This window comes from Spea bombifrons, chromosome 4 (genome assembly GCF_027358695.1).
Source record: "Spea bombifrons isolate aSpeBom1 chromosome 4, aSpeBom1.2.pri, whole genome shotgun sequence".
NCBI classification, from domain to species: domain Eukaryota; kingdom Metazoa; phylum Chordata; class Amphibia; order Anura; family Pelobatidae; genus Spea; species Spea bombifrons.
This window is the reverse complement of record NC_071090.1, coordinates 92,799,498-92,860,445: the sequence shown is the minus strand read 5'-3', so window position 1 is coordinate 92,860,445 and position 60,948 is coordinate 92,799,498. Positions and strand designations below refer to the sequence as shown.

The following is a 60,948-nucleotide window of genomic DNA, read 5'->3' as shown; positions in this document are numbered from 1 at the left end:
TTTACTGGCACTCCAGTGCTGGAAAAATCAAGGAGCCCCCCCATCAAGTAATGCTGTGTGACCTGCTTAGTGTAATGGTCCCTTTCCTGAACCTACCGTTCAATTCTGCTTCTCCAGTTCTAGCGCGGTGTAAGAATGGAAACACAACGTGACCCCTCTATCATGTATGCCAGATTTGCACCCGTGTGATTGAGCAGACACGAGCCAGCTACATGGACAGTTTGGCTACCATGTGTAAACAGAAGGAAACCCCGTCTGTGGCAATATCGAGGGATAGATCGAGAAGGCTGTAGGTCACAAATCATAAGGGAACCCCTATTGTGGCTGGGCTGTTATCCCTTTAAGGGCCAGTGACTACCCCACACACACTGAATCTTGTGTTGAAAACATATGACCATACAAAGTACTTGAATACTTTTAGAATTAAGTATTTTGCAGCTATTGCAATACTGTTCTACTCAAGAGTTCAAATAAATCCGTAGTACTTGAACTGTACTTCCAGAAAGTGTACTGCTTGCAGTAAAAGCATCTCCCTCATCTCAGAGATGCCTCGTGTCACACAGAGGAGTACAGTTACCTCTAACTGTAACATTAAGCTTTCAGCTCTGTATGGAGTCTTCCATATATAAGCCAGTCCAACAGATTACCTAACTGCACAGAGGAGAATGGCAGCAGTGGTGACCGGCAGCAGTCATCCTGAGTGGCAGTTCTAGATAAGGCTGAAGGTTCCAAATCCAGAGTTCCTCTTATTAGACATAACAAAGAGTCAATAAATTGTTGTTCCATTGAGGGCATCGCCACCCTTTCACTCCCACAAGTGATTTCCAAAGTTTTTTCCTGGGTAAGGAGTTTGTCTCCAAGTGCAGGATGGACTAAGCTGGGCTAGTTTATGGCCATGTCCATCTAGGAGACACTAGAGCAGCGAATGTTTGGGGAGCCCATTTGCGTTAGAACTTTATCCAGCCACTGGAGGGGACCATTCAGATGCAGCTCGATCCAGCAGGGGGTGCTGGTCACAGTCTGACGCCTGGGGGGAGAGCAGTAGGAAAGATTAGGTAATTTCACACTAGTATTATAGTTACTGGTAAACAAGGACCATACAGATCAATCTAAACAGCGTCCCAACATTCTGTTACTTTTATTACAAAACAGCTGTTGCAAAATCAAACGAAGGTAACTCAATAATGTAAAATTACTAGATGCTAGCTCCATGTAGTTTCAACTTCCTTCGGGCACATGCTAAGGCGCGTGTCTCGGATGCAGCAGAGGTGCCCAGCGCACACACATGTCATGTCACAAGAAGAACTTACCTGTTGATGGAACAGACAGGAAGAGCCTGTGGAACAAATCACTTTAGGAGTGGAGGCGAATTAGAATCAGTTATCGGATTTGTTTAGACCTAGGGCAAGACCCCCCTTCGCCCTGTGGTAAAGAATGACATGATTGTGGTTTCACACCACCTGCGACATCACGGCGCATAATTATTAACCCATCCATTACAGGGCGCTTAAGTTTTGAAAAGACAGGCAGAGATTCAAAGTTTTGGTATCCTCCATTATGTTGTCAATATCCTGCTCATGGACCTCACCATCTTTGACCTTCAATCTAACTATTAACTCCTAACAGAAGTACAGCGTTCAGTCATTGCTCGTCTTTACATTCTTACTTTGGTGGGATGCCGTTATGTGGTGGATGTGTTCTTTGCTCCACCTGTATGGCTTACATGTTACTGGGCCCAGACCTTGCAGTGATGGAGCTGGCATCTCTACTGACAGCAAGATTTACAGCAAGATGGGAGAGAACTAGGAGGGAATTAGCCAGAGAACAGGCAGATCTATGACAGCCCCTTCCTAAGCTGTCACTTTGTACCCAACACTGAGACCCTGTTTGTACCTGGTGGACACTTATTGGTATCCCAAGAGCTTTGGTGCCAGAATGCAAGCCAGTATCTCAAACAGACACAACTCCTAAAGTCTGCTAAGCTTGAGCATATCTAATAACAGGACTTTAATTGCGATAATTAGCTTGTGTTTCTTCTTGGCTGCATGGATCAACACAAACCATCATGTCAATGCTGCCAGTGATACTGAGGAGGAACCTGAATTCTCCAGAAATTAACCACTTCACATAACTGTGGGTGACTAAATCATAATATCACTGGCAACCCTACCACCATACTTTACCGAGACCTCATCAGCGAGCGCAAGCCATGGGGAGGTACTATGCCGATAAGTGAGGGCCCACCTTCATACAGCAGCACTTTTGCTAAAGGGCTCACCATGTTTCCAGTGGAAGTGCATGATGGTGAAAATATGTATGTACCATTCCTCTGCCGAGTCAGTATACTGGATGTTACAACAATGAGGATTTTCCTTTTGGAACCACGTCCAAAGTATGATTCTACTCAGCCTGATTCTGTACAGACTTCATTACCATCATCTTTCTCTGTTTCAGGATCACAGTCTGCTGTGAGTGGGAACCACAATCTTAAATGTGGAAAGTCATCAGTTTAAGGAAAATACTGTTTTATATAAAAAAAAATTCGCGGAATAGATTGGCCTTATGTTTTTTTTTTCCAAGCTAGTCTTTATTATTGTGTTGAAACTGAAATGTATTTTCCTCCAGGCTTAATAAATTACAGCTTGGCGGATGTGTACTTGAATTCCTCTTACTAGTTTCAGATTCAAAATGTTTCAAAAATATTGTCCTTTTTAAACAGCTTTAAGCACAATATGATGTCTTCGGATATTCGCATATGTCCGGGCTATGGTTACAGGGATACAACACGTACCAACACATTATCATGCTGCCTGAAGGTCTCTATAGCAATATACTTCACAGCATTGCCATAAAGGAATCAGCTCAGTGTGTTGTTTGAGCAGGAAAGGTCACCCAAAATATCACGTCTGACAACAATGGCCGCCTCCAGGTTTTGCCAATGCTAACTTACTTTACTATCGAGAGGAGTATATTTTATGCTCCATTAATCTTTAAATATACTGGTAAAAAGAATGATTTCTATTTTTAGTTGTCTCTCGACCAGTTTACAACAGCAAGGGAGCGCTAATGAGAGTGCACAGCACCAATGCACCCAGTAATCAAGGCAGCCAACAAGGTCACATAAAACAACCCCGTGGTAGTAGCGGAGCTCACACACAAAGTGCAAGCTTCACTGAAGACAGGACTCGGCACAGGGGAAGAGGGGGAAGGAAGGATGCCGGGCCTGTGTGGGCTGTACTGATGATGGGAGTGGGAGAGGAGAGGAGAGGAGAGAGATCGGGTCATCCACTGTGGCTCTAGCTCACTACAGCCTGAAACAAGCGCACCCCTGCCTTCTGCGGGCAGTTGCAAGAATGCATTGGGTCATTTCTTCACTGCTCTAGCTACATACAAAGTCTAGGAGTGCTGACAGTTTGGGTTTTAAAACAGTAAATGGTCTTGCAAGTTTACCTGCATAGGTCTATGAGAATGGTCTTTAAAAACATGCCCAGTCGCTAAAAATATATTTATCATGTAACAAGAGAGTGTGTGTATGTATAAGTGTATATTGTTCACTTGGGTGTGTAAGTGTATGTTGTTAGAGTGTGTCTATTACTTTATGGTGTTAGAATGAGTGAATGTTAGCATATGCACGTAGGGGTTAGTGCACGTGTTATCATATGCATGTTAGAGTATCAGGGGTTAACCTGCAGTGAGGTGCATGAGGGAGAGTGTGTTTGTGTGTAAGTGAATGGTGTTAGGGTGGGTTGGTGTTATAGCAAGTTTGCGTTTTAGTATGTGTTAATCGGGGGGTTCCAAAGAAATCCTGCACCCAAACACCATCACCTCCAGGCTCACCCCTGACTTTCTCACAACTAAAAAGAGCATTAGATTTTTCTGCTTTTCGACTTTGTTCATTGTGCCATTTTTGAGTAATATGCTTTGCTCTGGCACCCCATGGGTTAAGAAAGGAAGGAGTAAGTGAAATGTGAGAGTGAAACCTCAGGATCAGTAATGAGACTGCCAAACAGAGGCACATCTGGGTTCCATTAGCTCCGCTGGCTTCTGGCCAAAGCTGAAACTGGCTGTCAAGTGTGGAAGATGAGATTTAACCCACCCGGCGCCATACCCTTCCTGTGAGTGCTCTGCTCTCTTTTTGACGACACACTGTAAACTCGATCCTGGCAATAAGAGGTTAACTGTATAATGGTCACTAAACATCTGGAAGCCAGCAGGCTGTGCTGGGATCCGCTCTGGGTGTCTTTGCCGCTCCAACAATAGCAGAATGTTTCACTCTGGCAGTCCGTGTGCGCTACACCCACCACATAATGACATCTGTCACAGCATCATCAGCTCCCTGGACACCAGAGTCCTACTCAAAATCCCCACAACCATCAAATTTAACAGAGCCCCAAAGATAAATAGCAATTTTTCTGCAACCGCTGGTTCTACGAGACGGCTTTCCTCTATTTAGAGAATAAAAATTCCCAGAGTCGGATGTGATTGGAGGAGGACGCATTTGATGGGAAAGTCGGCCGTAGTCACATCTGTGCATATTAAAAGAACGGTTTGCCCCGGCGGATACCGCAGATACCTGTAAATATTGTCCTACACATCTGCTTTATCCAGCCTTAGCCTGCAGAGCAGTTACTGTAATCATCAGTTTGTGTGGGGCGACTTCCCTGTTAGTTTGTGCCGGATTGTCGCTATGTCTGCCCATCTTTCCTAATTAAAATATTCTTATTTAATTTGTCTTCCCTTCCTCTATTCTTTCACATGGTCATGAGCCAGTGCTGTAATACTGCTGTTGTAGAAGAAGTTACCGTATTGTTTGTAATAGCAGGTTATATATAAACTGGAAAAAGTAAATATAGTATAAATTCGAGGTGCGCAAACACACTGCAAGCCAAGATAACCCCCCGAATATTTTATTTGTATAAGGGGATCACAGTTCACATGAGGTTTAGTACTAACCTGTATTCTGCTCCCCAGCCCTTGACGAAGCTCATGCGTATGGTGCACATCCGTGTGAGCTGATACACTGCCTCAAACCCCTGGTTTACCGACTGGGCCAGAAGAGCGGCAAACTCCTGGTTATTGAAGATCTTCAGGTTACACCCTGCACAAAGACACAAGAACCGAGGTTACGGAGTCATTACACACAGTCCCGGAATCCCATGCTACTTGTAAAGACTAGGAAAATGTCAGAGTCGGCACGATATTGTTTTATTGTATTTTGGAAGCAGTGTAAGCGTCCGGGGGGGGACGTCACACTGCATGGGGGGGACATTGGAAGGTGTTCCCCCGTGGTGTCGCGCTGCGCGTCTGAGATGTGTCATTCTGTGCGTGGGAAGTGGTATTTGTCTGAGACGTTACTAAGTTAGTGAGACTGAGAAGAAAAAAAGAGTCCATCAAGTTTTCTAAATTCCCCTAAATTCAGTTACTCCAAGGAAAAAAACCCACTGAAGATGTTTCCAATTTTGCCGCAAACATTCCATTCCCAGTCCAAATTGGCAGACTGACCGCTGCCTCCACTACCATTCTACCCCAGCATCATTTTATTGTTAGTAATGACTGAGAATAGAAGTCAGACTAGGAAAGTGACACATCTTTACTGCTTGGCAGATGGACGATTTACACAGTATATGCACCAGTCGCTGTTTAAACAATATATTGTTTGAAGATTAGGAAGGCAGACCATGAACATGACGGCGATAACCTCAGAATTACTTAGCCAGAATAACCTGAAGAGCTGAACAGCATAACTCATTACCTTATCATACGCCCTCCGTCAGTGCCACCTAAAACCGGCCCTGCGTAATAATTCCTAATTAATGTGTGACGAAGTTACTGATTGAAAGGGAAACAATCACCTTTATTATACCGGCATCAGATCCAAAAACTGGTCCAAGATATTGGACCAGTTTGTGCTTTCTAGTTTGGGCATAATGTAATGTTTTCTGGGGTTTCTATGCGTTCTAGCCCTGTTATTATACCCAGTAACTTAATCAGACTGTGGTAAATAATCGAGTGGCTCAGTCTTAATCGTCCATCTAGACTTTAGGCCCGCAGATAGAGGTTTATTGGAATAAAATGAGATAAAACCAGTTTTTAGTGCTGTTATTACTGTACTGTACTTTATCTGGCTTTTGTGCTGGAAGGATGCAGATGGCGTCGCTGAATCAGGGCATTTACCAGCACTCTGTGGGCATTTACCATCCACTTCCATTCACTGTACAGGCTGGTGATGCTAGTGAAGTTACACGCATGAAATGTGTATGTTTCACTGTGTGGCACGTCACGCTGAGTATGTGGGGCAGTATATGTCTGAGACATGTTACACTGTATATTCTATGCGAAATGTATTCTCCTGCGGGAGGGCACAGGGTGAAAAACAAATCGGCGTGTGTCCTAATAATCCCGCTCCGTACTAGAAGAGTGAAAGTAAGGCAGAAGTTTATTTGAAGGATAGGCAGGGCCCTTACCTGGCGGTATTTTGCAGACGGTAGCCGGATGCCAGCCGTAGCGCTGATTACAGTTAGGGGATTGTACAAATATGGCACTGTCGCTGAGACACTCCGCAAACACCTCGCCTCCGATGTAGTACAGGCGCACTCCTCGCCCTGTCGAGAGGAAAACAGGCACACATGTATGTCACACGGAATACTCCTTACTTTATTCCTGGGGCTGGCTGGAAGTGCAATTTAATGTAACGCTGGTTTATTCAATTTACACCTGAATCTAAAGAGTTAAATGTACATAAGTTCCAGTGATTATTTTCTATGCATTATTTTTTTTTGTTATCTGATCGTAGAATAAATACTTTGCTCATTCTGGTGGAAAGAACGATAAAGACATCAAACTGTGGATCTTTAAGTTAGCGATGGGCTGGCTGAGTATGATAGGGGTTATCCCGCTTCTTCTCTTAACATTTGCCGAGTCCTAGCTCTGCAGTGAATTTTATGTTCAAGGGTCTAAGGATGGAAATTTTTTTTTGTAACCAGTGAATTAACAGGAGGGAAGGATTGTTCCACTTATTTCAGCCAAACCGTAAGATTATTTATTTTTTTTCTGTGTAATTCTGTGTTTGTGAAAATATTCCAGGCACAACCAAAGAAGAAAGGAGTGCAAACACACAGAAGGAGGTACAGCAGACAAAATACGACTGGGTTTTAGGTTCAATGGCAGCACAAGAACGTCCCATGAGATACCATGAGATAAGAAATAGCTGCGTCACGGTGATTACTATGGCAATAAGGCAAATAGGGGACCATTAACCCTTTGGAGCAATCTCTTCTCAGACGAGGAATATTTTGGGAAGAAAAGTAGACGGCAAACTACAATGTCAAAGGAGCACTGCCAGTACTGATTAACCACAACTCCCATGATGCTCCAGTAAGGCTTGCAGGAGCTGGAGTTGATCATGACTGGCAGAAGGCTACTGGGACTTGTGTTCATCAGCAGCTGGGGCAGCTTAATGTTCTCAGCCTCTGGATTAAATAGTTCTATCGGGATAGCGGAGTCCAGCACAGACTTCTTTCCATGGACACTATGCAGAGCGTGTCTGCGGCACGGGTTTTTGACTCCACACAGCGACGAGGCTCTCAGTAAATTACCAATGTGTCGTCGTGTGAGCTCCACCGCAGCGTTCCGGTTCACGTTGGACAGCAGCCCCAGGCAGAAACGCTCAGAGTTCGAAGGGTCTGTAAATCCATCCACGGTCATGGAGGGCTGGGAGGCATGGAAGGTCTCTCCTACTCGCTGGTTAAGCTCATAGTAAGAAATGGAGCACCAGAAGGCCGGCTCGCAGTATGTGACGGGCTGCAAGTCTAAGGCAAAAGAACACATAATAAAGCCTGTCATCATCCCCAAGTACAATTTGCAACACATTTGGTACTGAATGCTGCACTCCTTGAGCTACAAGGGTTATCTCTGCTGAACATTGTACAGCGCTACGGAATATGATGGCGCTATATAAAACAATAAATAATAATAATAATCCTAACATAACCTTTTGATACTTGGAGGGGTGAGCAACGCGGTGCGTCACCAGCATCTAAATGATTCGAGAATTATCTAAACTTATTCTGCGGAGCCTCTGTATCTTCCAGGAACACAAGAACCTCTGGCTGGGAGACGGCTTACGAGGACTCAAGGGGAGGTTATGTGCAAAGAGCAACTTGGGTACAAGTTCTGCCATCAACAGCAGTGACATCCCATCGGGTGCCATGGTGACTGCACCCAAAGTACCCAAAGTCTATTTCTTAGTGAATCTGGATGCTGCGCGCTACACAGACATTCACCGTGAAATATACTTGATGCTGCTTCACAAAAATATGTCGTTGCAGCTGCTTGATGAGGTCATTAGTATATAAAGTTCTACGACTCTTTAAAAGCTCAGGGTTTTGCTTAACGCAATACGAGAGACAACCAAGTGACTGAATTTTTAAGGAACATAGAACATAATGAGAGAATATCGCGCACGCTAACAAAGAGTGATCTCACTCGCAACAAGCGGCAACCTTTGTGATAAGGACAGGCCTCTCGTATATCCAGGACTGGCCCTCTGCCAACCCAAACCTCCTGACCCAAGCGCTGCATCCGGCCAAACTCCACGGGACTAGGAGGGGGATCACCCGGGGGCATGTTTATATTAATATTAATATGCAGTGCTATCGTAATATATTATTCTTACAGAACTGCTGACAACCCACTTTGCTGTAAAAACACACATGGATATGTAAGTCTCTAAACAGGATTCCCATCATCAACCGTTTAAAGGATGTGCTTCTAAAAATGCCATGTTACCGGACTGCATTGATCTAATGCTCCCCTGAGATAGAGCATTTCATTTAACTCTTTATGTGGCGGAACACTCTACAACACGGCGCCCTTGTCATCATCATAATACATTATTAACCCTACAGTGCAAAGATCTGTTCTGCCTCTCGGGGTTAAAAGGACTGATCTTACAGGAATTCACACTAACGATTAAATACGTTCATTTTTTCTCCCTGTGCCTCAGATCCGGTTATCTTTCATTAACAAAAAGAAATTACCAACATTATCGTTGTGTCGCTACTGCCGGCCATACTGTGCTGTTAAAACATATACAGATATATGTAATAAATACACTGCTAATACTATAAGAATACAAGAGATGTTCCTTTGTACTCGCAATCAGCCACAAAGTCACTTCTGAAACGTCTGCTTGCAGTTTTTTTGTGGGGGGAAGGGTAATCTTGAGATTATTTGGAACCCGTAGATTTTGCATTTGGGTTTTTTTTTTCCACTCCACGGATCCCATGTATCCTGGGCAGCACAGGTTTCTGCCGTGAATGACAGGTGTCTGTATGAAGTGGCTGAGACTGTGATTAAGCACACATGGCTAATAGAGGATATCCTGAAAACATACACTGTGCTGGGGATTACGGAGCTGACATTCCTGCCTCCAGGCTCCAGATAATGTGTAACTTTAGTAGTATTCCTTAATAATAATAATATATTTTCCATGCAATATACGGCAATTCCTGTAATCACTTTTGCCGGTGTATGAGAGGGTATTGATACCTAGCGTTGCAGACATGAATCAGGAAGCCCAGTCGCCAATCTTTAGGCTTTTATTTTTATTTTACAACAGAGACAGAGAAGGTGGCGTGAAACACAGAAGTTAAACAAGTTTCACCTGAACATAAAAACAGCAGCACTTTTCCTTCTAGTCCAAGACATCCAACACAATTGACCTCTAGGACCATCCTTAATCCTTCCTGCTTCCTTACCCTATTCTTCTGAATCATAATTTATACATTGTCCATCATCTAATTATTAGTAGGACGGCTGTATTGTCAATATTAAACAATGCATGTCCTGTGGCATGTGCAATTTGTATCTATATTTAACATTTAGCTATGGCAAGCCTAATGTAAGGTTGTTCATATTACCATACAGAAAGGATTTAAGCATTATGTTTACTGTGGCTTTAGGGGTTATTCATTAATGTAGCCCATAGGCTATACCTGGCAAGTTTCCCTGCAAGAATGGCTGAACTTGCCCTGCATAACTCATAGTATATATATATATATATATATAGATATATATATATATATATATACACTTATATATATATATATATATATATATATATATATATATATATATATATATATATATATACACATACACACACACACACACACACACACACACACATATATATATATATATATATATATATATATATACACACACACATACACACACACACACATATATACACACACATATATACACGAGACTTGATTATACAGAAACATAATCCAAGTTACGCCGACGGAACAGGAGGAAAAACACCTACACTGTTCCTCATTTATAGTCTTAAACTATCACAAGGCAATATGTCCTCATTAATATGCACAGACACATTATGCTCGTGGTATAAAAATGGTAAGAAAAACTAAAAGCAAAGGAATAAAACACTTAATTACAAACAAATGAATTATTCAGGGTTTGGCAACTCGCAGCTCTTCAGTGGTACAATTCTCTTTGTTCTTAGCGAGTCAGTGGCCGTAGGGCTACCTGTTGGTCACCAGCAGCACAGAGCAAGAAACAAAAGGATTTCCGTCGGCTCATCCCAATTTGCGACATCACTGCGCAGAATTCAATGAAAGTAAGATACAGCTCCTCTAATTAACACGGGTCCCGCAAGTAAACATCAGGGCCAAGACGGCTAATACCCACTTCTTCATCTAAAGACATTTAATGGATTTCGGATTATTTGGCAATGAGAAATATGGTTTGCAGGCATGTTTTTTTTGTTCTGGCAGGTATAATGCATTCAAAGACCAGACCGGATTCACTAGAATTTTGCAAGATCAGAATTTTGTGGCACAAGTCATAAGAGATGGGAAGGGCTGAGTCACAAAGCAGGAGCGCTCCCCGGACAAGAACCGATAAGCAACGTAGGACAGCCCTGCACACACCTCAATGGCAGCGGACCAGCTGCGATCTTCCCCCGCGCTATTACAATATTAAGCAATCATTCTCTCGCCTTGACTCATTCCACAGTCAGCACGTTTATAGGTTTGCTAACTAGATTTCCCATCTAAAAGCCGAGACACGTATGGAAATATTTATACGGCAGCCCCGTGTAAAAGTTATTGGTTCTACGTAAGATTGTTTAGAGCAGGGCCCTCCTCACCATTTGTTCCTGTTTGTCTAAATTGTCATGTCATGGGCTACTTATTATGTAGTTTGCCCATTTGTACAGCTCTACTAAACATGAGAGCCCTATATAAAGAACTAATAATCCTGAGCTAAATGTGATAAATCTTAGGTCTGCCATTGAATTGCTTCTTTTGGAAACATAAAAACATGTTTTCTTTTTTTCCAGTTTCTAGGGCAACACATGTCACATGACAATTAAATGTTCTTTAATTCGGGAATAGAGTACTAGGAATGATGTCTCTAATGCTGGATATTGTTTCACATGAAAGGGTTAAATTTGGCAAAGGTAGAATAGCATATTTAAAAAGTAAACCTTTCTTAATAGCATGCTACTAGATCTAGAGTCAAAAGCAAACCATTGTACAGCTACTTTTTTAGTAAAATACGTATGTATGGAACAAAATATTTAAAAAAAACATCTATTTGCTTTCATGCTCTCTTTTCCTTTCTCTGTATCATAAGGAAACTCGAATGAATCATTAATTTATGTAAAATACAAATATTTACCTATGTTGCTGTGAGCCGGAGACATGGAGTTAGGAGAGAGATTTGGTGAGCCTAAAAATAAACAAATAATGTATGTCATTAGCAAGACCCGCAATAAAAATAAGGGCCGATAAACCCCCTTCCCTCTTCCTTCAGCTCCTGTTCTCACCTGTGTCTATGGAACGATTCATTTGGTCACTGGTTTCACCATCCTCGCTCAAATAACCTGGTGGAGGCGTTTCTAAAAAAAAAATTCATTAAAAACATTAATATTATAGCATATTTTCTGATCCTACGATGTTTATTTTGGTGAATGGGTCTAGATTTCACTAGGAGCATTTGGTCACCAATTCCTGGCAAAGGGAACTGTTGCGTTTATTTTTAACGCATGTTCCCTTTTCCAAACCTAAAATTTTGTTTTGTGACGTCTATGTCTTATTTGGGACTATTTGGCAGCCCACCAGCTCTGGGCCTCAGGCCCCGGTGGGTCTTAATCCTAGATTATAAACTTGTTTGAAGCAGGTGCCTCCATACCTGCTGCGGAATCTGCCGGCGCTTTATAAATAAATGTTATGTAATGTTCTGTAAGTCTTATAGTTAAGTTATATACTACTTGTCATGTCCTGTGTACCCATTGTACACCGCTGTGGAATATGATGGCGCTATATAAAACAAATAATAATTCAGCACAGGGTGAATGGTTCGGTGCAGGATTTCTATGCGTGAAATATAGAATTTTGCATCAGATCCTACCATTTGTCCCTTCTATTTTACCCATTTATCCTGCTGCCATTTTTTCCTTGTCTTATATTCAGGATGTTAAACTCTAATACTTCTCCTTCAAGACTGCTGCACTTATCTACTATGTGCTCAGAACATTTTACACTATATCTAAGACTCCATAGTTTTAGACTGTGTGATGTCATATCCCCAAAGAGTCTCCCTCATTTGTGATGTTACAGTCCAGAAATGAGCGCAAAATAGGATATAATTTCACTGCTGGTCCTTTCAATGAAGATATTTTTTCATCCAATACTACAATGGGCTTTTCTCCATTCTACGTTACTGGTGTTTGTTACCTTTCATGCGCATGCAATCTGCAAATAATGTCTGATAAAACCATGCCATTACTTTAAACCGGACCTGGAATGTAGGTGATCCGTGGCTCAATGCCTGCTGGAAAATTGGTGTTTTCTGGGATGGAATGGCTGTAATCGTCAAGAGGAGGAAATTCTGCAGGAATATCAGTGTGCCGTGGAACCAGAACTGGAGGAAGAACTAGGAGAAAAAGGAAAAAGATACCACAAGAAGTAAGAGGATTTCTCTGGAATATCTTAGTACAATAAATCATTCTTGTGGGAATTTAAATCTGGCTGGTCAAAATTTAAATTATTTCTTGTGTCATGTTCCAGCAATGGTGTTTATGAAGAGGAAGCCGGTCAGACAATTCCTAGCAAAATGTATATTTTTCACCCCAATCTGCAATGACACAAATAAATAGCGTAAAAAGCAATTACATCCCTGATCTCTTCAACCACCCACTTCTTAAGGATGATCTCATTGTTTTGTCTTTTGCTTAAGTATGTGTGAGCTCCCACCCTGGACATTGTTTGGACCAATGTTTATTAAATTAAGCTTTAAATAGTTAAGACCGGCTAATGTTGTAAGGCAAGTTTTATTTAGGTCTGCTTTAAGGGGAAGAATGTGTTTCTGGTAGAGGAGCTTTGTTTCTACCTGGTGTCTCCACTCTCTGGTAGTGATATGGATTAACACACACTTCATCCTTCTTCATGTTGAAAGCATATTCACACATTTCCATGGCCCGTAACTCGTGGTGGCTGTGCAGGTCCGGCCACCTCCAGAGACGGCAGTATATGACATGCGGTAAACCCTTCCTATGAGAGACCTGAAGCCTCCCATCCAGAGATCTAAAGGAAGAAGTGGAACACTTGTTATAACCGCAACAAGTACTATTCAGGGTTACAATGTATAGGTAATGTCTTATAGTTCTTATCATGCATTTTCAGGTTTCACAGAAGAAAATCTTAACTTTTCTCCGCAAACATACTAAAAGGAAAAAACAGCAATGTACTAAAGCAGCATTATAGATCACCGGTGAGAACTCGTTCAGAATACAGTGTCAGGTTCTTCACAGCTTCACAATCACAAACAATTTACAGAGAAATCATAAAAGGGTCTTACAAAACCCCTAACATGTACACTCTTCATGACTGAAGGGAGCAGGGAGAGATGATAATAAAAAAGGTTTAAATATGCCAAGGGATTAAATAAAATCCAATGCGAGGATGCCAGAACTGGACATGATTTGAAGTTGGAGGGTGGAAGGGAGAGGAATATAGTTCAGATAGTTCTTCTTAATAGAAACAGTAGTAGATATACTAATGTAAAAACTAGTAAAAGAAGTAAAGAAACTTGGAAATGTCCATAAAGCTACCATAAACAAGTAGGGAGCGATTCAAAAAGGGCAGCCAAGATTGGTACTTTGCTGCCATCACAAAACATAATATTTCCTAATTGGATTGGCCTAACGGGATTTTTTTGAGATAGGGCTTAAGAGGGCAGGGGGTGTCAGAGTAGTTTATAGCAATGTGTTGCCCACCCAAATATCAGGCGAAGGACTGAAGTTGGCAGATTTAACCACTCAACAGGAACCTGCAATTGGTCTGAAGAACGAAAAAACGTGGTTTATTCGTGAAAGTACGCAAAAGGTTGTGAAGGGCCAAACACGGACAGCTTCTCCTACAAAAGGGGCCAAACTGGTCCTGCATAATGTAAAGTTGAATCTCTCCACTTTAGTTATGCATTACGCAGGGCCAGCTCTGCCCTTCTATTGGAAGAGTTTTGCCAGGTGTGTCTGTTTATGATGCATAGCGAGCTGGATTGTCCAAGTAACCCATTAACCCACAGGTTCTCGAGTACGCACTACGTCATTTAACGAAAGGGAGCCATCAACAGCAAAAATGTTTACGGTTTCACTCTTAGCCATGGAATTTCTTAGCCAGGTGCACTCTAATTCTAAAGCCACGTGACAGCCATAAGAAAACAGGCCTTAGAAGCTGCAGCCCGAGGAATCTATATTTAAATAGTCAGGGATTTAGGAGACATACAGGATGTGTGGCAGGTCAGAAGACTGAGCAGGGAGGTCTGGCAGGATAAGATAAAGTGCAGATAAGAAGGGAAGAGAACCAGAAAAGCCAGATTAAAGGGTTTATACAGTTTAACCCCTGCTTTCTCTATAGCACCGCACAGGAAGACACAGCTACTTCACCACAGAGAGCCATGTAATAACCTCCATGATATATGACACAACAGTGCACTTTTTGGGCTGTGAACCTGTATACAGAGCCAGCATCTGTACCGATGCCAGCGATTTCCCCTCAGTATGATTCAGGGCTCACGCTGACATATATATTGCTTTTACATACAGCAGTGACGCATTACTCGGTTTCCAGGAATGGAAGGATGTTTGAAATAGTAACGTTCACAGAATGCATAAAAATGGCAAACACAAGAATCCCAGTCAGAGGAACGGCTCCTGTAGAATCTCTGCCAACCTCTAAACTTCTAACGTTAGTTTATTTTTTCTGGTCATGATGGCCATTTCCAGCCTAGGTGGGGAAGCCCAAAAGCACAGCTGGAACCCAACTGCCCAAAGTCTGCTTTTGGCTCATTGACGTGTTCTAGCGAAATGGCCAGGATCCAGAGCATACGCTCGGTGCAGAGCAGTTTATTCTCGCCGGTTTATTTCCCGCACCTCATAGCATGACCTCTTCTAGTTCTAGGAATCTTTAAATTTTTGCATATATATATATATATAGGACAGTAGGAATGATTAACTTAATAAAATCTTATGAATAGGTTTTTCTTTCACACTTCCTTGAAGAACTTGAATACGTAAATAAACCAGATATTCTTATTCAAACATCCAACTGTTATCATTTTTATTAAACATCTATGATGCATATAAGGAACATGCAGGACTGGCTACCTGCCTCCAATATCTGTATTCTTGGAAGTATTAAGGGACACCTAACAGAAGGTACTAAGTACAACGTTAAGTACGGGTAGAGAACTTCCAGCTCTCCGCTTGCTAATGAGCAAATTGTGGTAAATGGACGAGGTGGAGAGCCGCAGGATTCATAAAGCACTACATGGATTTATGAAATTATTTAAAGCCTTCCAACCGTTTCCTGGTACTTCAGCAATATTGAGGGAAACGCAAGAGAAACGTCTGACTGTTGAAGAATCCGGCCATGTGTCTGTGGTCAGCACAGACCTACAGCAATACAGACCAAAGAGCTTGCTGTGTGTTATATGTTAGCATATATCATATGTTTATGTATATTATATATACAAAACATACATATAGTTGCCAAAACACTAAATCAGACAATGTCACACCTCCATTGTTATGAAATGGGACATTTGCTAGTCTCTAGAAGCACGTTAGGTGGTCCGTTTGTAGACAGCAACAGACGGATACTGTACATTTAAATCAACAGGGACAGTTGCTTCCTTTTTTCTGGAATATTTCGAATAGAAAACATTTTTCTTCCAAACCACTAGTAATTATTCCCTCGCATTTTTTTTGTTGGGGTCCAGGAATTTATTGCAGACAATACTTATTCACTATTTCAACTCTTTAACCACAAGACGATCTATCTAAGAAAGTAGAGTAGAAAAGGTTATTAAAGGGCCATGGACACATTGTAAGAAGTGCAGTCTAGTAACTTCCTACCAATGACTCCACGGGGTGAAACTGGACCATGGCAAGTGTTTCATTCATAAACTGGTTCATTTGCGGTAGCAAACATGACCACATATGCTAAGAAGCGTTCGTCGCCTTGGCAAGACAACAGGAGCACAATGGGGGTGTAGAATCATCAAAACATTACACACAAGGAATTTGGCATGGAGGGAAGTTTTCTCCAATGATTCCCAGTAATCCTGAGGGTACTTTATTTTTTATTACGATTTCTTAGCTTTGGGTGAACATTTCATTAAAAAATTCTAAACGTGTTGATTACCAAAGGACAGCTTAAGAATACAGGAGAGCTACTAGTGAAGTGTATGTCTGCTGTGAGCCCAGGACTTAAAATACGTACAGACTTTAATAGGTGAGTGACCAAGGTTTATATAAATATACTATATGTCTGTCAGTCTATCACATCGCAGAACAATGTGACTGTTCCTTCCTCAATATAACTATTAATACGCCTGTGACCAACGTTCACAGCTCTGAGACCTGAAGGAGATGTGTGGTTTCAATTCTCTCACGTCACTCTTCATCATAAAGGGCCAACATTGGCAGGTTTCTCCAGCAAGAAGGACAAAGCTGACCTGTATAATGCATCATTTCATTATTAGGAGACTTTAAAGGAATCTCACTGATTTAACTATACATATACAGGGCCTGCCAAACGCTTTCTGGAGAACATCATCACTGGGATTGTACCATCATAATATAACGTCATATAGTGAAGTCAAGAAGTCAAAACCATAACTCTCCCGCAAACTCTCCTGACAATTCTCCCTCACATGAGCAGACGCCAAAGAGTTACACACGGCACGTGAGAGGGGTTTTTTCCATCTAGTCAGCAAGGTGTCCAATATATATTTTAAACTTGAATATTTGCAGAGTCAGCAGCCTCAGTCCATACTTGCTGGTATCAGAGCAGGGCGAAGGATCAAGGAACATCAAGGTTATGGGAATGTAAGAAGAAATCGAATTTCTCCACTACTTAGTGTAAATGTTTACTGTATTGCCGTCTGTTATTTCGCATTAATTGGTTACAATGTGCAAAACCAGCTGAAGTTGTTATTCAGTAAACATTGAATAGTTGGGAAGCTGGCAGACTTTTTCTTTATCTTAGAAGCTGTGTTAAATGTAAATGTTACATTCGCAGCAGGTTACTAATACATACTCTGTTACATTATTCCTGGAGCAAGATACATTACACTGCTAGTAGTAAGACTCCAAACGTAAAAGTGACCTTAATAGATGTGAACTACTTCACTGTCCATGTCTGAACAAGTTCTTTTATTTCTAGATATTAACTTAATTCTCTGTATTTACAGATCACGGTATAGCACAAGGGCAAACTGTAAATACTGCAGACAACGCAAGCTCTATTATTATTATTATGTTTTATATAGTGCTGTCATATTCCGTAGCGCTGTACGATGGTAGACAGGACATTACAAATAGTATATAACATAAGAATTTGACTTACAGAAACAACAGGGCCCTGTTAAAAGTGCTTACAATCTAGAGATATTATGGTAACAAAGCATCACATACTTTTTAGAATATATCCTTAAAGCGGACGTTAATGGAAGGAGAATTTGTTAAAGAAAGAAAAATACAGATATTAGACACAGGCTGTCATCTGCCACACAATGCAATCCATGCAGTCTGTATGAGTATCTCAGGAAGATTTCTTATTTTCTACAAAGAATAAACATTTTACATTAATTTCAAAGATGACCACTGAAAATCATCAGACATTTAGCTTTATAAATTACACAGCTTTTCTAATCAGGAGCTTTAACCAAAAAAAACCTGCAGTCTACTCTTTTTAGGATTTTTCTCTTTGTAATCTTGATATATAAATATAAAAACAAGTCAAGAAATAAAGTGCCAGCAGAGTCAGCGGGGATATACTAGGCTAATACTCGGCGGTACCAGCGACTGTATATGTGATGCCTGGCTGGGCACGGACAGGATTTCCCAGTATTGTGAGTAACGCAGGCTACGGGACTTCACAGCCCACAGATGAATGAAGAAGAAAAAACGGAGCTGGGAGCTTATTCTCTGTAGGTGAGAAGGTTATAGAGAGTTCCCCTGAGTAAGCCTTTAGTTCTCAACACCCACACAAGCCTCAGAAACAGCCACAGAAAACAACATGATTCTCTAAACACAGGAAATGAGCAATCGCACCGCCCTCGCTGCGAGATACAGCTTCTAACCCGAGGCCCTCGCTGCGAGATACAGCTTCTAACCCGAGGCCCTCGCTGCGAGATACAGCTTCTAACCCGAGGCCCTTGCTGCGAGATACAGCTTCTAACCCGAGGCCCTTGCTGCGAGATACAGCTTCTAACCCGAGGCCCTCGCTGCGAGATACAGCTTCTAACCCGAGGCCCTCGCTGCGAGATACAGCTTCTAACCCGAGGCCCTCACTGTGAGATGCAGCTTCTAACCCGAGCCCCTCGCTGCGAGATTCAGCTTCTAACCCGAGACCCTCGCTGCGAGATACAGCTTCTAACCCGAGGCCCCAATGTGCGAGATACAGCTTCTAACCCAAGGACCCTCGCTGCGAGATACAGCTTCTAACCCGAGGCCCTCGCTGCGAGATACAGCTTCTAACCCGAGGCTCCTCACTGCGAGATACGGCTTCTAACCCGAGGCCCTCGCTGCGAGATACAGCTTCTAACCCGAGGCCCTCGCTGCGAGATACAGCTTCTAACCCGAGGCCCTCACTGTGATATGCAGCTTCTAACCCGAGGCCCTCGCTGCGAGATACAGCTTCTAACCCGAGCCCCTCGCTGCGAGATACAGCTTCTAACCCGAGGCCCTCGCTGCGAGATACAGCTTCTAACCCGAGGCTCCTCACTGCGAGATACGGCTTCTAACCCGAGGCCCTCGCTGCGAGATACAGCTTCTAACCCGAGGCCCTCGCTGCGAGATACAGCTTCTAACCCGAGGCCCTCGCTGCGAGATACAGCTTCTAACCCGAGGCCCTCGCTGCGAGATACAGCTTCTAACCCGAGGCCCTCGCTGCGAGATACAGCTTCTAACCCGAGGCCCTCGCTGCGAGATACAGCTTCTAACCCGAGGCCCTCGCTGCGAGATACAGCTTCTAACCCGAGGCCCTCGCTGCGAGATACAGCTTCTAACCCGAGGCCCTCACTGCGAGATACGGCTTCTAACCCAAGGACCCTCGCTGCGAGATACAGCTTCTAACCCGAGGCCCTCGCTGCGAGATACAGCTTCTAACCCGAGGCCCCGAGCTGCGAGATACAGCTTCTAACCCGAGGCCCCGAGCTGCGAGATACAGCTTCTAACCCGAGGCCCCGAGCTGCGAGATACAGCTTCTAACCCGAGGCCCCGAGCTGCGAGATACAGCTTCTAACCCGAGGCCCTCCCTGCGAGATACAGCTTCTAACCCGAGGCTCCTCACTGCGAGATACAGCTTCTAACCCGAGGCCCTCACTGCGAGATACAGCTTCTAACCCGAGGCCCCAATGTGCGAGATACAGCTTCTAACCCAAGGACCCTCGCTGCGAGATACAGCTTCTAACCCGAGGCCCTCGCTGCGAGATACAGCTTCTAACCCGAGGCCCCGAGCTGCGAGATACAGCTTCTAACCCGAGGCCCCGAGCTGCGAGATACAGCTTCTAACCCGAGGCCCCGAGCTGCGAGATACAGCTTCTAACCCGAGGCCCTCACTGCGAGATACAGCTTCTAACCCGAGCCCCTCGCTGCGAGATACAGCTTCTAACCCGAGGCCCCAATGTGCGAGATACAGCTTCTAACCTAAGGACCCTCGCTGCGAGATACAGCTTCTAACCCGAGGCCCTCGCTGCGAGATACAGCTTCTAACCCGAGGCTCCTCACTGCGAGATACAGCTTCTAACCCAAGGACCCTCGCTGCGAGATACAGCTTCTAACCCGAGGCCCCGAGCTGCGAGATACAGCTTCTAACCCGAGGCCCTCGCTGCGAGATACAGCTTCTAACCCGAGACCCTCGCTGCGAGATACAGCTTCTAACCCGAGGCCCCGAGCTGCGAGATACAGCTTCTAACCCGAGGCCCTCGCTGCGAGATACAGCTTCTAACCCGAGGCCCCGAGCAAAGTGATGGCGGGAGCATGAACTCTGCAGTCACGTGCGGCAGCCCGCCATATGATCACATCCACCTTAAAACATATACCTAATAGACACCTATCGCAATGTACATCAAATCCCATGACAGAACAAGTGGAGAGTTGGGGGAGTGGGGGAAATTAAAGGTTGAGGATTTGCACAAGGCGATGAGCCAACCAATGTCATGTATGTTTACTACTCAGAAGAAACTAAAAATAAGGGAGGAAAAGGTGATATTATAAATATAGATTTTAAGCTTGCGAGCCAGGCCGTATTTACAATTCGCCTAGATTTGTCATACCCTGAATATATGTATATGCAAGAATCGCTGCGTACATCGTTGGCGCTATATGAATAAAGGATAATAATAATAATATAGATATACACTTTAAAATACTTCTTCATTCATTAAAGGTGAGATATAAAACCTGATAGCTCCTTTGTGTCTGGGAGTCTGACTGCTGGACTGGGCATTGCTGCCTTGTGTCCATTCTTAAATAACTGACCTTAAGACACCTTGCAGACAATATTTACCATTAATGTCAGCCGCTCTTTCATTCATGCACAGAGCTGACACAGCCATTAGGCGTGAGCGATGAGCAGCGTCAGCGGCTGTCACCAGGAGTGGCCCCCATACAACGAGGGTTATACATAAAAAAGTGATCTTCTCACCAAAGCAACCTGCAGGAATCACTTTTAATAACACTATATCCGAAGAATCACTTTTTACACGTAACCTTGCATGAGTTGTGTACACAAGTTGTGTGGTCTGAGCGCTTACTAACTGATCCTATGGACGGCTTTGCGGCTGTTTAATTGTTTCTCTGATACAACAGCATCAGAATATAAAGTAAAAAAATATAGATAATCTAAGTAACCTATACGATTATACAAACTTGAATAGACCCAGGGAAAAAGAAAGACGCTTTGCCAGCTGAAGGCACTGCCACGTGTGAAGACACGCATAGTAACTTCTACAAAGGAGGGCAGAAGCAGGTAGGGTTATTGAGCTGCACAAGAAATGGGACTATGCGCTATACTATTATTGTCCGTATTTTTAAGGCAGTGGGCCTCTCGGGCAGACCGAAGACTCTACAAAAAGCCATTAGTATTATTAGTAGCATAAAACGGGCTCTGTCTCAAATTTGTTTAAGTGACAGATTCACTTTAAATTACAGGAAATCTGAGCTTGGTGATTGCACGAGGACCATTTCACGCTGGATGTACCTTTAATCAGTTAAGTCCAGCCATTCCATATAAACCAAGCTAGGGTTTTGGCTTCATTCATGGATGGAATATTTCTATGGAAGGCATTTGTTTAATGGATTCATCATCATCATCAGAAAATATGTTTCCTTTTCCTCTGTTTGAGCAGGGAGAAAACTCTGTGAAAGCCGCCAGTCAGACAGAGTAATCTCTCCGCAAATATTTTCTAATTTACTGCAGATTAAAAAGATGTTTGATTCTGCAGCAACCGGCCGGGTTTGTTTAAACATCCATGGTTCTATGTAAACGTCTAATAAACCCCTTTCTGCTTTCCGCTGGGCCTCTTACCGTCTTTTTCTCTATCATTCTCACAAGCTTCGGTCATTACGGCAGCTGTTTTCCTCATTATAATATATATATATATTTTGTTTTTTTCTGTGGCTTTTCATGTTATATAAACAGGGACAGTAACTCTCACCACTATATGAAAGCAAACACTGGAGGTCCATCTCTGAGTTTCATTGCACACTAAGTAAAGTTGAAATTAGAATTCAGTTCTGCGCAAAACTGCCCAGAAAGAGTAAAAACAAAATCTTACATTGTTTCCTTTCGAATAATCACCTTGATCAACCGTTATTTAAATGAAACCTCATATTAATGAGTAGTTACAAGCCTCCACACTACACTCACTACATTCCTACACAGTGGAGTCCAGAACCTAACTGTCCTCGCTGTAAAGAATGTCTCCGATTCATCTAGAAATGGGCTCCACTAGTTCTAACGTACGTGGCTCCTTATCTGCTATAGGGAATGGACTTAAATGTATATCTGTAGATTGTGAAGAAATTGTGGCATTTACTTTAGGTAAAAACCCAGTTCAGGTAGACAAGCTGTACTCTGTCCCTGTTGGACAGAAGCAGCTTTTGTAGTAAAGCACGGTCCTGATTAGGGGAGCGACTGGCTGTAATGGAACCTGGTAACGTAGCAGTTGGGAAGGGATGAAATAATTAGGGGAGCAGAGATGGAGACATGTCACTGCCTGATTTTTGCATGATTACCGGCTTGGAAAACCATTCGGACTAAATGAATATACTCGTAACCATTAGAGCGTTCCTGGCACACACATTTTACTCTGTCTGATGGCACGGACATCAAGAAAACCGGAGTACAGGTTACAACTAAAACATAACACAGAGTTTTGTGTACGGGGTACAGGCAAGACACTGCAGAGAGAATCCAGTTACACCCATGGACACGGACTGTTAAAGATGTATATAGGATAGTGAAGAGGGTACAACTAACCAGGGCCGGGCCTACAATGGAGCCGACTGGGGCAATTGCCCCAGGCGGCACTTTAGAAGGGGTGGCACTTTGCCGCCCCAAGCGCTTTTTTTTTTTTGAAGCGGAGGAGAGAGAGGGGCACCGAGTCTCTCTGTTCGGTCTCGGTGCCGGCTTGTAATGCGCCGGAAGTGACATCAATTTCCGGCGCTCAGCATTACAAGCCGGCACCGTGGCAGAGGAGGGAGACTCGCCGCAGGACTGTTTAAAGGTAAGTACCGGGGGGGGTAGATTATGGCGTCGGCGAAGTTTAAAATGCCGCCCCCCCCCGGCGTCGGCGGGGGGGGGGCGGCATTTTAAACTTCGCCCCAGGCGGTGTTAAGTCTTCGGCCGGCCCTGCAACTAACACATAAACCAAAGGAATCTATGAAAGTCCGTGACAAGTATAACGGCAAATGAACAGGAATAAAGCTGTGTCCTAATGCCTTTTTCCCCCAATATGTGGATGTGAAGTCACATGACTACTAATCTGCAGACCCACCACTTACTACGTTGTGATACAAATTTCTCTGAATAGTGACCGGATCACAACGTAACAGGCCGACTGTGGAGATGTTTTCTACTTCATAACCACAATCAAAACTTTTTGTGAATTTAAAGTTTTGGGATCTAAAGAGATGAACAATTTGAGAAACACATCCTAGCTTCGAGACGTAAAAAAAAAAAAAAACCGAAGGCGTTTTCTTTATTGTCCCCCGAGAACGTCTCATGCATGTTCATGGCTGTAGATAGGGTTTGTGTAGAGAGGCTCCGGCAGATGTCTGTTGTGTGTCACAAGTCTCTAGCTCTTGCCAAGAGAGGACAAATGTCAGACACAGACTGTCAGGACTTCTGTCTGAAAGATCCGTTTGGAAGCTGATAAAGAAAACAGCCCAGTGCGCTAAGCCCCCACCAGCGATTAGGCCTTAAACGAAGGAATTACACTCAGTTACAGTCAGATTGGGTTTTTAAAGGGACGGTATAACGTCACATGCAGTCACACAAACAAATAAGTACTTTAAAATGCATTCTTTGACTGTGGGGGGGGGGTATTTAACTTTACGGGAAGCTGCTGCTTCAGAGCTGCAGTGTACCACCCCCTCCGCTGTCTGAGTTGCAGGTGCCACAACAAACATATCATTTGATGCATAACACGGGTTCCATATACCTATATATTGTTTAAAAAGCTGTGAACTTCATAACACAGGTTTATTTACCGTTTCTAACTGCAAATCATAATACATGGGGGGAAATCCGACAGGTCCGTTTTAGACGTGCTAATTTCTCCAAACATACATTATTTAGCACAAGCTAAATATATGCACAATGTAACCAAATGAAATCACAGGACTATTGCTAAAACCTCCAAAGTCTTCCAAACTTAGTACATCTATAACAGTGATGGCGAACCTATGGCACTCGACAAGGCCTGTGTTCTGGCACGCGGCCTGGTTGGTGACTAACCGTTTGTTTTTATAAATCACACAAAGGCTAAAGGGAGCTAAAGGTCAGTTCCTAGCGACCTCCGCCTTGCTTCTCTCCCGCGAAGCATGCCGGCTATTGATGGCGGGCATCAGAATATTATTATATCCCGGCGCTCGGCACTGATCTGCCACTTAATCTATTTGTCCGCAAAAGCTTTGATCCACAACAACCTCTCTCTCCCTGCCCACTTCGTCAGTCCTTAGATCAGTAGCAAGCGCCGCTCCTTCACTGATTATCCTAATGTTTATACGTCTGCAAAGAAAAAGCAATAGATTCCAGTAAAACATAAGGAAATGACATCAACTGTCTCATTAAGATTACTACAGCCCCTCACGTTATGAATGGGCTTGTTGCTTTTGTCTTTATTGCCAGGATATGTTGGTTCTCCCATTCTAGCTTCGTTAACAAGCAGTGACATTACTTAAATGTGTGAATTGTTTTACCTATGAAATCAACAATGGAGGCTTCTGTCCTGCAGCTTTCTTCACATGTGGCATGCAAGCCTATAAACAGGCCAAATTGCTACATTACACACCAATGTTCCTTACTTTTGACGTTAACAATATTTAGCACAATCCCAATTGCTAAAGGCTAAAACTTTAAGTGACATAATACAGGTGGTATATATATATATATATATATATATATATATATATATATCAATATAAGCCAGGCTCTAGCCATGGATATGTGTGGGCTTCTAAAATCCTTGCCAGGTCAGTCAGTTCACATGCAAACCAACTTCATTCGTACATTTTGCACCGGCCAAAGCTTACATTTTTTTTTAGCGTAGAAGGTTTTCTGTCAAATACAGCCAGTGTGCAAACATGAAACGGAATTTTATAAATCATAAGCCGTTTCCGGCTCAACATTTATCAGAAGCGTTTAAAAACAGCTGTCGTTGAAGGAAATGCAAATTCTGAGGCTGCTGCTACCTCCGAGAGTCTGCCACAAACCAAATATCCACCTACACCCAAGCCAACATGCCCTGGCATTCCATACATTAAAACAACAAAGATTTCATTCATGGAGGAAGGATGCCTTTCACAACATTTCCTTTTACAAAAAGTGACTGATCATCCCGCTCTACCCCCACTTAATCCTGCCTGTGCACCCATAGCATCGTAACCACTACCGATTCCTTTGATATTATACCCGCAGATATTTTAGTGTTTTAAGTCAAGATGATATGGCATAAATGTTTCAGCTCCGCTAATCAAGGCCATCCTGTCTGTGGGTTGAAGCCTGGGGGTTGCCTCTGACACCTACACTTAGGAGGTCACCCCACGGCTGCTTGGTGTCTGCCCTTACCTCGTGTCCAGGGCTGAATGGGCTGCCCATGATCGCATAGCTGTGGTCTCTTTACAGACAGACCGTGTGGGCCATTGCAGCTGTTAATGCACTACTATTTATGGGTTCTTCTATCCTCATTATCGTACATAGAACTACAAGTACACACTAAGATAGGAAGGTAGACAACGTCAACGTAGTTCATGTAGTCCAACCTGATTAAAAAGACTTAAAAAGGATAATTCATGGAGATGAATTTGGGAGGAATAAGGAAGATTGTTATAGGGATCTATATATTATTATAGCAAGGATGCCAGAGTATAAGTAACTTCTATATCTCCATTCACCTAAAATCAGGAGGCTACCGGATATAACAGGCCATAAAGACTTCTATTAAAACCATCGGATGGGGCTTGTGAAAGGATCACTTTATGTCACACCCAAAGAGGTAAAAAGGGGGGGAAAAACTACCCATTTACATTGGTTTCCTCGTTGAAACTAATAAAAATGGATCAAGAACGAAAAAAAGAGAGAAAAAATGTGACAGTTTGCATATGCGAAAACTATTCCAGAAAAAGCAGACACTTCATCACTCATGTGCCTGGTGCCAGCAGAGTATCACAGCGGCCACTTTTCTGTGCAAATTATCATAAGTCAACTGTATGGAATGAGGAAGCTCAGGAACATTCCACCAGTGAAAAGGTGCTTTTCTTCAAGCACCATCACTTCTTCTAGTCTAGGAATACCGCTATTTACATGCAGACAAAACTATATTAAAACTCAGCAATACTCACCAACATAAAAGTGGAAAGAGAAACAGGTTACAGGTGACAGAGATATATCACTTTATTAGAAGATTATGTATTAATAATGGAATGTAATCTGAGGCTCAGCTTCCACAAAGTTCCCTCAGGCAGGGAATTGTAGTTAATCAACAACTGAAGACTGCAGACCAGACCATCATCATCTTCTGTACCTCATCAAAGCAGAAGAGCTGTAACTTGCCCTTTGAATACAATTACCCTCAGCCAGCCAGAAGGAATGCCCTTAATCCACAGCTGCCTTTGGTTTATTAAGACAACACTCATCAATGGAGTACTGCGGATTTGTCTCAAACTAGCCTATTGCCGGCTGGGTATCATGAGAACTCTCCCTGCTGACCAGCCCTGATCTAACAAAAACATTAACTGCCATACAGCACACTCACCAAAACACAAATTCACAATAAATAGAAACCCCCCATGATTAAGAAATAGGTTGTGGGTTTCTACATGTTTTATATCGGAGTTCCTCTTTGCATGAGCAGATTTATGCGAGTCCTGAATGTATGAGCCATGCTTGTGAAATAACAAATGTTACTGTTCTAAATTATTTGTTTCCTTCACAAATAATAACATCACTAAAAATATAGGTCTCTGCTCAAACAACCAGTACTTGGGAAATGTTACATTCTGCAAGAAGTATTCCCTATGGTGGCAAAGGCTATTTTTAATCCAATTATTGTTAGTTATAAGTGTCTGTTTCTAGTATTTCTGCACCGAGCAGGAAATCAGTCTGCGTTTTTCATGCACATACATTTTCTTACACTGCTATTTTTCTAACATTATATCGACACAACACTAGCACATAAAAGGTTTCACAATGGATGAACTTAGTTGCTACTTAGTTGTTACCACTTATGCTCTCCTCAGGTGACAGGTACACTCCAGCCCCTATATGTACTTGGATGTCTATGATGTCCACAACGGAGTGCCGTCCTGCAAAAGCAGTAGAAGGAATGTGGGACCGCTATAAACACCACCAAGATCCAAATTATTATTTTATTTCTTAACAGCAATTAAAAATGGTCTGACTGGGTGGGAAAAATGGTTCTATATGATGTCTGTTTCAAGAATCAAGGATATTACTCCACCCAACACTGGTCAAAACCCAGAAGGGTCCATGGGAGGACCCTATTAATAGTGTAGAGAATATAATTCACAGAACAAAAACAGAGATCATAATTTATAGCTATCTTTTTTGCATGTCATTCAAGTTGCCACCAAGTTAGTTACTAAAGCGAGACACCTCTACTATGGGAGTCAAAGGCCTCTAGGGCCAAACAAATGTGCATTGACGCACCGCAGGGAGCGTTGCCCAGTGGTAACACTCCGATCACATCCCTCTAGTAGATTTTCTCTGTGAGAAACCAGTGTTAGGTTTTGACGTTGTCTACCAGTTTCTTATCATTAGTGCTCAAGTAACAGGTTTTCTGTTTCTTATTAGAGCAGATGGCTTTTTAAGAAGCACAGGTTAGAAAACCAGACACCGACTGAGCGACCTGTATTAATTTCAGGGGATCTTGAAAAAAAAAACACAAAAAAAAACTAACAGTGAGAGCTTCACGACGTCAAGTAACTCCATTCCACATATCCTGTACACGTTACTGTCGCCCGGTCTGCTGATCCAGAGATATAGGTGCACAAGGTTTAGGTTACAGTACTCACCCTTGTGTTAGAATCTCAGCGTGCTACCTCTATACAATGCTCAATCTTCCAAGGCCCATGGGCTCTTCAAAGTTGTCACGTTTATGTGATGTGACAGGGGAGGGTTAATATTATTAAAGAGTTGGGTTTCTCCATAATCATGGCCTAGTTCACATATGCCTCTTGCCTGCCATTGCCTGAAAGCATATTGCTTTAACAGAACATGCCCCCCAGCTAACAAGGTGGTTAACTTTAGATTTTTTAAATACTTTTAAGATCTCCTATTACTTACGCAGTTGATGATAGCTGCATCTGAAATAATTGCTACCTGCAATGTTCTCCTAATAACAGATCTGCCTTTACTTCTAGTTCCGTTCTGCTGTTTGAAAACAACATCGCTTGGCCTAGGTTTTTGGTACCTTAATAATCTCAAAATTAGAACCTAGGGCTGATGGGGCTCGTTTCTGGCCATCCTACAAACACCAAATGGTCAGTCGTATCTACATATTAAGTGAAACCAGGCCCGATTTTATCATAAAGACATTAGTGAGCGGCAGCAAATTAAAATACGATGCGGCAACAAGATTGATTGTGCTATAGAAACAGCAGAGGCCCTTTGAAGTACCTGGAATAGGAAAACATGGTGAAAGAACTAGGACCTGGGATAATCTGGAATGTGACAGCTCCCCTTTAAGGGTAGAGGCGCACAAAAAGACATCTTAAAAGGTGCCAGTGTTCACTCAAGGAATGCAAGAATAACTGGGCAGGATTAGCACTGGAAGAACAGAAATGGCATGAATGTCTGTCGCAGCCCCGTCCAATGCCTCAGTCTGGCAACCTGGATAAAGGAATATGTGAAAAATCCTGCGTGTTGCTGCTTGCACTGAGATACAGGCATCTTCATTACACGTGGCGCATGTTGGATGACATTCAGAAAACGCTCCCATGTATTGCTGAAATGCATCACCTAAGCACAACGAGCTGCATTCGCTAATCACTAGCACAGTATTCAGTTACACTCCTTTGGATATTGTGTCCAAATATCCAATAAAACAGGATTCATTGGACTGTGAGTTTCATTGAAACCAAATTTAACTCAGAAGTAGTTCTTCTTTGAAAACAGATGTCAGGTGATACTCAGCCCTTCTAAGGGGTGAATTCATTAACCCTGGAGTGTTAAGAAAAACTTTGTGACTTTTCCCAGATTGTCTTAAACGTTACAATTCTACACACTACATAAACCTGTTTAACTGTATCCACGGATTTAACAAGGGTGTATATACACTACCACTTCTAATGATCAATTAGTCATGGCATAGAAGATATTATGTTAATGAAAGATTTACATTAAAAAATCATCCACTTATGGCTACAATAGTCATTTACATTATCAGCGTCTGCACTGGATTTCTGATTCAAGGACATTTTTAAGCGACCCCAGAATTGTGTGTGTATGTGTGTGTTTGTGTGTATGTGTATATGTGTGTGTGTATGTGTGTGTTTGTGTGTATGTGTATATGTGTGTGTGTATGTGTGTGTTTGTGTGTGTGTGTACAGTTGCTGCACCCTTTGTAAAGAAGGAAGATAATTTCAGGACAGAAAACTGATCAAGTAATGCTGGCCCTGATGCTCTCACACACAGATGTTAACTGAGATTTCATGAGATTTCTTGAAAATTATAAACACCAATTTAACTATGCATTATGCAGGGCCAGCTCAGCCATTTATGCAAGAGAAGCTCACTGGGATTGACCTTTTATGATGAATAGTAAAGGCAGGGTTCTGGAAGGTTTAGTGCCTACAGATTGTGGACTTAGTAAATACAACCCTGTATGTGAATACACCCCTGAATAACCAACAAAAGGGTCTGCTACAACCTCTCTCGCCGCTACCTTATGTCAAACTATGAGGTATGGTTTCATATCGGATATCTGTGGTGCAGTCACCTTTTCAGTAGTCCGCTAACATGGGTTAACTCAGCAGAGGCAACTTGGCTAACTCACTATTCCCCAATTAAGATAATGAACATGGCGAGTTCTGCTGAGAGGGACCCCTGTTGACTTCTAGAATACTCACATCTTCAGGAGAATTCATTTTAACACTGTCTCAGAATCAGCAGCATGAAGTTCACATTGAGTTTAGCAAAGGACTTCATCACTCCATAAATCTATTTATCTTAACATTAATCTGGCAAGGTCCAAGTTGCTGAAGGTTCCAATGAGTTAAAGACAGTTGCTGCCGAGTTCACGTCAGTCAATAACCAAACTGACAACCATCCGACAACTTACCACGTAGAAACAGGCTCATACATGTTGTTTTCTGTGTCTATATCACTTAACTTTTACATAAACTGTAAAAAGGTAAAATAATTCTGTAAACCTCATCACATCTGGCTGCTCATGTTTGAAAGGGCTGCCAAGGGCCACCCAACAACAGTATCAATGGCTACTAAGACCTGCTGCACAATCAGCAGCCAAGACTAAAGCCATGTCTGGGACGCTCAGTTTTACTTGGATGCATGGACTGCGAAAAAGTTTAAAAAAAGAAAAAAGAAAACATTTAGATCTAAGTAGGAGAGATTAGAGAGTTCACGAGCGACCTAAAAGCGTACTTACAAGGGGCGTAATATTGCATTTTTAAAAATAGTTATTCTATTTTGCAGGACTTCTGGTCCAGTTTATACTATTAACGCCACATCACACCTGACAGCTAAACCTCTGGGAATACCATGTTAACTAGTAATATTACGTTAAGTACGTTTCAAACGCTAAAGCCACAGATTGGGTCTGTAACTGTATCCAGAAGGGCTCGGCAGACATTGTGCGCACTGTGAGAACTGACTCACAAACCAGCTGGCGGACGATTTGTTTTCAAAAGGGGGCCACCTTTTTAGCTTTGCCGTTTGCTGACATAAAATGAGCTCGAGAACGGAAAGTAGCTGACATCACGAGGGCAGATTCTTATACTTCCCTCCCCATTTGTCAGTGTCGTTGTCAGAAATTGCAGCTATTTCTAGCAAAGTCCAGTTAATAACGACCAGAACTTAATCAGGAATACAAATCAAATTGAAGGAAAAGAATAGAACAGAGAAGAGTGAAACAGTTAATACACAAAACAGAAAAGAAAAGCATGCCGTGAGGGAAATTATTTCATAATTGAAAAGCTAACAGTATATACGGCTTTTAAAATCAACTTGGCCAACCAGTGTCTCAAACACACGACCTAAAGCTATGACCTTCTGCCGTGTTGGAGGAGAAGCCTCAAGCCCTCTAAAGAGAACTCTGAAAACTGGGTCATCACTAAAGCAAAAGTTGATATTACACATTAAGCAAACCTATGACTTGTTGTTAAAACCTCAAACCACATAAGATTTGCTTCTTTCATTTTTATGAGAGACCTCAGGCTTATCTGAAGTCAAACCAGATTTGCCTCAATCACCCCAATCACCGCTGTCTTCAGGTCTACTACATAAACACTTGCGTTCAGTTCCACTGAGCCAAAGCAACCTCGAGTCTCCAAACACAACCACTTCCCCTTTTATGAGGCAGGCCTTTTCCCTGTAAGTAATTTACCTAAAAACACGGAAGTCAAGAGCAATCAACTCTAAAAAAACCTAAAACCAGTCTTTAGCTCTGTGCTGCATCATACGGAAGGATTGCATTTTAAGTAGGAAACAAACAAATTGACAAACTTTCAGCCTGTGTGACTATGCTTGACACAGGTGTTCCCAGCTCTGGGCTAGCATGTGTCTCCACGGCTGCTTTCTCCATAAAAATAGATATAAATATTCATCATCACATATTTTAATACTGTTGTACGATAGCTACCCCATTAAGGAAGAAGAATTTTGGCCTAATGCAGCCATATTTGAGCCAAAAGGCTGAGACAGTACGCCACCCTGGTAATCAAGGAGGACATATACCTCTTCCGCAAAAGTGGATCTTTACATGTCCGTCCCTATCTGACCTACAATCATAAGGACGTACTAGGTAGATTCCAGCCGCGCTATGAAAGATTCTGTTATTATAAACAGATAAGCTTTACCCTGCTTATCGATCGGGTAGTCTGATCCTCCTTCCCAGGTAACCGCTGTTTATTCCATGTAACTGGCAGATTCTTTGTTTGTCTCTTGCGTGGAAATGGCAAATAAATGACCTAGCCCCAAAGAAACAGGGCATGTTCTGTGACAGCATTACGTACCCGCGCAGTCCACAGCTGGATCAAAGAAAATGGGCTACCGACGTGTTTGGTCCCTTAAAGCCTATCAGTAATTTTTTTTTGCACCGTAAATAAGACTATACACTCTATAATGTTTCATATTAAAAATCATCAACATGCATGCACCAGAAACCCACTTTATGTGTATACTATGGCGCAGCAATGTTAACATTTTGTCCTCAGAATCTGCACCAAAACAATTATGTTGAATGAAAAGACAGAAAGCAGGGATCCCACCTCAAGCTTTTGGGGAGAAGAGGTTAAGAAGAATCAAACAAGTGCTTTACATGCAGATATACAACGACCAACGATGGCAGGGGAAACGGGTGAATATGGGTGATTTATACAAGACACGCAAGGCATCATTTATTTCCCTTATTTGTTTAGATAAATCATTTAATACACACAACAGTGTAAGCCGAAGAAAAGACACAAAGGGCCCCGGGAAAACCACAATGTCATATAGGTTTGCACCACTTATTTCAGTAACCCCCTGCCCCATTAAAGGTGCAGTTCCAGCTATATAATTCCTGGTACTGTTCAACAACCAAACCTAGTTTATTATTCTTTATTGATGTCAAGAGGAGAATGTAAAATCACAGAAGGTTTATTTGCTAAACACGCTACATAACTCAATACTTTATATGAGTGGAACAGTATCTTTAACGCCACTCTAAGCATTATCTGTTTGTGGTCTGTGACTGAGATAAAGAAGACGCAGAGCGTGCTGGACTTTAGATTCTCCAGAAGCCCTGGCCATTTAGAAGGAGCTCGGGTCACATTTGGCCATCTCTGTTAATGCTGAGAGCTGGATCAATAGGAACTCTCCAAGGATGCGGCAGGACGCTCCAATTAAGTGCATTTTCCAAACATCTTCGATAGTCTGAGGTTCCCAGTCTTGAGACTATTAAGTGATTTTTTTTATTATTAAAGATAAACTTCGATCTATAGAAGGCTAAATCAGGGGATCCCATGTGTGCGCCACGATGCTACTTCACGGAAACGGAAGTGCCAGTAAGTATCTTTTTCTTCTTTGTTTTATTTGTTTTAGTGCATGTAGTACTTATTATTATTATTTATTTATACAAACAACACAAGCATTAATGTTTTTCTCGTTTGTTCCTTCAAAAGGATGGGTGTGTGGCTTAATGTATAACAAGCATGATGTTTCCGGAGGGGATCCCATATAACATCGTTCACGCCTGTGTAGCCAAATGTTAATTAGATACAGATTTACCAACAATTTATGCTTAGACAGTTAGTTAAGATTTAATGGCTCTTCCTTAGTCTAACGTACCTTCCCTTTCTCAGCTATATCAAGTTAAATAAACTTCCTGCTCTTAGCTAAAACAACAAAAAAAAATACACCCCCCCCCTCCGTTCTAAAATGAAAAACCTCAGCAGAATTACTGAAGAAATCCAATCTTTCTTTCATAAACAATTTCCTCGTACCGGTCCCACATGCACATCTCCTGAGCTCCTGGACCTGTTGACATGCCTTCTCCGTAATACGATCGCACGCCTCAATAAGCAGATATTTACTTCAAACTAAAATTGCAGTATTTAACATTAGGAGGAATAGCGGTTCTTGTCACACCTTTGCACATGCACTTCGTTTTGGAGCATTAAATTACCCTAGAGATGAAGCAGAAAGTGATTTGGTTATCTAAAACAATTCAGCACATACGAAACAGAGCTGTGTTGTAGCCACCAGACTGCAAAAGCAGCGGGTACGGGAGCATAACCCGTGGGGAGGAAAATTACTTTTGCCGACGCATTCTAGAGCTGCGCAATGTTCAACCCACCAAGTAACGAATATCCAAGGTTTGTAGAGACTTTAAAATGCGGGGATTGGAAAGAATTCAAAGTGCTTTTCAGATGAAATAATTCATTTACGTCCAGCTGATGCCTCTGATCTCTGCCTTTGTCCATCAGCTGTTGGTAGTAGCCTCACAACTCTTGTTTCTACCCCTCTAAAAAACTGATATCTTCTCAAAATAGTGAACAGATATGCGATATATGTATTGTATCCATCAATATTATTCAAGCTGACCCTCTGGTGCATTGGCTGCATCAGAACTGGATCCTGCAGCAGTAAATCTCAATAGATCCTCTTACGATGCAAATGGATTTGGGAACGATTCTACAAATTGTAGAATGGTTATTTAAGTCACTTATGTAGATCCTCGAGGACCCCCGGGTCAGCAGGAAAAAGAAGACTAGACAGCAAAAAAGCAAAACACACCTTTCATCAGCATTATTACACTATTCTATAGCACACAGGATAAAATGCTGAAATAAAATAACCGGTATCTAATGGAAACGTGCGTGTGAACAATGTAGATTCCCAGACCTGGAGGTCAGGTGCTGAACCATACATACGTGTTTGCATGTCAAAGTAATAAAGGTTGGCCCTAAGGGTGTTGCAAAGCTGGAGCTTGGCTCCCATGTGTTACCCGATTTGGACTCGGCTACTCTTTAGTTACAGGATGAAGGACAAACAATTACAGAACCGGGACACCAGAATGATAAAATGATAAAGAAACAAGGTCCTTCATGTGGCTTGTAGTAAAAGTTTCTATCAATGACTCGGTGAATTGCGAAAAAAACTGTTGTTGTTCTATTCTGGTGCCAGATGACCCGGGGATATCCCTTATACTCGTGCGTCACAATAAATGCCCACAGATCGAAGCATCCAATGTTTTAGCTTGTTGTATTATACCGACCATGAGACGAGAGGAGGAAAAAAGGAGGTACGCTAAAATAGAAAGATTGATGCTGAGCTATTTGAAGGAATCTGCAGGTTGGGGGGCTTTCAAAATTTGCGCCCCCCCTACTTTATCTTTAAGAGTGACCCTATGTTCCTCCACTCTCTTCCCTCCAGCCTCCCAGAGATGGTGACATTTTAGCTCCATATACACATATGGGAGTCTACGACGAGCCACCTAGTTTTTCGGAGCATTCAAAACACTGAAAGGGTTAATCAGCGTCACACGCTAGTGCCGCAGTAGTGCGGAGATATTTACAACGCAGTCCAGAGTGTTTAATGCAACTCCGTGTTACGGAATAAGCAGGGGAATACAATCTGATTTCAATTTAAATCAAGCTCTCCATGATGCTGGGGTGGTTTTTTTTTTCCGAGAGCAGTTCAAGCAGAATAATAACATTCCACTCCCGTTACATACAAATAACTGCTGCTAATAAATTAATAAATTAAAATTAATGGTCGCTCAGTCCATTAAATCTTGTTAATTTTGTTTCTCCTATAACCCACAAGTTTACATTATAAAAACAATATATTTTTTTTAAATGATAATTTTAATTGGATCCCTGATGTGACAATCCCGCGTGTTATGGATTTCTTAATTTCTTTTCTCCATTTTTTTTTTACACAAACATTAGTCATTGCTGTTATTAAGTATAATGGCCCGGGCTTAAATTACTACCAATCCAAAGTATCGCATTTAATGCTAACGTAAGAAGATTCTCTGCCTTCAAGTAGCTTGGATGATAGTTTAGAACCGTGTCTTGTACCCCATATTCAATGTTTGGAGAATGGTAGGTCTGTCTTCATTTTGGATGTTACTTTTTGACAGCTTTGTGTCTTAAGTTTTTGTTAAGTTTTGTGGGGTGGAACTAATTCACATTATATCTTTAACAAACGTGTTGTGTACATTTGTCTTGTTTTGTGCTGCTGTAATGCCCAATCCCGATAGATATCACTGTGCGTGTATATATATATATATATATATATATATATATATATATATATATATATATATATATATATATATATATATATAATATATACACACCTGTGGTTAACGTGAAATAAGATCCATAGGCCAAAAACCATTATTTGGTTTTGTTGGCAAATTGGATATTTTTATAAGAAGCATTTGTGGTTGGTGAGTACCAGATGTATATTCTTACGTATAGTGTACCAGAAGGAGAAACACATGAGGTTATTAGAAAAACCCAAAAATAAACTAAATCCCTAATTCTAAAGTGTGCCTTGACTATTTGGAGGAAGCGCATGGCAATGTTGATTTAGGTGCGCGATCTAATCTCTTCTCACTATCCTCAACGCACTCCATCTTCTTGACCCGTTATATACAACCATACCCAGTTCCGTCTCCATACATACACCAGCTTCCACTTGCCTATATATTATACTGAAAACCTTACTTCATATATGTGTTACTACTTAGGAGTGAAGCGCCTGTACACGGAGTAATGTACACAATACCTGTTCACATGCCACTCACAATCCATGCAACACTCACCAACTAACCATTTAGTAACATGGCTCAGGGGACTTTGCATAGGTATCACTTGCCCAAAGGTAATCAATTCCAGTCACCAGCATGGACAGTAAGCAGAGTCTGTACCTGCTTTGACACAGGTGTGTCGATTCTTACTTTTTTTTTATTTTTCATTAAAATGTCATTCAGATCTATCCAGCTACTGGACCACCGGATATACTTGATTTATGACTTCATAGAGGCGCAGCAAACAAAACAACAGACTGGATCAATCATGTTTGGTTCTCAACTCCTCATACTCGACGCCACAGGAACACATCATATATTAGTCACCGTTCCAGAGCGTGCGTCTCTTCCTCAATACAAAATAAACAATGCCACAACAATGTATTTTCACTTCCATAAGATGTACAATTCAAGTTTTCAAACTGTTTTCTACTGAGTAATGATACGCCTGTAAGAAAGGGAAAAACCCCACACATTTCCACTAGTAAGGAGTTTGCTCACCCTGCTCACAGGCAAAACTGTCAGACTACATGAAAACCATGCGGGGTCTGCAATGCGACCTCTTCTACGCAAGTAGAGTGTGACAGGCTCTTCCCAGCAAAGGGTTAATACTGTCCCGTGAACGTGGAGGGAATAAACTCTCTGTAGCAATGTGATACGCGTCTCCTAACTATTACTGTAAAGCAGCAGCTCTATTTTCAGACTAATTGCATGAATGCCTGGAGCTCTCACCCCTGCGCTGTCTGCACTGAAACAGCCCCACATCAGAAATTATTATCCACCGTAAAATTACAAAAATTACAAAAGGTCTCTGTCCTAAAGATTGGGGGCAAATCGGCCTAAATGTAGTTTACAGTTTGCAAAATCCCCCATAATTTGCATCGTGAGTCAAGTAAGTCTGGCTACTCCACAGTGCTGCAGAATACACTAAATAATAAGGATAGTAATAATAATAATAATAAAAACTAATAACATAAAAATACTACGAAGAAGCACTTCTAAACTGCAAATTCAACAAACCTCCTACTGCTACGATAAAGCAGAAATTAAACCTTGACTCGCAATAAGCAAACATTAATAGACTCTCTGGTATCGCGGCCACTCGGATCTCTTGGACCTGGGTGGCAATAACTGTATGTTCTCCTCTTCAGACAGTCTAGCGTGAGTTTTCAGATGTGAGACAAACAGGTTGGGTATACACAGAAGTGGCTGTGTGTGCACCACTCCCAGAGAACAGATTCCAAAGTCACGTGGTTTGTGGTTATAGAGGAAAACTATTTATTGCCTCAGCAACAGAACCGGCCTTCTGCTGGGGAAAACCAAACCCACCACAAACCTGCTCATCAGGGACTGCTGGGGTGCAGTAGAGGACATGTGGGGTGCGCCGGGGCAGACACAGTGTTACACAGGGGGCAATGGCATCGGACTATCATGGCACAGCTCTCCAAAACAACACAAGGTACTCTGTTGCTACAATTTAGAAACAACACCATTTTGGACTATGCTTTTCATTAAAAAGAGCATTTAACTGGGCTGTACCTTCAAAGGAGATGCCTCAGGCGCCCAAAGGTGAGGGGTGTGCTGGAGCCACCCCTCACCTAGCTCTGCGCCCCCTTCTGAGCAGGACCCCCGGGCAGGACCTCCGACCCTGCCCCGGGCGCCAAGAGCCCTAGTTGTGTCTCCTGCATTTAACCTCTAATGCAGATTATAGACATGTTTCATGGCAGGGCCATCGTCTTCTATAAGTCCAACTTGTTATGTGGCGTATTACTTATGTTTGCCCACAGTACTGGGATGCTATATAAATTAATAATAATAATAATAATATTAAAATGTAGTATAAGCCTCAAATGGTGATTTAGTTACTGTTGCCTTTTTTTGTTTATCGTACCCCAAACTGCTGTGCACCTGGTAAATAAAAAGGAGCACGTATACACCACGGCTGCACGTCCCCTCGGCGCAGCGAGAATAGCATCTGCATTTACAGGAATCCACATGTACAGATGGTTATCATTAATTGAAATGCGACGCTTACATTGCAACGTAATACTAAAGTACAGGGAGGGGGATTTAACAAGGATGCAATTATAACAAATTTAAACATACGAAGGTACAAGCCTTATATTACTTGCTACGCTAAACCCCCGGGAGACACAATATTCATTCTGCTGGGCTGCACTTGCTGATGATTAGGTGAAACTGGCACAGTTTATTGTGCTCAGCAATATTTTTGACGAAAGAAGCATTAGCTAGCATAGATCGTAGAAAAATGAATAACCTGGGATTCAAAATGCAGAGGTATTGAGAATGTGAATGTAGAAAAACATAAAAGCAGATGAATGAAAGTGAACACACATTATATATATATATATATATATATATATTTGCAATAAAAATATACACCCATTTTGTCATTTTGTGTACACTTCCTGACAGTATCTGTATAAGTACGTCATTATGTAACTTACATTTTTTAACACACCATATAAAAGCTGTTTCATGGGCCAGTATATCCAAAAAGACATGGTTTGTTAAATTACATGTATCTATAGAGTGTTGCTACAATAAGGATGAATGAAAATGAACAATAACAATACGCAAGTTAACCCCATGTTAAAGCACACTGGTACAGAGGGAGATGAGGGTCCTGCTCTTGAGAACACTATTAGGTGGTTGGGTGGGGATGAGACAGAATCAGCTTTTTTCTGATTAAAGCATTTCTTCTCATCAAGTTACCTACCATGGGGCCAAGCTTACCGATGCATAATCCACACTTAAATCAGTGAGATGACATTCAATATGTCTCAAAGATGTAACTGTGCATTATTGCATGACCAACATTAACACTGAAACTTCAAAATGCCTAACAACCGGCGAGATAAAAGCTGCAGCTCACCTTAAATCACCTCCCAGTTTAAAGGATAAAAAAAACATAATGCTGATTTATATTAAAACATGGTTTCCCAAAGCTTTACAACCAAGTACTGTTAACATTTGGAATTAAGCCGTTTATGAAATATCTCCAGGATTTGTCTGAAATTATTAGAAATAATTATAACAGAAACAGAAAACACTGCAGGACATAATAGCTCCAAAACACTGCATAAACAATCTAAGAAGTAGTATAATAAAGAGCTGTAATGAAACTGTCCTGAAGCCTTTTGATTGGTTTCAGCTATTTATTTGGCTTTTTCTCCATGCTATTGGTATGCAGGTTGCCCGCCAGGTTCCAGGCATCAAGAAAAACACTTTGGATGCTCACGGTTCTTACATAGAAACACACGTGCATACACAATGACTTCTGTACCCATATCACAAGGCGTGTGGCGGTTACGCACCGCTGCGCGTGAAAAATTCTGCACGCAAATGAAAAGGAACACAAATTCACTTATTGTTGAAAACAAAAATGTGGTTTATACACCTTGCAGCATATTTCCCAACCAGTCATTTTTAATAAATTAAACTAAATTAGCCTAATCCTTTAATACCTAGTACATGGTGTGCCACTCCAGAGGTTAAAAAATTAGGGTCTAAAAAAAAAAGCTGGTAAAAATGCCGGCGCAGGAAATTCTGGGACAAGCAGCCAAAATTATTAACTGCCTCTGGAAATCCGGCACAGCTGGCAGGTATGCAAAAAGCGTTACTTATACACAATTCTATTTCTGTCCGTCTCACACCTGTGCCAGGAACCTGAATACATACTGGCTTTAATCCGGTCGCAAACAAACAGCATTCTGGATACGTAAGTGGTAGGACTCCATACAATACATAATTGATTTTACTTTTGTGTGTAATATACATACACAACAACCTTACTAGCAAGAAATGCTGCAACAACAGCTTTCCCAACCATAACTATTTAACATGCTTATATAAGGGCCAGGAAAGGCCATTGGTGACCCTAACCATAAGGATGACTGGACTGGAGCAGCAACCGCTAAGGCTTGCACTCAATGCAGAAGAAAAATCCTATCCATTATGCTAAGTTAGTAACCAAAGTTGCCAAAAAAACTAATGAAGACTCCAAAGCACTACAAAAACATTAGCTCAGCTTTATGTGTTATTGTGTGTATATATATATATATATATACATATATATATATACATATATATATATATATATATACAGGGCTCTCTCCACCTAATGTATCGGTTTGTCTTAGTCTGTCAATTCTCGTCTTGTCATACCCCTTGAATATATGTATTGTATTAAGTGCTGCGTAGACTGTTGGCGCTATATAAATAAAAGATAATAACAATTATATATATATGCTATATTTGCAATGTACAAAACAAATGTATAAGTGCAGGGAAAAAAAGATTTTTCTCAACTAGGAGATATGGTCTTGAATGATGGGTTTAACAATTATAAAGGAAATTATAGATTTTGCTCATAACCTTTCCTTTGCGGCTCCAAAGTAGACCTTCTTCCAGGAACTCACCTGGGTTGGCCCTCACATGGATCACTCCCTTTGATGTTTTGGCTGCACTCATTTAAGTTGTGTTTGATTATTCATCTGAAGAGACCCACATACTACATTGTTTTTTTTTTTCTCCCACGACTGTTTTACTGCAATATTCATATGCTAATGAAGACAGAAACACAGCAACGGGTTCTATGCGAATAACTACCAAAAGAGACAGAACACCGATCACCACTAACTTAACTAGAATTCGGTTAAAATGTATTAAATTAAACTTTTTTTTTTAAAGCCTAGTAAACTCTCTAATGCTCACATTATCCAATGCAAGAGAGGTGTCTCCAGGACCCTACTTATAAGGGGAGCTGTTTAAATAATATGTATTATTTATATAATAATATTTTATATCGTATACCCTTCAGGCTGTTGGAAGTTGGTGATACGGGAGCAGTTTTGTCTTGCGTGATGACTGAAATTCCTGCAAGCATTATATTCTTATGTTACAGAATCATTAAACTCCAGCTTTACGACTGAGAAAAATACTCTTCTATTTTCAGCTCGGCATCTTAAATCCTGGTCACCCCCCCTCCCTCCAGCCTCCCCATCCCCGCTGCATGTACTCGCATGTACTCGCATGTCCTTGCTGGGCAGGCGTGCTTTCTAACAGGCTGATTGTTTGGAGGAATATCTCCCCGCAGAAAGCAACTTCAATGCTATGTAATTCTGTATGTTTTGGGACCGCACTACATGTTATAGTTTGAATGAATAATATTTACAGCGTGACAACAGAAACAATGTGGCGATGTAGGGAATTGGAGGACGCAGAATAAACATGGCTTAACGTCAAGCAACAGGAGGAATTATAGGGGAAAATGACATGGACACATTGAGATGAGAAAGTCGTGTATAAGGAGGAGTTTATGTGCCGGTTACATTAGTATGAACCTGGGGATGCTTATGAAAGACACAAGGCAGTGAGGATTTTAGTGAAGCCCTGCAGAATGCATTTTCCATAATTCTAGCTTTTAAAATTAAGATCTCTAGATTGTAAACTTGTGAGCCGGGCCATCTTTACCCAATGTATCGGTTCGTCTTAATCTGTCAGTTCCAGTCTTGTCATTCCCCTTGAATGAATGTATTGTAAGAAGTGCTGTGTACATTGTTGCCACTATATAAATTAAAGTTAACTATAATAATAATCTGGTGACTCCTATTACACAGGACAATAGACGTTCTCTGAACATATATATTTGGAGCAATAGTAAGAGCCATACATAGGGGTTATTAGGAAACATAACGTGTAAAAAGGATATATCCATATATATAGGAGCATCGCTGCCACTTTGGTGGATGCTATGAGACAGGCCCCACCAGCCTGCGCGACCCCTTCCGCTATAGTTAGTGTGTATTTGTGAAGGTTTACGTGAATAATTTGCACACAGGCCTATCAATTGCTAGCGTTACCTCCATAGGAGGGGCTACGAGGAAATGGAACAAGCTGCTGTAGGATAAAGCCAGGAGTTTCAATGAGAAGTCATATTTGTAGTTAGAGTTAAAGGGAAGTATGATTATATCCAATAGAAACAAGTATTCACTATAGCTGCATCCTGAGCCTGCGCGTATCAGAAACTATGGAACGGGTAAAGCATTCAGGTGTCAACAGGTTCCATATTAAGCGGTGAAAGGCATCTAAAGGTTTGATGACAGGCATGCATATATATATATATATATATTTAAAGCGATCTAAAGGAAAGGACAATAAACCGAAGGCTGCATGACCGCTTTAAAGTTTCATTTTGCTCTGCTCAGTAGGTCTTTCATCATCTCCTTCTAAGTGATCTGGTCCTGAGGGAGGACATGTTTACATCTGACACTTATAAGGACTGAGAGGGAAGATCCCCCGGAACAGTAACTTTTGGGTTGGAACACTTCATCTCATTGCTTTGACTATGCATTAAAGAGAGCAAGCCCTGGTGGGTTTCTTAGTGAATAACCCCCCTTGCCATTCAATACACTAACAATGAATGGGAAGATGCTGGGGGTGGCTCTGTCGGCGCTGCCATGAGCCCCTGTGCCAGGCTGTGCCCACATCTCACCTGGGGATGGTGATACACTTGGTGCTGATGCTCTGGGTGGTCAGGGCTTTCTCCAGCTCGTCCAGCTGTCCGGTCTTCTTAAGCTTTTTCACCAGGCTTTTCACTGCTTTCTCGCACCATTTCTCCTCTTGGCCATTCTGCTCTCCCTTCTTCCAGCCCAATAGCCTCTTAACGATTGGGGGGGTAAAAGGCAAGATAGAGGACATGGCAGCCCCCACAAGGAAGAGACGGAAGCGTGTCAAGACAGAGGAGAGGGTGAAATGGGGATAAGGAGGAGAGAGGGTGCCCTAAAAGTGACCCGAACACACTCTTTGTCACACTTCTTGTCACCGTTGCTCACGCTCGCACTCTACTCTGCTGTCACTGTGCCCTGTGGCCCTATTTCCTCTGTCACGTTTCCTCAGTGTGCAGTCTCTAAGGACCCCCGCTCTCTCACAGCACTCTCTAGCGGCTCGCTACACCCAACTACCTCTCTTCCCCCCTTTTACGTCTAATTTTCTGCGTCTCTCTCTTTGCATCTAACTTTTCATCCCCTTGCTCCGGACCGCGTCACATCCCCTCCCTCTGGAAGTATTCCTCCGCCCATCTCCTTCTCCACGCCCACCGGGTCCCGCTGACACCCGCTATAGCCACGCCCCTTGCAACACGCCCCCATTCTTGGCAAGCGATAAACCAGCGGCTTCCGAATGCGAAGGGCGGCGGAGAGCAATGATTGACAAGAGCAGAAATTAATCCGCCTGGTGATGCGGTTGCGTTGGCATTCCCCGGTGTGTGGGGGTAGATTGTGCCAGAGCGAATTGTGAGGGTGTGATAGCGGTAACGCAGCCTGTCTCCCTCTTATACGGTCACAGTGAACTCATTAAACTTTAGTAGTTACCCCATTTCACTCTGCTGTGGTACTGCTTTCTGTTATTCTCCAACACTTCACATCCTATGATAGTTTTGCCAGGTGTCTGGTACTGAACAGTGCTGTCTGGTATTCGGACACTCTGTCCAAGAAAAAAAAAATAGGAAAACTGGACGTGAATATTCATGGAAGAACTGGCAACATTTAACCCTGGGGGTAAAGCCGGCCAAATGGACTCAGTAGTATGCCGGCTGGGCCGAAACACACATTTGGCTCACGGAATTTGTGAATTTGTATAACAAGTTACTAGATCCTCACGTTCTTTTTTTTTGCCTCCGTGCCTGTGCTGTCTAAATGGCATTTATGACGTATTTATCTTCGGCACTGACCCGGGCCAGTGTCCTCAGTCGCTCGATCACCAGCTGACCGACTTACTGCAGAGTTCCGAAATACGACTTCATATCCCAGTGTGGCGCCCATTAAGAACACACAGCATTTAGGAACCGTATGCTTTGGCACGGTCCTCCCCGGTCTAAATGGGACAGAGAGATCTCCTTTGTAATGGGCCCATTGAGCAGAGGTGACCGAGATGCCCAGATTTAGTGGCAGAGGGGCTGTGCCCCCTAAACCTGTTAGAAATTCACTGCTGGATGGAGAAGCAGAGAATCTCTAGTGCAATAAAGTAAAATGGCTTCACTTTGGAATTATTTACCTATATATATATATAGTCTATAAGTTAAAAAGCCACAAAACATTTTTTAAAAACTTTGGCTTCTCTGCCAACTTTACGAGTTGCAGATACACACTGATGATGTAATCAGGTGTCTCAGCCAATCAGCTGAGACCAGATGCCAAATGAGAAGTGTTCGCTCACTGCTACAGTAGTGACGAATGCTCTTCTCTGGATCCAAATGGTAAATATTATCTAGTCATTATCATGTTTAGATCATGTTTCGATTTTGGAGCAAATTATTACACATAACCCAAAAATGTAAAAGAGTGTTTTCTCTTGCTCTGGTACATGTATCCATACAGACACCAAACCTGCAGTACAAACAAGCAGTACCATATGTTATGTAAAATGTATAATATATAACAATGCAATAATTATACTAGTTATATGATAGTAACATTTATAATACTTTATTATACTATGTCAGTATTGCCATTTTACTGTGTTTCAACTATCAGGATTTAGTCCATATTATCAAACTATGTAGATACATCAACAAAAGATACCAATTAAACGTCTTCAAATCAGGGCCTGAAGTGAAACATTCTTTAGCCAATCAAGCCCTGATCTTCAATTGAAAAGATCCCTGTTACAGTCACTAAGCAAGACACTTCACCTGGCTAAGTCTCCACGCAGACAAGAGAACAGTCATTACAACAATCCTGATGTAACGGATGGCATTAGAATCCACATTTCATGTATACAAAATATTCCTTTACATAATGTGACAACAACCCTATGTCTCAGAATGGTGGAAGAGAGGTGGCTCTTACCGACAATCATAGAAACAAACACTATATGACCATAAGTATGTGGGCACCTGACCATCACACCTATATGAGCTTGTTGGACATCCCATTCCAAAAACATGGGCATGAATATGGAGCTGCCCCCCCCACACATGTTTTGGAGTGTGTCTGTGGGAATTTGTAACCATTCAGCCAAAAACTCATTTGTGAGGCCAGGCACCGATGTTGGACAAGAAGGCCTGGCTCGCAATCTCTGTTTCAATTCATCCCAAAGCTGTTGGATGGGGTCATGCTGAAACAGGAAAGGGTCTTCTCCAAACTAGTGTTACAAAGTAGGACACATACAGTTTATACATACAGTATATGCATTCCATTTTCCTGGCATCTGTCAAACCCAGATTCATCCATCAGACTTTCAGATAGTGAAGCATGATTCTGGGTTCCAGAGAACACGTTTGCTTTGTTCCAGCATACACTCCTCCAACCGATGAAGTGCATCGCACATAGTGATCTTCGGCTTGTGTGCGACTGCTTGGCCATGGAAACCCATTTCATGAAGCTCCTGAAGCAAAGGGCTTGTTCTGATGTTGATTCCAGAGGCAGTTTGGAACTCTTTGTGAGCGATGGTACATAGGACAGTAGCCCCTCTCTGAGTGTACGTTATCTACCACTTTTTGGCTGAGCTGTTGTTCATGCTAAATGTTTCCACTTCACATTAGTAGCACTTACAGTGGACTGGGGCCAATCCAGCAGGGCAGACATTTCACAAAATGATTTTTCACAAAGGTGGTATCCTATAACAGTCCGACCCATTCTACTGCCAATGTTTGTGTATGGTGGTGGCTGCCTATGTTAGAAATGGGTGATTTGATGGCAGATATGAACCATGTTGCATATCTAATCTGCCTGCTTTTTTTGATGTAAAGATTCGGACCTTAATCAGACTTTGGCCGTGCCTTAGAACATATGTTTATGTTCCCTCACTGCAATATCATCTTCCACTTCTGATAGGAGGCTGTTCTTAAATTGGGATTTGTAAACCAACAAAAGCTCTAGTCCGAGCCCCCCCAACCAGGGACAGGTAAAATATAGACTAAAGAGCTGATCTAAAATCAGTACTGCATTGTATGTTGCGTTTTAATAGGATCTATGAGTAATGTGTAACATAATTGAACAGTGAGTTATCATCCAATATTCTGGCTTTTTATTTTTTACACTAATGAAACAGTGTAGACCACCACGTATATATACCACCACCGACATAAAGAGTATGGGATACTAGGGTATAACTACAAAGTGTTGGTAACATCCATCAATAAGCCTCTGCCAGCTGCAGCTTGAATACCTAGTGACTGCACTGGCTATACCACTGGGCGTTAAACATATGCATTTTGAAATAAATGATAACTATTTACTTAACTGTTCAGATCAGGAAATTCAGCATGATTTTATCTTTGTTGATCAGCTTTTAACACTGAAATGGCATAAATATTTTCTAATTCTGCTTTGTGTTGTGTTTTCTTATCTTCGTAGGTACCCCCTGGCTCCTGATTTATTCCAATTTAGCATCACATCTGGCACTTGGTAACAGATTTCAACAAGCCCAAGTCTAGCATTACATACCTTGCAAAACGGCTTCCCTAAACCTGGACGATTTAACACATGGAATAAATTAGAAAAAGGGAGAAAGGGCCCTGCTGCCACCTGGGATGGCTGTCTTCTGTTGTTACACTTGTCTGGCTTAACTGTTTTACCTCTGCCCAATGTCTGGGTCACCTTGAATAACCTCTGTGGTATGAATTCCAGGTGACCTGAAGTTCAGCTGAACTTGGTAATGACAAGGTCCTAACCAGGTTCACCTGAGCTCTGCTGTTTGACCCAACATTAGTCTTGCTGAGGTCAGTCAAAGGAAATCGTGGTCAAGGTCCCTTAAGAAAATAACCCAAACAATGAATTATCTAATTGTATCAGCGTATCAGATTGAATGTGAACTCTGAAGAGTTGGTCAATAAGTACCTAAATTACATCAAACTACATAACCATAGAAAAATTACGCAATGTGTCAATGTATGTTTTAGCATACCGCATATTAAAGGAGCTTGTAAATAAAAGTGTGCTTCAGGGCACAGCACATGGAGAAAAAGGTCCTTGTATGGTATCAGTGGCTGGTCCCTGTCTGACAGGGTGACTCAATGCTCTGTTATCTAATCCCTACATTATGTCTCCAGTGAGAGGAGTGTTGTGACTGGTGTGTGAGTCATTGTGTATACTCGGTGTGCTTAGATAAGGCAGTGTGTGTATATTGGTGTAATGTGGAGTTCACACTTCAAATTCCTGACTGTGTGCATACAACAGCCTCATTACGTCCACCTCCACAGACCCACCTATGTCCATGCCACCAAATAATACCATGGAATCACATGACACATAACATGTCAGTACTAGTGGCAAGGGCACTGAGGCCGCTGAGTCCTTTAAGCACACATTCACAAGGGAGTTCTGCATGAAATAAATTACTTGAAATAGCGTAACATTAAAAAGGCATGAAAATAAAAATCATAACTTAAAAGTGTAATCACCCAATCACGAGAAAAACGTGCAAATTAAATTAAAAGATAGTACCGGTACTTTCCCAACTCTGCACTGCAGCAGCCCAATACAACACTCCTCTCAGGGTGTTCGAAATAGACTCAACCAAAAATGGGGCGCATGTACATAAGGAAAAAAGAAATACAACGACAATAGTGTAATATATTCTGAGAATTGGAGTAATTGTGCTAATTCACTCACAAACGAAGATGAATTTCAGGCTCTTCAAATATTGGTAGTAGAATTTTCTTTTTAATAACTTTCTTGTAATCTATAAAAATAAATAAAGACACAATGGTGCAATATCTTCTGTTACCTCTGTAAGTGGAGCTGGATTTTTACCTTTTATATAATATATATAGATTACAAGAAATGTATTAAAAAGAAAATTCTACTACCAATATTTGAAGAGCCTGAAATTAGCACAATGAGTGAATTAGCACAATTACTCCAATTCTCAGAATATATTACACTATTGTTGTTGTATTTATTTTTTATATTTTTTTTTATTTTTTTTTCTGTGAGGATTGTGAATTTTAGGACCCAATATACAAAGTTTATTGTCCTGCCACCCTGTCTAGTTTTGTTCTTTAACCCTCTTTGTCCGCCCCCCTCTGCCCCCTTGTATTTCCCCTTAACTTTTGGCCTTATCATTACTGTTTACTGAGTGAGGCTGCAGACCTTGGAACAGGCTGATGTCATACTGTCACGTTCTAAAGATGTCTGGGTCTAGACTTCACAAAGGCACTTGTTCAATTCCCCTCAAATGGCCACGGCCCACATGCTTGTATTGGCCCCTTGGAATTGTCACTGGGACTAGGTAGGGGAAATCCATGTTTGTGCCACCAAAGCTTAAAGGTGAGACAGTATCATTATAACTTGGTTAATTTACCAAAACTACTTAATGTGTACTTTTTTTTTTTGCTATCGTTTCAGAAATGTTTCAGCAATGAGGACTCTATTGTTCTGTATATAAACCACAAATGGAGCCACTCCCCCCCCCCACATGTAATCTCTAAATACCACAAATCTTTTCTGCATGTAGTGGGTCTGCTAATCAATAACTTAGCTGATTATTAGCACTTTCCTCCTACTCCATAGAAGCTCTTACGGGTGAAATTAGTGATGTGGCCCCTAGCTTAGTGCAGCTGCCGTTTTCCATAGTGACATGCTAAGATAAAACAAGTTCACTTGTCAATATGGAGGGGAAAGTCTGATCTGGTGAAATAATTACCAGGTTCGTACCAGCGACATCTGGTCATACTATAATACCCATGGCCCTCAGCCAGAAAAGGGACTATTGTACATCAGGGAGGTTGAGATCACCTTCTCTTTTAAATATTTTAATTTGGAGCTGTCTAGAACTATGTGTTTCCAATCTTGACATCTCTCACTGTCACTGTTAAGCCGGTCGCTTGGTGCAGTATAATTGATCCCTGTACAGAGAGGCAGGTATGAGGTGGGACGGACATTGTGACATTTAGGGAGAAATGGGAATGGGTCAAAATTAGATGGTGATGACAGAGAGAGAGAGAAGGAGGGAGGGAAGGAAGGAGAGGTGGAAATAGAGATATGTCTGGGCATGTCTTTTTATAACTTTAAAAAGTATGGGGATGTCTGGGGTGATAGTACGCAAAAATAAACGAGTATCATATATAAAAAAGCAAAACCACTGATCCAGAAGACGATGTCAATTTGGATATAAAATTGGTATGAATTAGTATACCCAAGATGTTTTGGGACAGCCTCTTTTTCACTGCAAAAGCTCCTGGTGGATGGTAAAGTGGGTAGCCATGTAATTAGCATATAGCCACAAAGCTACCACAAGCCAACTACTAACCAAGCACAAAATTAAAGTTAGCAAATATCTAATTACACTTCATCATGAGATGTGTTTAACAGAGAGTTGGCTCAGTTACCAGCTCATCCTGATGGCACGTTTACCCTATATATGCATATTGTACCCACCTGGCCTGCTGAATATAAAATAGTTTTCTCCTCTCTAGAGAAGACGTCACATGCCTCCCAACCATTCCTTATTTTTGGGAAAGGTCCCACTGTCTTGGAACATTTGCCCCGCTTTTGCAAGCAATGGTGATCGTGGTCCAGAAACGCATATGAGAAGATCTGATTTACCAGCTGTAACGTGCTTCAATGTGTTGTGGGGTGTTAAGGTTAGTACATGGCCCGGCCCCAGTCCCACCTCTAACTAAGCTCTCCAACAAAGGAGCCCCGCTTTAGGCCGCTAGTTGGACAGGACTATTCCAGCTGCTGCTCTTTCCTATTTATATGGTTTCTTGGCTGTGAAAGATGCGACTACATTTACGTGACATGCACTACAGTGAAGAATCCCATTGGAACAGAGCTCTGGTATTACACTGCAAAACAGTCCATCAATCACAACCATTTAGTCTTCCCATACAGTGAGGTGTTCTTAAACGTTAATACATATTACTAAGAATATTAGCAAAGTCTGTGCATTAATAGCACTGCTAGTAGCTTTGCCATCTTTGGATAAAAAATTAGGGGCACTTCTGTGATCTCTCAATCTCTAAAATCAGTTATTGACATCTATAGAAGTGGAGTCGTAGTAAATTGTTCAGAAATTTGTTAGCAATTTGCAAAAGACATTAACATTTATAAAACGACCTTGAACTATCACTGTGATAGATACAAATATGTAAAATGTGGACACACATTTCGCAAAATGCCAATACAAACTCTCTCAAATTACCATGGAATGAATGGGATTTTACACCAAATGTCTCTAAATCAATATAATTAACTAGAATTCTACCCTCAAAGAAATTTCTCAGTATAAGGTATAAAATATACACTATATAGACAAAAGTATTGGGACACCTGACAATTACACCAAAATGTCTTGGTATGTTGAAGGGGACATTTTGGGTGACCTCTAACATATGGTTTGTGCTGAAAGTTTTCTCTAGGGCAGTTAATTACCATACCACTTCGGGTAAAGTGCCGCTTTTCCAGTGCCGCGGAGGGACCACGCTCTGACGGCAGCGGCAGTAGACCCACCAACCTGCATCCCAAAACGGGAGGACTCTGGGTAGCTGGAGCCTGAATTGTTATAGGTATGTTAATAACCCATCTGACACACATTGGTATCTGAAGCCTAACACACACATGCACACCAGCTTAGCACTCTTGCACATGGTGCAAGCTGACATGCATGGTGCAAGCTGCTAAAAATCTAGACAGACACAGCCCTATCTCGAAACCTGAGCACTGTATTTCTTGAACACTGTTACCCAGCAGTAACTCCTATTGGGCAACCATGTTCTCTAGTGCTGCCCTGGGTCAGTCCTTTTTGTGTGCTTCTTCTCACACAGAGGGAGAGTAATTCACTAGGAACCATGGAATTTAGTAATGGAAAGCCAGTGAATGGGCATGGAGGAGTCTGGGCACCTGAGTAAAATGCCCCTTCCATTAAAGAAATAAAATGTGCTTATGGTTACTCTAGCCCATAACCGCTTATACGTTTTTTAATATTTATTGTTATGAGCTGGTAATTATCGCCTAATAATGTAAAGCTATGCTTAGAGTTTGTTGCTCAACAAACACATCAGATAAGAATAAATGGTCTTTACAAGCAAAGCCATGTGGCCTACCCTCATTACTCTTTCATTGCTTTCAGACCTTAAATCAATGTTAATGTAGCACTAGCGGGAATATTCTGCCCGGTCAAAATTTACATTAAGCATGACACAGTGAATTTAGGTCTGGAGTACGACTATGAAATGGAGATATATTATATTAGCAAGTAATTAGATTATTGTAAGGCATTAGAAGTGATCTATCCACCTCTCACAAATTTTAGTGCACCACATGATTAATGACAGAATCCACATGAAAAAAACTTACCGATGCTTTTTAACATCAATACACAGTGATCTTGCTCCTTTTAGAATCCTCTTACAATACATCCTTTAAGTGGCTGCGTTTTCACCCACCTTTTCTGTAGTTTTACTCTAGTCTGTGTGTCCAACGTCCTCTTTAAATATTATAATATATATATATATATATATGTCTCTAGATAATAAAACCTAAATACCGTAATTCCGACAGTGAAAAGTAAATGGCATACGGAAAGGTCTATTACTTAAACATTCTTCTTGAAGAATGCATTTGGCAACAATGAATGCATTTGGCAACACAAGCAACTATATAGATACAACTATATTGAGGCATTTCTTATCTGTATGAAAAGTATACGGGACTGGACTGGCCACCTGGCAAATAAACAGCAGATCCGGTCCTTCAGTGCACGGCCAACAATGTAAGTGTGTAGTTCTGCATATCCAGCTCGTGGCCGCATGTACATAATTTTGTGGCCATTGGCCTTTAAGTGACAGGGTTGCTTTTCTCCCTTAGCTTAGCCCAACTGGGGTCATGCAGCTCTCTGGGACCCAATGAAAAGGTAAACCTGGGCCTGTGCTATTGCCCCTTTTGCCCTGTGTTAAAGACGGTCCTGATTAGGCTGCATGACTGGCCTAGGGTCAGATGCTTAGCAAATTCTGCCAGATAACAGGCTAGAGCCCACATGCAAGATGCCACAATGTTGCCATCACCAATCCCACGATTTATCTGTATGCACAATTGCTTGGTTCCTAAACCCGATATGGAGAAAGCTGGTATTCTTTTCTGTATCAAAAACAGGCATTTGTCAATAAAAATAGTCCTACGGGATAGTAGCACATAGCAGTGTAAATATCTATGAACTTATACAGCTGTCTAGAGCCCTGAATTAACCAACCCAAACTTACAAGGATTTCCACTTTTTACACACACACACTTGTACAACTTCTAAAGTATGCTTTAGGGCCAAACTATTCTAGTGGAACACAAGAGGCCAGATCGGGGGAGAAGCTGCCACCCTTCCAGATGTTACACCCAGGAGAAAAGATGCTTTGTTTGTGCAGTTGTCGAGGTTACGCAGTTACACACCAGCTTTCGTCTTGCGGTGATATTAGGCAGCCTCCACTGCAGGGGGAGACTAGTCTGCTTCTAATTATACTTCATTTGTTGCTAGATCTGAAAAACCCGAAGCTTGGAACACAAATGACTGAAATTTAGGAGATCATAGCAGTACAACCATATGAAGCTGAAATAGTGATGTTCTCTGAGCATAGAACAGGATCTGCCATTTCTATTTGATGAATTTTATCAACTATGCAAATTAATTTGTCAAGTGCAGCCCGGTGGAAGACACTTCTTTTATTTCAGGCCGTGTACGTATGTGTATATTGTTATGAATTATATACCCTGCACACGTGGAAGACCTGCTGCAGCTCGTAGAATTCCAATGTGTCCGGTTTAGGTAGAATGTAATACCTATTTTATCTTAATAAATACACAAATGTGTGGTTGTTTTTACTAACTGCTCATGGTAGTTAAGGAGATAAAACTATTTCTGTGTTTCCGCATCCTGCCTTATGGGGAGCTTAAGATGTTTCTGGAAGCTTTGTGCCCCTCTCATTATAAAAAGTCATATGGAAGAACCGCTAGACCTCTGGCTCTTCGTGATACAGAAATCAGAAGCATATTACGGTATGTTGTATAAATAACATCTGATTTCATGTGCTGAAGGGACAGACATACAAACCCGGAAAGTTCCCAGGTATGCTTATTGGACATCCCATTCCAAAAATATAGGCATTAATATGGAGTTGCCTCCCCTCTCCTTTACGCTTCAGCTTCTACTCCTCTTGGAAGGTATTTTTTCCACAACATTTTGGAGAGTTTCTGTGGAAATTATTGCCCCTTCATCCAGTAGACCATTTGTGAGGTCAGACACTGATGTTGGACGAGAAGGCCTGACTTGCAATCTCCGTTCCAATTCATCCCAAAGGTGTACGATTGGGTTAAGGTCAGGGCTCTGTGCAGGACCCTCAAATTCCTCTGCACCAAAATAATCAAACCATGCCCATACCTGGGAACTCTCCAGGTTTTATGAGGGGACTCCGAGTACAGCACTGATTCTCTGGGTTGCGTAAGAGGGGTTGCAGCATGACCCACTTCCCACCGACGTCCCATCTAACCAAAAGCAGATCTCCTGTGTGTGTGGCTAGCCCCATACATCACATCAACTGGACACCCGCTGACGTCCCCAAAAGTGAGGTCTCTGGGTAGCTGGGGCCTGGATGTTCCGAGGTATGACCATGTCTTTATGGAACATGCTTTGTGAACAGGGACACAGTCATGTTAGAACAGAAGGGCCTTCAGATGGCTGCCTATGTGCTTGATTGTTATACGTGTTAGCAATGGATGTGGATGAAACACCTAAGCTCAAAAATTATGGAAGGGTGTCTCTGTTCACATACTTTTGGTCATATAGTGCAACTTATTATTATTTATTTGTTTATATAGCTCCATCATATTCTGTGGCGCTGTACAATAGGTAAACTGGACATAACAAGTAGCATATATATAACATTATAATAACAAGTGAGGAGGGCCCTGCTCAAACAACTTACTTATTAAAGAAATTACAAGCGATCAGAGATACCTAATGGTTATTATGGCCATGACATTAGATTACACTGTGAGAGTGCATTAAAATATTGGAGACTGATTAAAACCCAAATAGTAGGATGCCAGTGTAATTTATCGCTATGTAGTTTTTAATGGGTCAGTATTTTTCAATGTGTATATTACTTAATACCCTTCAGCTACTTTAATATCTTGCGCCCTGCGAACGCATGTTAATGAACACAATAGCTATATCACAATTTAACTTCCTAATGAGTTGTTTATTATCTGATTTATACGATAAGTTTACAGTAAGCAAATATTGGAACTGGCAGAGACAGGGTTAACAGTGAATGTAAATATTAATGGGTTCCTCACTTAGGCTTAATGAGCTGCAACTATGTAAAAGGGACACCTAATTACCAGTAATTGTAAAGGTAATATTTATATAATTGCATTAAGGATTTTTTTTTTGTTAAAAATTATGCTTTAATGGCTCTCACAGCATGTGGTAAACTTCCAGGATACGGTGTAAAACCAAAAATAATCTAGTAACCCCTTGTTGGCTGGGCAGTATGTTTTCATGCGGTTATCTCTATATAGTATAAGTCAATGCACAGATCACAAGGAAGCAAAACCTGTGACTGACCTTTCCTAATGGAAGCTTTCTACGTATACTATGGACATGACACCATAGGCTTGGTTGATCAAGAAGTCTCCCCGCTTCCATGCTTTTCTTTTATTTCAACTACATTCTGTCCCTTATTTAATTTAACATTTGTTCACTTTTTTTCCCTTTGAGTTGTGTTAGAGACCTTCACATATGATAATCAAGCCCTACATTTGTGTAGCCTGCTGATTCTTCATTGCTCTACTGGAGTTTAATGTACTGAGGAGCATAGAAGCTCATAGAGATAGCCAGTCATCGGTGCAGGCAGAGTTCACTCGAGGTCACAGGAAAGGAAAGCGCTGCTGCACAGATATTAAGGGACCAACATGTCCACGTGATAACCCAAGTCAGGTAATCAGAAACACGATTCCCTACACAGAGCACAGTAAACTGACAATTACAACGGTCACGTCAGACTCTGCGGAGTTAATTGGATACAAATGCACATGGCCAGCTCAATGGGACGAAGAGATAGGATTTCTGCAGACATGGGTTTAGCACGTGTTCTGATTTGAAGGAAAAGTCATGGCTTCCCTGCTTAACCCTCCATCAAACATACATAGGGTGATACTAAACACCAACCTAATGCATTATCCTGAATCATAAAATCATTTCTGGATTTTTTCCCATTGGATAAATAGGTCAATAAGTCATGCTTAGACTTTTAGATGAATGTCACAGTCAGAAATACCAATGTGTCTTACTTCTGCCATTGTGGCCTATGAGATTAATTAAAGTAAGATGAAATCAAACATTAAGGAGATGCAGGGTATAATAATATTAGACAAATCAAAGTGTCTTGATAATTAATTTCCATAGATGAAATTGATCTATTGCATTATTAATTTTCTTCCCAAAACCAGAGAGTGTAACATTAAAATCTGATCCCCTGCAGTGTCAATACCAGTGTTGCACACACTCTGATCATCCTGGGGGGATACTAGGATATTGGAGCCCCACGCACACCACTCCTTTTCCACATATTATTGGGTTATCACTTGTAAGCTTTATATGTTTATATTTGCCATTATTATTATGATCTTTTATTTATAAAGACAATTATTTACACAGCACTTTTTATAATATGCATATATTCAAAGGTATGACAAAAAACTAGAATTAGAATTGACACGGATTAACTGATACATCAGGTAAAGAGGGGCCTGGTTACAATCTAAAGGGAACAGGGCGAGGAGAAAAAAAAGGTATGGAGAAAGGGGAGAGGTAACATGGGGTTTGTTCTTCTTTAAGAGGGACATTCCTTCTTTGGACCCAAATCCTGCTGTCCCTCTTTCATCCCCTGATGGAGCTCAGAATGTTTTTGGGTAGGAGTATATCACAGGGTTCTATGAAATATAGGTCAATTGGGATGTATGGTGATTGGTTCTTTCCAACATGAATGTAGTAGCGTCCAGTTTCGGTACCTCTTTAAAAATAAAACAAGAGACACTTCTTTATTTTAAAAGCTTTATTAAATGTCAGATATGGAATTATTTGTCCGCGGTGCGGACTTGAAATAACTTCAGCACCGCGACACTCAACCTTTATTAACATGTTACAAAGTGTCAAATATTATTACCACAACCAATTTGACACAATATATATAAATAACATAACCAATTGTAAACATTTTAATAACCACTTAATAACCAACTTAATAACCAAATAAGTAACCTGCTGGTATGGGCGTGTCCACCTGTATCCCTGCTGAAACTGCCGGCGTCCCCTAGCGCGGCAGTCACATGACCTTACGATTCACAGAGGCGCATGCCCCTGGAGTGTCCTGCACTTACACCTCTGTGCACCACAAGTAACCACACCTAGATGGTTAACTCCTGCACCGTACCAGCTTAAAACCAGAGTACCCAGCAAAATGCCAAAATCAGGGGAGGGACGGGCGGGAACATTTTCTTTAAAATGGTTGCCCCTATAGGCCACGACCCTTCCTTATATACCCCCAAGGGAGGGTAATTACCCCCTCCCTTCTGGCCCTGCACGTGCCACTAACTTAACACTTTCAGTGCCAAAATTTCCCTTAGTCATGCCTTAACCCCTTCAACAGGCCTGACCATGGGTACCTTGTCCGCACTAAATTCATGTGGCCCCTCCGTCCAATTTCTTTTCCCTCCGGGGCTGTTCTAAATTGTATTTCTTTTAAATGCAGTTCTTATTTTCATCCAAAAGAACACAGCTTATGGTGGTATATTCATATTTTATAATCATCCACATAATGATAGCGTTATAATAACATAATGTTTAAAAACATTAAATTGAGACAATCAAAATGAATAGTCACACAATTATACAAAACTTAATTTAGTGGGCAAAGTGAATTGTAAGAAAACCCAAGAAAACAAAGAATACAAGATCATTTTATTGTGGTTTTTGTATAAAGTATTTTATCCCCACACACCTGATAATTATAAGAAGAAACTGACTGGCCTTCTAAACAAGATACATTGTTGGAAGGCAATATTATTATTTATCAAATTCCGTAGCGCTGTACAATACCCAAAGAGTATTGGCTCGATGTCTTACCACCATACCTGTGAACTTCCCAGGACAGTCCACCTGGAGCTCTCCCTCTTTTGGGGGAATGGCTTTGTTAAGGGGTGTGGCTAGCCATGTGTAGCATGTGGCTAGCCACTTCTAAGGCAGGTTTAGCCCCAGACAGCAAGGCCATACTGGATATGCGTGGCTGAACATTACATTTTTATACTCTCGCTACACCCACTGCAGTGCTCAATCTGCCCCTGATGCAGCAGTATCGGTAAGTGTAGGCCCACTGGTATGCCAGATGGCCAGTCCTGGCATGCCAGAGAGCCTTTAGTAGGTGGGGAGTTTAAGGGAAGCGGGCATAGAGAAGGTCTAAAATGGGTGTGGAGTTCGGTATGGTCAAATATTGCACCTGTAAAAAGACAAAACTGACCTGGAGACCAGAGGAAGTAGGGCTTTACCAGGAGATCCCGGGTCAAACCCAGAGAGGTCCCAGGTACGGTTATCATTAAAGTTGCATACAACAGTAAAACCTGGCTATCACTACATACTATATGATTTAACATATATTAGCGCATCATACTGCATTTCTTAGAGATGTAAAATAACAGAGTTCATCCTACATAATCTGAAACGAAATTTTTGCGCCGGTGGGCACTAATCTAAACCTGTCCCGATTTCCTGCACCAGTGGGGAAGACACAGAAGAGACAGCACGTAGAAGGAAAACTTTCATTACAGATATCAATAAAACTTCCATATGGCACACTAGAAAATCTTAACACAAAACAGAGGCTTTTTTACTGTTTTTTTACTCAGTTGATTAATGTCAAAGTTTAGGTTTTGAAACATCAAACCACATTTAAACTCCTTGTATGCGCCCCCGCAGGAGTCATCCCGCTCACTCTTATAGACAGGTCTTCGCAGCCCACCCTTACTCCACAGGGAAAAGCAATAGAATACACACATAAGCCATAAAGGACGTATACAAATCACTGCTATAACGGCGAAAGGCACAGTTTGCTGGGGCAAAATTTGTATTTCTCACACATTATTTTAATTCCCAGCTTCTAGTTTAATTTGTTTGTTGCTAAAGGAAAAAAAAATGTGTCACTGAGCTGCTCTCCATTGAAATAAAGAGGTTAAATGTACCTGGGAAACGAAGACATAAAACTTTATTACTCTCTCTCTTTGGTTTTGCCTCTGACCTGGAGCTGAATTATTCCGTGCGTGCGCTGTGTTTACAACTGAAAGGCCAAACGGGTGCAGAGCCGTAATGGGGAGCAGAGCGTTTGCCAATGTTATTTGCGATGAGGTTGTGCAGCCCGTTCTCTTAGTCTAGGATCACACAAACAGCTCCTTAGGTATCCCATTGAACCCCGGGAATCTCCAGATGGCGCAGTACAGCATCAGGTCAATGAACTATGAGCAACACACTATTCTGTTTACTAAAATTAAAGCAATTTCTGGAAAGCCGTAGAGAAATGTCTCTTTTTATAACTCAGATGGTATGTGCAAGCTGTTCTCTCTCCCTGGGGAAGGAGCGGAATGGTGGAAAGCAGGTTTTATTAAGAATATATCTATTTGTGGGTTCTGCACACAACGTGGGTTCCTATGATTTTTTTTCCCTTGTACCTCTTTCCTTTCCACCATTTGCTGCCGCCTGGAGAATGTTAATTGGTAAATGCGTGGAGGGGTCTGGGACACCCATCTGTTGCGAGCTATGGAGAAACCTGATGTAGTTCCAGATTTCTATTTAATAATCCTGCACTGCTGTTTACAAGTTCTTTAATTGTTTAAACAAAAATAAAGTTCTGCTGTGTTACAGTACTCTCCATCTTGAAGCCCTGGATGCTTGGATGCAGATAACGTGCCTGGGGGGTTACCGAACCCGCTGATGCAGACAAGCCCCTGTGGGACATTAAGTCGCACAGTATGGGTAGAGGTCAAACAATTGAGCTTTGAGAACCTCAAACACTGTATAACATCACCGATTCGGCTTCACCGAATGGTCTGTACAATACAGTCATCTGAACATTTATATACTACGAAGAACTTTTAATGGTATTCACCACTGGACCAGCTTGGAAGTCTCTAGAATGCATTACTTTAGAATGCATGAGAGGCATAAGTATCATTGGTGCAGCTGGTGTAAAGCTCCAGGGTACAGCAATATTCTAGAACCCACTGCTGAGATAAAATTCCAGAAGAAGAACTCAAGAACAGGTCCTAACTGGAGTCAACATGAGAGTGAAAATCCGAGCTGTATGTTACATACTAAATCTACCTGGTGTGCTCACCTTTCAGGGATCTGAGTGAATTCATGATCTGCTGGCCAATCCCTGAGTTTATTTCCCTAACTCTGTACCTAAAACTTGGATGAAGAAAGCTAGCATTTAAAGTATAAACCAATGCTCTTGCTAAAAAGCTGTGTACAATAAAAAAAAAAGTCACCGCTAAGAAACAACAGCAATGTAAGGCGATAAGGATTCTCCATGACTTTCCATGTCCTACTGAGGTTTCTTCTCTTCCACCACTAGATTTTCTCTACATTAACCCCTTAAGGAAAATAGGCGGTCCCTAAACTCACTGAAAACAATGCATTTTGAGCCCATACATGTACAGGCTTTGTCATTAAGTGGTTAAGCCTTTGTTCTAAGGAACGGGAAATGTTTCGCTGTTTATCTACAAGCATTTTTTCAAGATTTATTTTTTTGCTGAGCAGTTTTCAGGAGGGACATCAGGTAGTGCCCCAGTGTAATATATATATATATATATATATATATATATATATATATATATATATATATATATATATATGTCCATGTAATGAAGAAATTTATTTTGAACCACTCTTATTTTGACAAACAGAAATAAATCTTTCTTCTTGTATTAGTTTTTACAGCGTAAAAACAAATACAATTCATACGTAACTAAAGTACAGAACACTTTCGGAAAGGACATAGTCTAATTATTTGGATTGAAATCATTTTTAGTATGAGTCCCAGTTCTCTTTATGATTCCCCAT

The 60,948-nt window shown here is 41.6% G+C and overlaps 1 protein-coding gene across 1 annotated transcript; it reads right to left on the bottom strand.

The window, feature by feature from the left end:
- Nucleotides 1-634: 634 nt before the first annotated feature.
- On the bottom strand, nucleotides 635-43,857 carry SMAD3 (SMAD family member 3). Its single transcript, XM_053465484.1, has 9 exons — nucleotides 43,343-43,857; nucleotides 13,423-13,616; nucleotides 12,832-12,966; nucleotides 11,858-11,929; nucleotides 11,710-11,760; nucleotides 7,596-7,808; nucleotides 6,465-6,602; nucleotides 4,954-5,098; nucleotides 635-1,027 (listed from the first exon to the last, which is right to left on the bottom strand). Exons 1-9 carry the CDS (start codon nucleotides 43,546-43,548, stop codon nucleotides 904-906), a joined length of 1,278 nt encoding a protein of 425 aa, XP_053321459.1. The 5' UTR covers nucleotides 43,549-43,857; the 3' UTR covers nucleotides 635-903.
- Between the last annotated feature and the right edge of the window lie 17,091 nt (nucleotides 43,858-60,948).

What these genes read in the sequence shown, in the direction of transcription:
- SMAD3 (XM_053465484.1), bottom strand. Translation starts at nt 43,548, where the DNA reads ATGTCCTCTATCTTGCCTTTTACCCCCCCAATCGTTAAGAGGCTATTG. An exon ending in AAGTGTATCACCATCCCCAG is followed by an intron (nt 13,617 to 43,342) that starts GTGAGATGTGGG and finishes TTCTTCCTTTAG; the next exon opens with ATCTCTGGATGGGAGGCTTC. An exon ending in CCAGAGAGTGGAGACACCAG is followed by an intron (nt 12,967 to 13,422) that starts GTAGAAACAAAG and finishes TTTTTCTCCTAG; the next exon opens with TTCTTCCTCCAGTTCTGGTT.